Below are 72,089 nucleotides of genomic sequence, written 5' to 3' on the forward strand. Positions count from 1 at the left end.
CTAAGTTTGTTTGTAACCAATTCCAAAGGTAATGGGAGATTAGCCTCAATTCCATAGACTAATTCAAAAGGAGATATACCAATCTCCCTCTTAGGTGTTACCGTATTTTCCCATAGTGCCTCATGAATTTTCTTATGGCAAGTTTTTTGATTATTTGAAACCAATTTCTTGATGATATTCATCAAATTTTTGTTACTAGACTCAGCTTGGCCATTTCCTTGCATGAAATAGTTAGATGAATGACTAACTATAATACCATGCTCAAAAAAAAACTTGGTGATCTCAATTGAAGATAAATATGCTGCGTTGTTCATCACCAATTTGATGGGAACACTAAACCTAACTAGTATATTTTCCTTAATGAATTCACATGCTACTTCATAAGTAGTTTTCTTAGTTGGATTGGTTGCCTCATGATCTCTATTAGCATGATCATGTTGCTTGGATATCTAGTAGCTTCAAGGGGAATCCATCGAAAGCTACAAGACACAAATATGAGAAAGATGAGAACTAGATAAAATAACTTCTAAACTGACTAATAGTCACCATTGCTTCCGAGCTAAATCTTCTCTCTGGGGATCCCTGGAGCTCCCTAAAAATTCTCATAGTGAATGCATCATTAACTTTGAATGCATACATAACTTTGATAGAACTCATAACACTTCACATCATCAGAAAAATTTTCTATCCTTGGAAGGCCCAACCATAACTATAGAGATGCTAGCATATAAAGCATAAAGGAAGACATATATAAGGTGTTGTATAACTTCACGACACTAAGAGCATTGGAAAGATTTTCACTTACCTCATGAGCCCAGTCTATATGCTATATATTTGAGCAAATAACTTGTACCTGTAGACACCTAAAATCCTTTAGAAAATAAAGTATTTTTATTTTTTGAAAAAGTCCCTGATGACATCATTATTAATTAATTAATTTATTTATTTTTATGTCATTAAATCCCTTTATCTTAATTAAAATATTTAATTAAGGAATCCCTCCCAAAAATGTTTAAATCTTATTTAAACATTATTTCCTTATTTATTAATTATTTAATTAATAAATTGACCAAAAATCTCAAAAAAAAATAATTTATTTATTTTTTACCCAAAACTTGGCCAATTTCCTTAAGACCACTAACCTCTTCCAAAATCTTCTAATCCTTCTTTAATTTTGATTAAAGGCTAATCCCATCATTTCCTACCCCTAATCCCAACTCAAAATATTTAATTAAGATTAAATATTAATCCTCATGTTTATTAAAAATGTTTTAATAAATATCTCCTCAACCCAAACCCTTGAAATAAATAAAACTTTATTTATATCCTAAAACTTTATTTATCCTCATCCTAGGAAGTTCTAGACTCTTCTAGAAAGTCTTCATCCTCATCCAAAGCCTAGACTCTTCTAGAAGATGTCAATCCTTATCTTTGACCTTAATCCTAATCCCCCCTAACCTTGTCACATTCCCTAAACATGGGTTAAGACTTGCTAACCCAAGCCAAAGTTAATAAATATCTCCTCCTTCACCCACCCTCATTAAATGCCATCCACTTGCCCATCTCTAACAAGCCTAATCTAATCTTAACCCAAGCCTAATCCAAGCCTTGATCATTTGCACATTCCTAAGTCAAGCTTAAGACTTTCTTAATCCAAACCAAGTCAAAATATCTCAACTCTCTCACAAATATCATAACCATAAAACTTTATGAAGCCCACAAAGCCATAAATGACTCTTACAAGCCTATTCATTGCTCTTACAAGCCATTATGAGGGTCTTTATGAGCTTTGAGCCTCCTTTGTTGACCCCTCAACCCCTCTTGCTCTAACCAATGACCTTGTGACATGTGTCACTCCCTGATTGGCTATAAGGAAGAAAAATCCATGTGCTCTCTTCTCATTCAATCTAAACTTTCCATAAGCTTTCTCCCATCCTTGCATCCTAGCCCTTGATCTCTCAAGCCCTTTGCCTATTTAAGGAATCCTCTCCCAAACCATTTTAACACAATCTAGAAAGTAAAGCCATAATGCCATTTTGAGAAGCCATTTTTACATCAAATCCATTCACCAAAATATATTAAAAATCCTCCATTGAAGCCCATTTGAGCATTTGAGCATACATACATAATCAAGCCATCTTAGCTATTAAACACACCTCTACATCAAGTGATCATCTTCATTGAGAGAGCCTATCCATGGCTCATATTCTCATTTGAAGACTTCACTTTGTCTCTCATAAAGTTATGTTAAATTAGTATGCAAATGCTTTTGATTGTTTTAATTTAGTGTTTCTAACATACTAAAGTAGCATATACAGTACCAAAAAGAAATATTGTTCAAGGAAATTTAGAGCTTCTACTTCACCTTTTAGTCTGTATAGGAGAACTAGAATGTCTACAATCTCGGGTTTGTGATTAGTACCAAATAAAATTTTGGGGACCTTACTCTTGGTGCTCTGTGGCTTTTGAAACTAGGACTACATAATCTCCTTCCTCTAGACCATCTTCTTTGTGAAGAACTCAAAAATTGCTCCTCCCACCGTCAAATCTAAAAACTCCTCCCATTCTAGAACTCAGAGGCAATTCACCATAGTTTTCCTACTAATGGAGATCAATACTATATCATTTGGTAACACGATCTGTTTGGTATCTAGATTATAATGATTTATGCATTCATAAATGAATTCTAGAGCTTGGACTACCACTAGGAAACTAGCTACTTTCACTAATCCACATCCTTAGAGCTTCTCAATTATGGGATGAATCGGCTCCAATCTCAGCCTCTTTTGGAAGTCTTGTATATCATAAAAATGGAGTGAAGTATTTGTGAAATTCTGCATGTGGACTTGATTCTATTCAGTCCATCAAAATCCACAAACCTAGTTGCTATTCTATTTAGTAATGAAATGAATTGAAATTTTGAGTCTAGCAGAAGAACCAAATATTGAATCTGCAATTACAGGTTGTTTGAAAAAGTTGTGCAATTTAACATAATAACAATTCAAGAAAAAGTTGTAGTTTGAATAACTATTATGTTTCCATCCATATAGGAGTCTCAATTCACCCGTTGATCTTCAAGGTTCATGTCACATGAATGAATTGGAGGATAAATTCATCAAAATAGTAAATGCAAGACCTCTAATAGATATTTCAGTGTCTTTTCACTATTTTTCATTGGCCTAATAGTAACTTTCCATTCTCTCACACTTACTTTCCTGTTTCCCTTTAAGTTTCAAAAAATTATGAATAGAGTAGCCCGTAAGGAAATATCCACCTAGTCAAATTTTTCTTAGTATAACTTTCCTACAATGGTTAGATTATTTCCATTATCATCTTAAAATGATTTTTGTACAATTTTTGGGTCCAGTCTACTTACAAAGTTGATTTTCTTTTGAATGTGAAAAATTATCCTCTTGGGTTGAAAACCCATAAAGGAGAAGACAATTTTCATTTCTCCACCAAGGCTTTCTTTTAAACTTTATCCTTTGAGTAAATACTTTCTTTGGATTCAAGGAAGTTTAAAAAGATTGCAAAAGTTTAAAGGGTCCCACTTCCTTGTTTCTTTTCCTCTACAATTACCTTTGGCAAAAAATGGACTTCATGGGTTGAAAACTCACCGAGGAGAAGTCAGTTTTGAGTTTTTTTCTTGAGATGATTCTGAGCATTGTGATGAATCCTAAATGTTTCCCAAGGTAGTGTATTGTAGTGAAAATAGTAATTTACCTTATGATACCTCATTATCTTCTTACATGGATCTGTGAGCATCATTTGTTGCTCTTGTTGGAAAATCGCCTTCATAGGTTGAAAATCTGCTAAGGAGAAGTCAAAACTCAATTTTCTCCAAGCTTCTTATTTTCATCACAAATATGATAAGCTGTTAGCAAGCTTAGTTTTATGAATAATTTTTGCATGTTGCAAGAATCTCCATCAAGTTAGGTACTAAACTACTTGTAAGACTCACAACAAAAAGGAAAACCACCCAGCTATGAAATGTGGGGGAAGGGAAAAATGAAAAACTTGATGAAGACTCTTTCCACCTAAGGAAACTTAAAACTAGACTCAAACATACCTAGGCTTGATTGAAACACAAAATTTTCCACTTTTGCAAAATGGTTATAGAGTAAAAAGTGGGGCAACAACTATATGAGTAAAGTAAACTGAAACCATAACAAGATACTCAAACACAATAACACCAAATATGTTACCTAGGGAAACCCTTGTTTAGAGGGAAGACTTTGATAGGGATGCTACCCACAAGATGATGTTGTAGACGCTTAAAATCATCCCTAAAGACTATATTAATTTATTAATATTGCTCTTGACATTGTAATTAATTATTAATTAATTAATTATATTGCTCACATTCTTCTAATTATTTAATTAAATTATTTTAATTAAATGAGTTCATTTTCCTAAGTATTTAAATTTAATTTAAATACTCCTAGCCTTAATGTGTTAAATTAATTTAACACATGATCCTCCATCATCCCCTTTTTTGAATAAATTTTGTTTATTTAATACTCACATCCTATTGATTCCTCTAAACTCATGATTAAATTAAATTTCATTTAATTTAATCTTAAGCCTAACTTAGAGCCTAGCCTATTACCATCATTTTCATCCTCTTAAGCCTACTTCCTCATTTAATCCCACTTAATCATTCTTAATCTTCTTCCTAATCCCCCTCATTAGCCTAAGAGTGTGCTTACACATGTGTGAGATGGCATGCCTACACACTCCCCTTTGCACTCTTATCTCCCACTCTTCTTCTCAAGTTTGCTCACACATGTGTGAGAAAACTTTGAATTTTTGACTACTTGCATGGCTTGCATGTCATCTTATGTGGCACCTACTTGGATGCCACCTGACCAAGCCCTCCCTCAAGCCTATAAATAGAGGCCTTGTCTCAAGCATTTTCATCTCCCATTATTGCATTGTTATCATGTTGGTTTGAGATTTGAGCTTTCATTGTAGTTGAGCTTGCATGCTAGTCTGAGATTTCATAGTAGCTTTTATGGTAGTTTTCATGGTGATTTCTAGGTGCATACTAACCATTTGGTGGTTGGTTTAGCTTCTCATATGCATTATTTGTCTAGTTTTCTTGCATTTTCTCATCTCCATTTTATTTGCATCTTAGTTTAACTTGCATATTAGTGTAGTTTCTCTTTATTGCATTTTATATCATAATCATTAAATGCCTTCAAGTATGGATTTTTCCATATCCATTTCTTGAGGTATTCTTCATTTCATTGTAGCTTGGGTTCATATTTCATCATTACTAACATTTGCACATCCACTCAAGAGATTCACTACATTGTTGTGTTTGGGAGAGTACACCAAATATACCCTCCATCCTAACACACCAACAAGGCCTCTCATGGGTGCCTTTGTTGAGCTATAGAGGTGGCTGGAGGATTTGGTTTGTTGGCTTCTTAGAGTTTCAAAACTCAAGCAAGCATTAGTTAGTTAATGATTTTTCATTTTGTTGAGTCTTTGATGCATATTTGAGGTTTTTTAACTAATGTTTGTTTGTTGATTCATGCTCCCAACAGGTCACATTTTCTAGCACACAGATGTACTAAAATAAATATTACTTGTTAGAGGATAGACCCTGTTAGGAGTCTATTACAAAATTTAGTACATATGTGTCCCTATTAGGAGACTTTGAATCCCTGTTAGGAGATTCCAACCCTATTAGGAGTTGTTGAAGACAACTGGACCCATTGCCCAAACAACTTCAAGGGAAAAACCAATGAACCCACAATCCAAATGATCTTTGTATTATTCCTTATAGAATAATAGAATGGTATTGTACTATTCCTTCCTCTTTCTTTGTCCCATCAACCAAACCTCTGCTCCTTTTGATCTTCTAATCAGATCTTGAATCTTGCATCCAATAATCTATTGGATCACTTACATATATTCAGCAAGCATTCTACTTCTTTTCACACTTTACACTTTAACAATAATCTCAATACACATCATGCTATTACGATCAAGGAGAACATCTTTCCTTTATACCATATCTTCATAATAATTCCTTAAGTTACTCTTGAGGCTTTCACAATTAATTAAAATAAGATAATTAATTTATTATAATTACAATAGCACTATCAGCTCATAGTCTATAGAAAACTTCACATGTATGATACTAAGGCTTGTGCACTTGTTGACATTATCAGTTGACTATACTCTATCACTACATGGTTGTGCATCCTTTCATTTCATCTTAGATGTAAGATAGCCAACAACCATCAGGAACTAATTTCCTAATACTCTATCTCTAAACTACTCTATGTAAATCAAGCACATCTTCTGTATGTCTTTGCTTTAAGCTTTGTACACCTGATGACATCATAAAGACACTAAGGTGAACATGTCCATAACTACACATGACCAAAAAATCAAACCATTTTCTATACCATCAAGATCTCTATCTGCTACTCAACTAGTATTTACAGAAACCATGTTATGTTGACATCAATGATAAGCATAGTGATGAATGCAACATATCAATACTCTTAAATGCTTAGGCTACTCCTCAAAGTAGTATCATTAGCACTCATGCTAACAATATCCTCCTTTCACATTGATGGAAACATAGATGAAAAACATCCTAAGTTACAAGAATACCAAGTAGTACTCTATTGATGCTTTTGTTCTCATCTACTCACATCCTTTCCATCAAGCAATTCTGAAATCCTCTAGATTTAGGGATAAACATTGGCTATACAAATGCTAAAAAAATCTCAAACAAAATAGAAGCACATAGGTGCATACTTCTTCTTCTTAGACATCAATTGTTTACTTCACACTAAATAATTCACAATACATCAGGTGCACATTCATGCTTCCTCACATGAATCTTTCTAAATCTCTCTAAAGAGATATCACTCCTCCATACTTAGGAGATATTTTTCATGAATATTCTCCCCCATTGGCATCAATGTCAAAGACCTCAATCTCAATGTTACATACCAATTGCTAACATGTTGCACAAAATATTCATAGCTCAAGTGTTCAAAGACACTATTCAATACCAAATACTGAGATTCCTTAATGACTCAATCCATAATAGATACTCCCTCATATGGGAAGCATCAACATTCAATCAAGTCAAACAATGGTGCTCTGTACCATTGGACTAATGCACTCTCTGCATCATCTACTCAGAATTAGACAAGGGCATGGCCCCAAGCATACCTCTCAAGGACTCAAATGTATCTTTAGGCAAAGGCTTCGTAAAGATATCTGTAGTATGATCTTTAGTACTTACAGACTCTAATCTAATCTTCTTTTCTATTGCTTTCTCTCTCAACACATGATACTCAATAGATATATGCTTAGTCTTAGAATGCAATACAAGAATATTAGACATACTCACTGTACTTGTATAATCACAATAAATAATAATAGGTTCTTCAATCTCAATTCTGATATGCTTCAACATCTACTTCATCCAAATAATATGATTATAGTTATTTGTTGTTGCAACATACTCTACCTTAGTAGTACTTTGTTAAATATAATATTTCTTCTTACTTAACCAAGAAACCAATCTTTCTCCAAGAAAGAATGTTACACCACTAGTGTTCTTTCTATCATCCATACTGCTTGCCTAATCTGCATCATTATATGCACATAGAGTGAAATTAGTCAATCTTTCATGCCAAATTTTATAGTTAGATGTCCCTTTTAGATATCTAAATATTCTCTTTATTGCTGCAAAATGATATTCCTCAGGATTAGCTTAAAATATAGCTACAATCCCAACTACATTTTCTATATCTAGTCTGGTGTACCTCCAATCATGAATCTATACCTCTTTTACTCAACTACAGGTGTCTCATCTTTGTTGGATAACATGTGACCAATTATTATAGGTGTACCAATACGTTTACAACTCTCCAAACCAAACCTTTTCAAAAAATATTTTAGGTACTTAGCTTGTGAAATGAATATACCATAATTATTTTGCACAATCTATAATCTACGAAAAACTTCATTTCTCTTATCATGCTCATTTCAAATTCATTCTTCATCTCCTTTGAAAAATTTATCACTAGCTTCATCATTACCTCCAAAAATGATTTCATCAAGAAATATTACAATAATCAACAAACCATTTTCAACTTCTTTTAGATACAAGTTACTGTCTATCATACTTTTAGAAAATCCAAGATTTGCCAAGTAAATGTCTAACCATGCATACTAGGTTCTTGGTGCTTTCTTTAGACCATATAAAGCTTTCTTTAATTTGCATACCATTTTATTATCTTCTAATAAAGGAAAACCTTTAGGCTTCTCAATATAAACTTCTTCTTCAAGTTCCCCATTTAGAAAGGCTAATTTAACATCCATTTGATTAACCTTGAACTTCTTGTTCACTACATAAGACAAGAACATCCTTAATACTTTCATTATTTCTATAGGTGCATATGTTTCCTCATAATCTATGTGTTGTTGCTATGAATAAACCTTGCATACAAGTCTAGCTTTATCCCTGACAACTTCACCTTGCTCTTATTTCTGAATACCCACTTTGTTCCTATCACATTCTTGTCTTTTGGTCTAGGAACTAACTTCCATTTATCATTCTTCACTATATGATCCAATTCTTCCTTCATTTCTTGGATCCAATGATTATCTTTAGCTTCTTCATCTGTGCTTGTAGGCTCAACTTGAGATATCAGACATATCTCCTCATCAATTTTGTTCCTTGTCATCACACCTTTATCTTTACTTCCAATTATATTCTTAGGAGGGTAATTCCTTGTTAGATTTGTGTTAGGGGTAGAAGTTGACATCTCAACTCTTATCTCTTATTTAGGTTTAGAAATTTTCCCTCCTCTATTCTCAAAAGTTAGCACATCATTATGCAAGTCACCGTGAGTCTTGAAGAAAACTTTAGCATTCTATCTAACAATTCCAAAGTTATTATCTTCTTCATCTGAATTATAATCTATCATCTTTTCTTTCATTTGAAAAATTTCATCTATCCTTACATTTGCACATTCAACTATTCTCTTAGTTCTATAGTCCAAACATATATAAGCATTATTTTTCAATAAATAGCCAAGAAACATACCTTCATCACTTCTTGGATCAAACTTACCAATGTCATTATCTCTCTTAGTATAACATTTACTCCCAAAAATTCTACAATACTTGACTGATGGTGATTGTCCAAACCATAATTTATAATGTTTCTTATCTATATCTTTTCTAATCTATATGTTGTTCACAGTGTATACTATTATATCTAGAATGTCTTAGAAACATCATTTTCAAACAAAATTTCTCTAGCTTCTATTGCTACAAACTTATTTCTTCTTTCAATAATCCCATTTTACTTAGATGTTCTAGGTGTAGATAGTTGTCTTTTGATTTGATTTTCTTCATAGAATATGTTAAACTTTCTAGAGGTGTATTCTCCTCCTCTATCTAATCTCAAACACTTTATCTTAACACCATATTCATTCTCAACTCTATTTTTAAATACCTTAAACTTCTTAAAAGCTTCATATTTCTATTTAAGAAATGCTACCCACATCATTCTAGTGAAATCATCAATAAAAATCATAAAATACCTTTCACCATAGAATCCTCTTGTTCTAGAAGGATCACTCAAATATATGTGAATGATCTCCAACTACTCTCTGGTAGTAAACTTCTTCTTGGGGAATGATACTTTATTTTGTTTAGCCAAAATATATTCCTTACACACAACATTAGTAGGCTTAACAATCTTAGGAAAGTCTTTGACTGCAAAAGTGCTACTAACCTTCACAATATTATCAGATTTTATGCGATAGAATCTTCTATGCCACAACCAACTATTATCCACTTTAGCTACCAAACATGTCATCTTAGTAGGATTCAACTAAAATACATTACCTTTCGATCTAGGGCTAGTTCCAATAATCTTACCATCTATGTCTTTGATAGTGCAGGTCTTCTCAATTAGCTACAATAGATAACCCTTGTCTACCAACCGTCCAACACTCAACAAGTTATACTTCAATCCATCAACAAAATTGACATCATTAGTGTTACTTTTACCATCAAGAGTAATGGATTCAATTATTGTTATATGATAGGCTGCATTGTTACCAACTCTAACAATACCTCCATCATGATTCTTGAATTTAACAAACTTACTCATATCACTAGTCATGGGATGTGAAGAACCATTGTAAATTATCCAATCAAACTTCTTTTCTACTTGGGTAACTAGAGCTCTTTCTTCTCTAATTTCTCTATTAGGATCATTCTCCTTGATAGCCACAAATCCTAATTCATCATCACTTTCACTTTGACCTTTCTCATTAGATTCTTCATCTTCATTTGCATAAAAAAATTCTATCTTGATCTCTTCTAGGGTTATACTTTCCATTATAATTTTTCTCTCTTTTAGAACATTTAGATACATAATGACCAAATTCATTACAAGTCCAACATTTAAAGATTTTCTTACCATCTTTTTCTCTTCTTACTAGAAGGGTTATTCCTTCTTCAGTCTTCTTGTCTTCATCAACTCTACTGCTACCAACAAAATCTCCTTGAGTGGTTGTGCTCCTTGTCAAATTATATTGAATGTGCAGGGCCCTAAAATCTATTTTGACTCTTGCAAGTCCTCCAGACTATCTTAGATCTTCTTCTACTAATTTTAATCTTCCAAGAAAAGTTTTCTTTGTGAAATCCTTAGTGTAGGGCATTACCAAATGAATTATCTGAGCTATCATCTTGAATGGCGGTGTCAAAATTTTTAAGATCATCCATATGACTTCATCATCTTCCTTGATTCCACCATGAGACTAAATTCTTCCAACCATTTCTGATATTATACCAATATAACTTCTTACAAATTCATCTTTCATAATTCTAGCATCTTGAAATGCACATATCCAATTATTTAATCTCATTCTTTTTTCATGATCATCACCTTCAAAAGTAGATTCAAATACTTTCCAAATTTCATGAGATGTTACAAGGGACTTTACCCAAGTATATTCATTCTTTGGAAGAGTTTTTAGTAGAGATTCCCTTGCTCTCATGGTACACATGAATAGATCTCTCTCTTCTTCACTGCATCCTTCAAGCTTTTCTTCTTTAGTGATTATATTTTGACTCTTTGTCAAGATCCAATATCCTAGACCCACGCACAAAAAATGAGTCTTCATCTTCTCCTTCCAACTATCATGGTTGGCCCCATCAAATCTAGGACTATCCTTTCTAAAAATATTCATCATCATTCTCCTAAAGTTGTTAAGCTTATCTTTCAAGGACCTGATGCTCTGATACCAATTTTTAGAATATATAGTCCATTAATATAATTGAATGAGGGGGCGGGGGGGGGGGGGTGAGTGAACTAATAATCCAACTAATATCATAATTATGAACCTTAAACAATATTAATCATATGAGTAAAGTAAATTAAAACCACAATAAGATAGTCATACATAGTAACACTAGATATGTTAGCTAGGGAAACCCTTGATCAAAGGGAGGACCCCAGTGGGGATGGTACCTGCAAGATGCTATATTAATATAAAAATTCCTTGTTAGAGGATAGACCCTATTAGGAGATTATTACAATATTTAGTACATATGAGTTCTTGTTAAGAGACTTTGAATCCCTATTAGGAGATTCCAACCCTATTAGGAGTTGTGCCAACCCTGTTAGGAGTTGTGGAAGACAGCTAGACCCACTACTCAAATAGCTTGCGGGAAATACCAATGACACCACTATCCAAATGATCTTTGTATTATTTCTTGTAGGGTAATAGAATGATATTGCACCATTCCTTCCACTTTCTCTATCCTATCAACTGAACCTCTACTCCTGATCTTGTAACCAGATCTCAAATCTCACATCTAATAATCCATTGGATCACTTACACATATTCAGTAAGCACTTTGCTTTTTTTTTCACTTTTCACTTCAATAATTATCTCAATACACATCATGCTATTATAATAGAGGAAAACATCTTTCCTTTATACCATATCTTCATAATAATTCCTTGAGTTAGTCTTGAGGCTTTTTCAATTAATTAAAACAAGATAATTAATTAATTATAATTACAATATCACTGAAAACTCATAGTCTATGGAAGAATTCACACATGCAATACTAAGGCTTGTGCACTTTCTTATGTCATCAACTAAATATCCTCTATCACTGCCTAACTATGCATCCCTTCATTACATCTTAGATGTAAGATAGCCAACAACCATTAGGAACTTCTTTCCCAATACTTTGTCTTTAAAGTGATATCTATAAATTAGGTACATCATTAGTATTCCTTTGCTTCAAACTTTGCACACTTGATCAAATCATTAGGACACTAAGGCAAACATGTTCATAATTGTGCATGACTAGACAATCAAACCATTGTCTATACCATCAAGATCTTTGTTTGCTACTTAGCTAATCTTTACCAAAAATGCTATGTAGGCATCAATGACAAAAACCATCATGAATGAAAAATATCAATACTCTCCAATGCGTAAGATACTCCCCAAATTAGTATCATCAGCATTCATGCTAACAAACCTATCAATCTCACAAGCTTTCTTGTTGTTGTTCATGTGCAAACTCCTAACTAGAATACCGCTGTACTCGCTTAGGGCTTGATGGAGACAATAGCTCCCCTACAAAAAAGAACCCCAAAACACATATTTACACTATTTAAAAGTTCCCTTCCTTTATTCCAAGGTTCCATTGAATTTTAACTATGCTAATTCAAGTAGGACTCATTTTTACATGACTGGCACTATTCAAGACATCAAACTAATAGAAATTGAAGAATTTACAAAATGAAAAAGAAAAATCCAAAATTTTAAAATATTTCCACAAGATCTAATTACATAACATGAATCAACTTCTCAATGCCTCATAGAAATCCATTCAATCCATTAAAGGTGTGGATGAAGGTAAAACTCCCATGTTAATGAAATTTGGTTTCTTTACCCCATGCCAACCATACAATCTAATAACTAACTCTTGGGTATGCCAACCCCTTGTATTTAGACCCTAAGTTTGGGGTTAGGGCTCCTGTAGAGCTAATTCCTATATTTTAGGAAAATGTTGTCATGACAACTTTGCAAAATTGCAAAGTTGTCATGAGCAACTTTACATCTTTTTGCAATTTTACATATCTACTACCATCTCATGTACTATTCCACCCAAATCACATCATATGGTCCTCAAAATACCTAAAAATATCAAATGTATCATTTCCACTCAATTATGGAGATTTGGTCAACCTTTGACCCATGTTGACCATATTGAATTTTCTAGGACTTAGCATTAGGTTTATTGAAATAGACCACAAACCAAACTTCTAGGAACACCTATCTACAAACACACCTCACACCTTTCTTGGGACCCTATCCATAGTCCTTACTACCCTAGTGGTTGGCTAGAACCAACTACAATTACCCTAGCAACTACAAGTTGCTAGGGTACTCCTGCACCCCAAGACTAGGAATTAGAACACTACTTGCATATTATGCTTATAAAGAACTTAAGGTATATTAGATGGATGTAAAATCTATATTTCTAAATGGGATACTTGAAGAAGTAGTATACATAGAGAAGCCTGAAGGATTTGTGGATCCTAGTGAGAAAAATATGGTGTGTAAGTTGCACAAAGCTATATATGGTATGAAAGAAGCCCCTGTGCACAACTAGTTGGTGAAGATTAGATTTGCAAGAAAAAATGATAATAGCTATCTTTACTTGAAGAATGGTAAGAATAATAAGGTATTTATATCTAAAAAATTTGTTGATGATATCATATTTGGAGGCAAGGAAGCATTATGCAAATCATTTGTTGATGAAATGAAGGAGTTTGAAATATCAATGTTTGGTGAGATCATATTATTTTTTGTCTTACAAGTATATCAAATGAAGAAAGGTATCTTCACTACTCAATCCAAATATATCAAGGAGATACTAAATTTTTGTGGAATGGAAGATTCAAAACTAGTGAGTACACCTATGGTTACTGGACACAAATAATCTAAGAATGATGATTCTACCGATGTGAACTAAAAATTATATAGATCAATGAATTGAATACTATAATATGTTGTTTATAGTAGACCTGCTATTACATTAGTAGTTGGGAAATTTGCAAGAGTTTTTGCAAGTCCAAAGAAAAATCACATGATGGAAGTAAAAAGCATACTAAGCTATCTGAAATGAATAGAAGACTATGGATTGTACTACAAGAAGAATGACAAGTTTGAATTGAAGGCATTTATTAATTCTAAATGAGTAGGAAATGGTGATGATAGAAATAGCACAAGTAGTGGTGTATTATTTCTAGGAAATAGATTGTTTTCATGGAAAAGCAAGAAACAATTTGTATTTCTCAATCAATAACTAAAGCTAAGTATCTGGTAGCAACATTGAATTGTTGAAATATCATATGGATCAAGAAATTGTTCAAAGGTGTGAAGGAAGAGATCACATATCCATTGGTTATCTAATGTGATAACACAAGTGCTATTGAAATATCAAAAAATATTTTAATGCACACAAAAACAAAGCATATTGCTATCAAGTATCATTACTTGAGAAAGCTAGTTCAAGACAAAGAAGTAAAATTGGAGTATGTGAGCACAAAAGAGAAAATAGTTGATATTTTCACTAAATCTTTACCTAAAGATTCTCATGAATATCTTAGAGGTAAACTATAGGTTATTCCCCTAGCTAAAGTAGATTAAGTTGTATTGAAGCATTACATCAAATGTGGTAATCAAAATATCTTACAAATTGATGTAGATAATTTTACTTTAGGTGTTGCCTAAGGTAGTAGTGAAGAAGAAAATAATAATGAATCATTCACATGAAGATAAAATATGAAGAAATAAAAAATGGCATGAACGTATCAGCATGAGAAAGAAGTATAAGTTGATATATCTTTGTTAATGTTGTCAAAAAGGGAGAGATTATCTAGTGTTACCATAAGAAAGAAAGATAGGTTATCCAATAGATTGAAAATATTATTTAGAAGGAAAACCTCAATATGAAAGATGAAGATGGTGAAAGCTATTAGAAGATGAAATAGGGAGAGATTACTAAGAGGAATCTCATAAGACTTACCTTAGGCATTTATAGATCTAATAGAAAGTAATTATGAGAATCAAAATGAAATTAAGGATATTGATGAATATCTAACACAGTACAAAGAGAAAGTTTCTTGAGATAGTAAAAGTTTTAGGTAATATGGTAGCTAGAAGTATTCTAGAGGTGTTTCCATCAATGACAAAGGGGGAGATTATTGGAAACTATAATTGGAACAATCTTTATTTTTTCATTGATGCCAAACCTATTGGTGAGACATTTTTCTATCTAATCTAAGTGTTATATCTATTTTATTGATGAAGATTTGAGTTGTTCATAAGAAAAGTATCTAGAGGAAATGTTGATTTATAAAAAAGAAACTACAAATGGACACTTGATTAGTTGAACTTTGACAAGATAAATTGATTGTTTAAATCATGTTACAAGTGGAGAAGATAATAATGCTAAAATCTTGAAGATGTGATAAAATATAGATCAAATGCAATGGCTTGATTGAGTAATAGAGAAGAAGATTAAGAGACTTGAAGTATATTTCGAGTGATGCTAGTGTCGATCAAGTGCCAGAACAATATGAGAAGAATTAGTTTTTGCCAAACATTAGTATCAATTGAGTGACATTTTCTATCTCAAGAAAGAAATTAAATAGTGATCAAATAACTTATTGATGATTGAGTGTTAGAATATAGTGTTGGTCGAGGAACAAAATTTTAACAATTTATGAGAAATCATAATTTCTAGCTAACTAAGTTGATTTCTTGGAATATAGAAAGCATTTTGAATATATAAGTATCAATGAGTTGGATCATTTAATACCAGAAGAGGATTAGGTAAATGACCTAAGGAATTTATTCCAAGAGAAGTTTCTATAATAGAAGAAGATAAAGAAAATGGTGATCAGATTCATTGTATGTGGAAGATCTAATATAAACCCTAATATCTATAGTGATGTTTAAGAGAAAAAATATTAGAATTACCTATATAAGGAGGTATAAAGATGAACTTATAGTGTGTAAGAGATGTTCCATAAAGTGTGAAGGTTGCAATAATCATTGATGTTATTGACTAGCAAATCAAAACAGAAGGTTGAGAAGAGGTGAAGAGTGATGGCTTGAAGCATTTCCAAGTGAATAGGTGACAAGGATGAGAATGGAGGCTAGATAATGAATCAATACATGAGATTTGAACTAAGATCTATACATGCAAGGTGAGTTGTACTTGATAGATCAAAACACATTACTTTCTAACCATTATAAACACTATTTGAAATCCTTTAATGAAGGTTGATTGATTTAACAATCATATTGACCTAATAGTCATATGTAAATCCTTTAATAGGGTGACATTATAAGGGAATGTTCTGAAGTCCTCTAACAAGGTTACTCCTGACAGGGTGATTAAATCCTTTAACAAGTTTACATTTAACAGTATTTTTGGTAACCTTTAATAGGGTTGGCTCCTAACTTAGCTCACTTTAGAAGAGTGAAAATTGGTGACATGTTGGCGATGTTTTTTTTTCCAAATTAGGTTTCTATGTTAAATCCTAGTTTCAAACTTATGTAGATGTTATTTGTGATGTTTTACTGATTAATGTTTACATTCTGCAAGTCTTTTATTTTAGGAAAGCGAACTACTCCTTCATGTTACTAAAAGTTAACTATAGACACCAAGCTATGGAATGATAATATCTAAAGTTGATTAAGTATTTATTTGTTCAATTGGTGCATTTGGACCTTGGATAATTGATTCACCTTCCCCTACCCCCCTCTCAATTATTCTAAATATTCTAACAAGAATTTGTGAATGCTACCAAAGGAGTTGATGGAAAGATTAGTAATGAGGTCATGATTAGCAAGGTATTGAGAAATTTATTTCCTATTTTTTCTTTAACAGTCTTTATGCTACAAGAATAGAGATATATTCCTAGTAGTTTTGTAACCTTGGATAGTCTGTTTGGTAGACTCACTGCTTTTGAATTGTCAAATTTTGATAATTTTAATGCCATTTCTATTGAATCTACTTTCATGTCACAATTGGTTTTGCATAAGTCTAAGAAGAAGAAAGGAAAGTATGAGGCTAGTGAGATTGAATCTTCTAATGATGATCTTAAGGATATTGAAGTGTTAATGGAAAGGAGACTTCTAAGAGACAAAATAAAATTCAAAGGTAAACTCCCTATAATCTATTTTTGATGTGATAAAGTTGGTCATATTGCTACAAGATGTCCAAACAATGATGAAAAGGATGGGAGTAAAGAAAAAAAGTTGAAAGGAAGAAGATATAGAAAAGAAAAAAAATGATACAAAGACTACAAAGGAAAAGGTAAGAAGTCTTGTTACATTGTTGAAGAAAGGAGTGATGATGAAGAAGTTGTTTATATTGCTATGAAAGATGACTCTAACAAAGATGATTAAACTGCACTTATTTCATATGTGAGTAAAGGTCATATATGGATTAGTAATAGTGGTTTCTCACATCACACGAGTAGTGATAAAAGTAAGTTTGAAAACCTTGAACATTATAAAGGCGATAGTGTTAAGTTTTGTAATGATTCAAAATTTCTTGTGAAATATAAAGGATCAATAATATTGATTGATAAGATTAGATATCATAATGCTTATTGAGTTAAAGGACTTAACTAAAATTTGTTTGGTGTGGAACAGTTGAATATTTTAGGCTACAAAGTTTAATTTGAGAATAAGAAAGCTGAGATCTATAATGGTTGTGGTGAATTGATTAGAAGTGGAGATTGAACAAGAAGTAATTTGTAGTATTTAGAACTTTCTGATGATACTTGTTTGCTTGCACAATGTGTATATATGGTTATGATATAAGAGACTATTTCATATAAAATTTGACAATTTGGTAAGCATTAGTGAGATGAAGAAAGTAAGAGGGTTACCAAGATTGAAGAAACCTGATAATGTCATGTGTAAACAATGTTAGTTGGGAAAATAACAAAGCCTAGTTTCTAGAGAAAGACCTATACTTCTCATATTATTTTAGATTTGGTTCATACTAACCCTTGTGCACCTATTGGTGTGAAAATATACTATGGTGAAAAATAATTTATTCTATTTTTTGATGACTACTCTAAAATGATGACTGTGATGCTTCTTAAAGAAAAATCTAATGTATTTAGAATATTTAAGTGGCATTTGGCTAGAGCTGGGAAAGAAATAGGTAAAATATTGAAGTGTCTAAGATATGATAGAGGAGGTGAATTCATATCTAGGGAATTCAATAAATTTTGTAATGATAGAGGAATCAATAGACATATGTCTACATTAGGACCCCTCCAAAAATCGGTATAAAAGAAAGGGGGAATATATCAATCATGGAATATGCTAGGACATTTACGATGGAAAATAATGTTACACCAAAATATTAGAGAGGAATTGTAAGTACATATATTTATACCTTAAATAAAGTACAAGTCAAAAAAGGTACAAACCTTACACCTTTTGAGTTATGGTATGGTCATGTCTCTAATGGGAAATATTTCAAAGTTTTTGGTAGAAAATATTATATACTAAAAGACAATAGAAATGGTAAATTTGATACAAAAAGTGATGAAGGAATATTCTAGTATATTCCACTAAGTGAAAAGCATATAAGTATTTGAAATCTAACTCTAACAAAATTGTAGAAAGTGTAAATGTAAAACTTTATAAATATGCATAAAAGAATGAAGAGGAATGTAAGAATGAGCGTAAAGATTACAAGATTTTCACATACATTGATGAAGGTGATCCCAACACCTTATCCAAACCTAAGAAGAAATTTGTTGAGCAACATTAGCTAGTATATGTTGAGTTACAACCATAATGTGCCAAGCATCAAGAATACATGCCCAGTGTTAAGCAAAGTATGCCAAGCAACATTAGGTGATTGTTGAATAACCAGAAGAGAAAGCTAAAATATAAGAAGTGTTACCTAAAGTTAATCTACAAGATGAACCTAAAGTAGAAGAAACAATGATCCTACATTAAGAAGATATGTGAGAAGACATCATGCACTCGATCAACTCATAGGAGACAAAGACTTAGTGACAAATGTTTATTGAGTGAACTTGAGCCCAAATCAGTGAAGGATGTTTTCGATAATGAAGAAATTAAACAAAGAAAGAATAAAAAAACCAAGTTACTAGTACCTAGACCAAAGGACAAGAATGTTATTTGAACAAAGTGGGTATTTAGAAACAAGTTTAATGAGAAAGGTGAAGTAGGAAGAAACAAAGTAAGGCTAGTTTGTAAGGGATATGCACAAGAAGAAGGTATTTATCATGGGGAGAAATTTATCCCTATTGTAAGATTGGAAGGAGTGAGAACTCTACTTGCATATACTATTTACAAAGGATTCAAAGTGTACCAAATGGATGTCAAGTCTACATTTCTGAATGGAATTCTAGAAGAAAAAATCTACAGTAAACAACTTGAAGGATTTGTTAACACAAATAATAGAGATATGGTATGTAAGTTGTATAAAGAATTTTATGGATTGAAATAATCCCCTAGAGCTTGGTATGAAAGGTTGCACACATATTTGGAAATAATTGCTTTTGCAAGAAGAAATAAAAGTGGAAATCTATACTTGAAGATATAATCTAACAAAGAGACAATACAAGTTGAGATATTTTTTGATGATATGATATTTGGAGGAATTGATACATTGTGCAAGTCATTTATAGATGAAATGAAGCAAGAGTTTGAGATGTCAATGTTTGGAGAGAACAATTTTTTTTGGCTTTGAAGTGTATCAAATGAAGAAAGTGTTAGGATTAACCACAAACAAAAAAAATTACATGCAAATATAACCAATATTAGAAAATAATAAATAGCATAGAAAGAGAACACATGACACAAAGATTTAATGTGGTTCACCCAATTCTTGGGCTACATCCACCAACAACAAGTCCAATATTATTATTATCCATTGATTACAATCCATAATTCATTATAGCTCAATACTACTACAAGAAGCTACAATATCATCATTCATTATGAAGTCCCTAACCCTAATGTAATGCCTTGCCAAGGGATCCAAAGAATTAACCTAAAATTTCACTAAGTTTGGTAGCATTTTTTTTTTTCATGAAAGTAAATATCACATATAACTTATGCACAGTAATAGAAGCAATAGCAATGTCCATCTGAAAGTAAACATAACATACATAACAGATTACATTCTTTAAAGATCCCTTAACGTAGAATTACATCCAAGTCAACTAGCATTATTGAATCCATCTAATATAAGAATCACATGAAATAATGATGATAAGTCCAATTTTTATACATTACATTACAAATGCTCAATCATCCACTATACATGTTACAGGGTATGAAAAGCTTAAAAGAATATACATATGTAGAATAAGGTACATCATCTAATCCATGATACATCAAAGTAAAGATAATCACATGATATACATGATACATCATCATAGAAGATATATACATCCATCATAAAGATCAAACATAATAAACTAAATGCACGGTTCGTCCCAACCGTTAATAGAATCATTAGACCATTGTGGGCCCTAGCCATCCCTCTGTGCGTAACATTCCAAATCACTGAAGAGATCATCGGTATTAACATAGTAGGAATGTCACTCCTATCATATACTATATCATATGTAGAAAGTATTCTAACATGCAAATAAAAGCATAAGATAACATCATCTAACATATGCTAATCATCAATGAAAGGATACATATCCACCATCATGAAGGACGCTACAACTACAATGTCTCAATGAATCTCAAATGATAAGAGTGGAAAAACACTACCACCCGATTGCGTGGTACCTAAGTGGTCCACTCCCACCATGCTGAGGAGATAATCTCAAGTCCCAAATAGGCTATCCAAAACACATAGCACAAATCTCCATAAGTCCAGGAATCCTAAAATTATACTAACTCAAAAGTTCCAATCACAAAACTGACATCTAATCCCAAAGGCACACAAAGACATGTAGGAACCTACTATGCAAGTTGGAAAGTGTCATCGCATTTATCACGTACAAGTTACCCTAGCAGTTAGCTAAACTCCATGGGTCCATACTGATCTCATGCGGCCACTAGTATCCTCTCATACTGATGAGGCATACTATGGAATGCAAGGTCACAACCATGCATTCTCTCTACTCCCATCCTAGTCTATACAAGCACTCAAGGCATGGGCGAGAACCAAACACTTATCTTTTTAGGTTCATTCAGTTAGTATTAGGTGTGAATGTTTTCACTTATTAATCCAACTTACAATGAGTTACCCTGGCAGCCTCATAGGGCCCCGGTCCCCATTGCTAGCCACTTCCTAACACTACATGCAGATATCCTACCCTAAGCTCATGGAATCATAAATCTCAAAATCACAAAAGATAATCCATAATAAAATCATCAAATATGCATAAAAGAATCAAATCTCCATGAGCAAGCATCCATAGAAAATCATGATCACAACAACTCTCTATTGGCAACTGAAGTATCAATGATAATCAAAAGTATCCAATGGTTCTCAATAACCAAAATATATCTCAATCATACTAATCAAAGACTCCAAAATGGTTGAGTCAAACATGTCACAACATGACATCATCAAGAATAAATCCACATTTCAGTCCCATCATGGCAACTAGAAAATGACCAAGGATAACTAATCAAAGAACCAAAAATGGTTAAGTCAAGTGTCTCATACATAAGAATCTCAACTATAACAATTAGTAATTACAAACAATTCATAGAGAATTCCATCACATAACCATGGTTGGGTTTATAAAGATCGAGATTAAAAATATCATCATGATATCACAATCACATAATCCCCAAGCCTCTGGTAGATGTCCTATAACTGGTCAACACTAGTCAACCCAAAACCCAAAAGAATAGCATAAGGAATACACAATGCAAACACATGTTTTGGTTTTTCTAAATTTACAAACTTGAATTAAATGTAGAGGTCTCAATTTACATTTTTCAATCTAGATATCAAGTGGAGAAATTTCACGTTTTACCTAACCCATGTATTGATAGATAAAAGTTCTCCCTCTAACTCTAACAACTCAATCTTTATAAGTGTTCTAGAAATCACACGCTATTCTCCATTTACTATTGGAACTAAAATGCTAAATGACTTAAATTTCATAATTTTTGTCTAACCTTAATTAGATCAAATTCCAATTAAGAAACATTATTTATTTGAAATCTTAAATATTTAAAATTTCATTAACTAATAATTAAATATATAAAAATTATATATATATATATATATATATATATATACATATACATATACATATATATATATATATATATGTATATATATATGTATGCATATATATATATATATATGTATATATATATATGTATGTACATATATATATATATATATACATATATATATATATACATACATATATATATATATACATATATATATATATGTATGTACATTTATATATATATATATACATATATATATATACATATATATATACATATATATATACATATATATATATATATATATATAACTAACAACAAATAACATTATTTACAAACGCTTAAAAATAACATTATAAAATTAGATGCAATGTTTTATATATACAAACATTGCAACACACAAATATGTAAGTCGCGGCATGCACGCAGGTACCCCGCAGTTGCAGGGCCTACAGTGGCAGCGGGTACGTGGTACCTACGATTGCAAGTACCCCGCTGTGAACAAGCCCAGGTGCACGAAAAATCTATCCCCACTGTGCATTAATAAATACATTTTTTAATAACATTTTTCATAAAAACATTTTCATGTGATATGGCATTTTATTAACATGAAACTCTATTGTGATTTGATATTTGATTATTAAATAAAAAAATAAATATATGTATATATATATATAAGGATACATATATGTATATATATGTGTGTGTGTATATATATATATATATACACACAGAGTTTATCAATATCACAACACATGAATATGTATATAATTATATATATGTGTGTGTGTGTGTGTGCAGATTCAAAAATATAAATAGTTTATTTAGAAATTCTAAATTTTAGAAATTTCCTATAAACCTTTGATCTCCAATTTATCCAATAAATAATCTAATGGGTTTGTCTATGAATTTAAACCCTAGCCTCGTGTTCTTTTCTAATTTATGCATATAAGATTCTCAAATAAATTTAACTACCCATATTGAGAATGCATACAATTAAAATAGGAAAAATCCTCAGAAGACATGTGGAAGACATGAAGAAGACAAGGAATGCAAGATGTGGAAATAGCATAAGTATAATCACAAGAATCTACCCAGATTTTGATGCTAATTTGTTCTTCCTTAGAAAATCCATAGAGCAAGCTCCTCCCTTCTTCAGAGTTCCCGAGTCCTCCAATGCTCTCCAAACGCTATGTCTAAGCTTCTAGGAATGCCTAAATATAAAGAGCTCTAAGGAAACCCCTAGAATGCCTTTAGAAATAGCTAGAAGGTATCACCAACTAAGCATGGGTCTTTTCCAACCTTCTAGATGAGTCATAAGGTTGTAGACACCATGTGCTTAATTTATGCACTAACCCCCGTGTTGTTGACATATGAGAAATGAAAAGGGTGCGTTAACTCCCATGCAAGCTTATAACTCCAATTTTACTTTTTATATAATTTCTATTTAAATATTTATAACTTTCATTTTAATTTTTTTTATAAATTTTATTATTATTATTTATTTATTACTTTATTATTATTTTATTATTATTATTAATTTTAATTTTCTAATTTTCTTTTATTTAATTCTTTTTCCTCAATTAATTCTCATTTAATTAATTATAATCAAAATATCAAAGTCCATATTTTATATTAATTTTCTCAAATAATTAATTTATTAATTAAATCTATATATTAAGACTTAATTAATAGAAAATTCACCATAGACCTCCAAGATAAAATATGAAAACCCATCATAGAGCAATTCACACAAAATCAGTCTAAAGGGTTAAAAATCATGAATTATGTCATCCGACACATTCGGTGGGTAAAATATCCAAATAATTTTCCTATCTCACTAGGACAATTGGCTTAAGGGTTTGGGATTTGGACTTGAGAATTTATCTCCCTTCTCTTATCATTGAGATAGTATAATAGGGTACACTCATCCTGGCAATTCAGGAAAGTCGATACTTGGTACCTGCAACCTGCAGAAAAACCATGCATGTACATACAATATATATAATGCTAAGCTAAACAGGAAATGGCAAGAAGTGGTGCATTGTGTAGATCTCGACTAAGCAGGTGACTACGACTCCCTTCCTTAACCACATTAGAAATGCCATAAAATAAGAAAACACACACACCATACACATGCAAGTATGGGGTAAGTATCCATAATAAAACACATGAGATAGTAAACCATCTAACTAATCATCAACAATAACTAAAAGCAATGTAATGATCATCATGCATACATGAAATGTAAAGTCTAAATGATCACATCATATACCAACTGAATCCATAACATAATGTCTGATAGTCTCAAAACAATACCACTAATCCATCAACATAAAACTAGTCTAACATAGTTTGATAATAATAGCAACAATATGTTCAGAAAAGATGTGAACGAGGGTAGGCACTACACCTAAGCCATTTTATACAAGTTTTTTTTTGCTTACAAAATTAGTGCTAAAAGAAGTCATCCAATAGAAAATAGTAGTTGATGCCTTTTACATTTGTAATTCATTTTTGGCTACAAGGGCACTACCCTTGAGAACCCCCACAAGGGGCATTGGCCCCAAGCCCCTTTAATAATAATATAGGTGAAATTATGTAAATAAAGGGTAGGAAATTAATCTCTGAGTATAATTAGCCTCCACAACACAATAGAAAGGTATCTACATTACAAAATCAAAAAATATCAAGGAGATACTAAAAACTTTTGTAATAAAGACTCAAGACCAATTGGAACAACTATGGCTATTGGACATAAACTTTCAAAGGATGATGATTATGCTAATGTGTATCAAACCTTATATAATTTTAGGCCAGGGAGCTAAGGGGCCTACCTACATGAATGATTAGAAAGTTGCAATATATTTTTCATAGAAGACCATATATTGCACTAGCAATAAGGATTGTTTCTAGATTTTCTTCAAATCCTAAGGAAAATCACATGATGGTTATGAGAAAAATAATGAGATATCTAAAAATAACATAGGATTATGGACTGCATTACAAGAAGAATAGAAAGTTTGAGCTAGAAGTATATACTGATGCAAATTGGACTAGAAATGTTGATGATAGAAAGAGTACAAGTAGTGGAGCTTACTTTGTAGGAAAGAGGTTAGTATCATGGACAGAAAGAATAAAAATTGTATTTCCCAATCTATAGGTGAAACTAAATATGTAACTATATTAATTAATTGTTATAATATAGTGTGGATGAAGAAAATGTTGAAAGAAATGAAGGAATATATCACTAAACCTATAGTCATATTTAGTAATAACACAAATTCTATAAACATATCTAAAAATATTATAATGCATACTAAGACCAATTATACTACTATCAAGTATCACTACTTGAGAGAATTGGTGCAAGATAGAGAAGTGAGACTGGAGTCTATGAATATAATATAATAGATTGTTGATTTATTCAAAAAACATTTACCTAAGGATGCACATCAATATCTAAAAGGTAAATTGGAGGTGATTCCCCTAACTAAGGTTACTTAAGCTAAGAAGGAGCTTTGCATTAGATTGTGTGATCAGAATATCTTATAATTTAAAGTGGAAGGTCACACTTTAGGACCTACCTAAATTTGTGAAGAAATAGAAGTACAAGATGTTGAATCAATCATAAGAAAGTTGACAAAAGAACCAAGCTCAAAGAAATGACCAAGAGATATCTACATGTTGAATACGTATGATTTGATAATTGCAAATGTTGAAGTATCTTACTAGTACTTGAATATGGAAGTGTATTTGGAATTGTTGTCAAAGAGGAAGATATTATGAAGTTACCATATAAAGAAGTAAGGAGGGAGAAGTTTAGAGGTTCCTATATACATGAGGAAAGAGAGAGAGAATGTCTAAATAGTGAAAGTGGGAGAATGTAACCTATGAAGTAATTAGAGATTGAGATGGTGCCATCAAAATAGATCATGAATAAGTTCAAATGATGTCTATCAAAGAGGGAGACTATGTTCTAATATGACAGAGGGAGCTATTGTAGTATTAATAGAGGTGTTGTATATTAAAGTTGCATGAATGAGAATTAGAATGAAACTAAGGATATTCATGAAGATTTGATACTCAACATAAATAGAATTGATTGAAGTAAGTAAATATTTTTTTGATTGCATGGTAACTAGAGGTGTTTCCATCAATGCTAAAGAGGTCAATTGTTAGAAACTCCAATTAGAAAAATTATTATGTTGTCATTGATGTCAAATGTTATTGGTGAGAGAGTTTCTACATAAGTAGAGTTATATATATCAAGATTATTGATGAAAAGGATTTGAGAAGAAGAGATAACAAGAGAACCTAGTAGAAAGGTTGAGCTATGTGGAATTATAATGGACCCTTGATTATTTGGACATTGACATGATAATGTGTTGTTTAATCATAACACTAAGTGAAGAAGTTAGTTGTGTTGAAGGCTAGAAGAGATTATCAATGAAGATCACATACATATTATTAACTAAGCTTCAAATAAGAATATTAAGGAACTTATAGTTGAATTCAATCTGTGCTAGTGTTGATCAAGTAAATAGTAGAAGCCTAGAAAATTTAGTGTCGATTGAGCACCAATAAATATAGAGTAACAAAAAAGCTAGAATGAGTTCTAGAAAATGGTTCAAATGAAAATAGTGTAAGATGAGTGAGGAAATATAGTATTGACTAAGTAATCTAGTAATGACCAAGGCCAAGCAACACAATTGTGGCTGAGTGTCATCAATTTAGATTTTGTAAAGGAATTGAGATTCCTGGCCAATATAGTTGAATTCTTGGAATATGGAAAGTATATTGAAGATAAGAATTAATGAGCTATAAAATTTAATGCAAGTGAAACCATGTTTAAGAATTTCTATGCATTGATTCAAAGAGAAGTTTTGAGAAGTTTCTAGAAGAAGAAGGAGGGAACAAAAAGATGGAAGATTTGATGAATATGACCTAAACCTAAGATCAATAGTAGTGTTTAAGAGGAAAAAGATCAAGATACTGATCTAGGGAGGCATTAGGGATAATATAAAAAGGTTGGACCATTTTTTATTATGTTGATGGGAAAAAGTGGTCACTAATATCCTAAAAGAACATATTATGACTAGTTTTGGAATGTCATTCTTTTTGGTTTGTGATAATGGGTCATATTTTGGATCAATTTTCCTTACCCAATGGATATTAGATAACTAGGTCATAATCAAATTCTCATCCAACTCTTACCCATAAGGGAATAGCCTAGTTGTGTCTACCAAAAAGAACTTGATAATAATCATAAAATGCTTTCTCGTAGAGAATCTAAGGACTTGGCACACCCAATTGAAATACGCATTATGGAAAAATAAGTTTAGAGTAAAGAATGCTTTGGGGACATCCCTGTATTTTCTAGTCTATGATTAGGAACCCATATTTCCCCTCAACCTCAAGATTCTAGTACTAAAATTTATGAGGGGATATGTTGAAGATTCGGATAGGGTCCAAATCAGATTAACAAATCTTTTGGAATGGACAAGACAAGGAAAACATTAGAAAATGTGTGAAAACATCAAGTTTTCATCAAATGTTGGTTCAACAAGAGGGCCATGATCAAATCTTTCAAAATCTTAGACCTCGTTCTCATATAGGACAAAGCAAAAGAAAAACTAGGTAGTCATACCAAGTTTCAACACTTGTGGATTGGTCCTTATCAAATTACAAAGATTTTAGGGGAAAATACTTTTAGGCTAAGTACTTTACAAGGATAATTGGTTCTATTACCAGACAATGGCTAGCTTCTAAAACATTATTTGAAGCCTAAGAGAGAAAATTTTATTCAATTTTTTTGTCATTTTCTTTAAGTTTTGTGTTTAATTTAAGTTGTTAGTCTAGGGTTAGTGTGTAATTGAGATTTCTCTTGCTAAGTAATCCATTCCAATAGGTCTCGATCTTTGGAAGAGAAATTTCTTTGTTAAAGAATTTAGATAACTTTTTTTCTTGTATGAACTAAATATAGGTATTATCTGCAGGAGAAAGAAGACTTTCAACCTTGAAATGGATTCTAGATTGATTTCTCTCAACACTTTGAAAATTTTAAAAATTGTCCATTCAAGAAGATGAGGGAAAAGAATAATTCAAAACTTACTAGTTTGAATGAAAGGTTTCCATAGAGATCTATAAAGATTACTCTTTGGAATGTGATCATACAAAATTCATCAAAAGAGGAATGTGAGAGTTATCGAACAAAAATAAATAAAAAATGAAACACCAATGCCTTGGCCACATAATCTAATCATGGTCAAGGTAAAGAGAAAAAAAAGAAAATGATAATGGTGTCACATGAAAGTTTCTAGATCTTAGTATAAATGAGAAGGGTGATCAAATCAAGTTAGCATGTCATAATTTATAGCTCAATATTACAAAAAAAAATACTTCAAGGAAGAATCAACTAGAAACATGTGAGCTTTATGAAGAAAGCTAATGGATTACCAAAGTACTCAAAGTGAAGAAAATTGATGAGCTTATTACGACCCTTCTGAATGGATTCTAACATCTAGTCATACAGTTATTTATAGTAGGTTCAAGGGAATTTCGAATGCCCATTTTAGTTAGAAAATGATTATTTCTACATTGCTAAAATTTCATGATTGTTGACACCTAAGAGCATCAAAATAATTAAGAAACTAAACACACACCGAGCAAGAAATTTGAAGGCCCTAAGTTCTTGGTTTCAAAGTACCTACAAGCCACTTGGAACATCTAAAATCAAGTCACAATCACGATGTGAGTTTTGAAGAGTACTTGTTGATAAAGAAAAATATTTGTCATTTCTTCCTTTTCTTGGGTCTATTTATTGTAGTTTCACAACAGATGCCCTATTTTGGAAAAATGTGGACCCCCTTCTTTGTATTTAGGGCAAGGGTTCCCATTCTCCAAAAGGGGGAAAATAGTTAGGTGCCTCTATGAATAGGGTTTCCCTCTAGACTCTAGCTCATTCTAAGTTGCTCGGTTGATCTGGGAAATAGTCAAGAAGTCTCAAAGCTATTTTTTCCTCAAAGTCATCAAAAGTGCACATATAGCACACCTGTGCACTTATCATTAGTGATAATGTGCACAAAAAGTGCTTAAACCCAAAATTGCACACATGCGCATGTGCACACCTTTGGAGGTGCACTATGCACACCCACAGGCTCCTCATACCTATAAAAGTTAGAACCCCCCTCTTCTCATTCACTTTGCATTCTAACAAACTCTACGAGCTACAACTATGCACTATTGCACATCCAAACATTTGTATCATCATACCTCAAAATGTTTTTCTCTTCAAACTTTCTAAGGTGAATCCTTGATGTGTGCAAGCACACTTGTCCATGTGTGCACCCCTATATAGTGTGCATTATGTATAAGGAAAATATGAAGCATATAAAATGAACCCACACTTGCACAAAAATTGTGCATGTTGTGCACATGTGCATGCACTCTATGTACACAACATGCATGATGTGTGTAATGTGCATATTTCAAAAGAATGCAAGGAGATGTGCATGTGCAAATTTTAGACATTATAGGAGTTTTTTGTCAAAATCTGCCAGTTTGGTCAAAAATCTTTGCTAGTCTAATTATGTCTACTAGAGCATCTTTTTGTTTTTTGTTGATGATACACTAACATTTTTCTTTTTCATAGGTAAAATGACCTCATCTTATCCTCCATGGCTACAAATATTGCACCCAAACTAGTGGCTTTCAAATATCAAGGAGCATTGAAGAAGTCCAAATTTTAAGATAAACACTTAGAGATCCAAGACATCGAATTAGGGCACATCAATTGTATTACATTTCCACTATTGTCTAAAAAACTCAAGGAATGATCAGTAATGGTGTCAGTATTACATAGGAGTAGGATAGTCAATGTGGCTTCCTATCTAGTATCTATCTAGTCATCTAAGCTAATAATGACTCTAGCTCACCACTACATACTAGAAGAGAAGGTAGTCAAGACTATAGACAGAGAAATTTTGTTGGACATAAGGCCATAAAACATTTATAAGGTCTTCCATATACCAAGGGTAGGTCAATATTTGTAGATCACTTATGACATGGTAGATTAGTAGTATAGAGAGGATGTGTTAGAGGAAAAGAAGCTGGTAGAGGGGAAGTACCTCAATCACTAGGTCACCATTGAATCAAAGAGGCAGAAAGGTTGATGTGACCCAAGAATACATGAAAAAACAATATTAGCTACTCTATAGTCCTTTTGAGTAGAGTCATGAGCCTCCCAGATGCAAGTCACCTAGAGACCTAGATGGTAAATTTCATCAAAACCATTAGAATAGGAAGGATTCCAATTAATTGGGCTACAATCCTCAGTGATAACTTAGATTAGAAACTCATATTGAAGAAGAATGACCCACAATTCAAAATGACTCCCTATGTCATATACCTCTTAGCTGCAAGACCAATAGGTTTTCCTAATTTGGTTAAGAGAGGTAGTATGCTAGATGCAAATGTGTGGCCATAAATAGTCCACCCTCAACTTATGAAAAAGAAACTTTCTTTTAAAACCCCCAAATATAGATTAGTGAATGATAGATTCATCTTTTTGATTATTCAATTTATTGAAGGGGACTATACTAAAAGAATGTTAATAGAAGTGGCAACTTGAATACCACAAGTAGGATTTTATTTCATATAGTTTAACACATTTACCTATATTTGGGTAGTTGGTACCCTCATGTTCCTAAAAAATCTCCCTTTTTATCCTTTAGATAGATTGTTAATATTGGATATAGCAAGGCAATTGGCCTCATCTTATGATAGAGTGTGGAAACAACACAAGAAGACTTGGGTCTAGTTGATCATCATTGGAGCTTTTGAGGTCAAGAAGAAATAAGACATAGCCACTTTTGATTTTGAATGGGATCCATGCTCCTTGGAAGATTATCTGACACCTTCCCCCTACTTTGACAATATTGGGATGGTACAACATCTTATAGGGGAAAAAAATGTATACGATGTAGAAGTTGAAGATCACTAGATGAAATGTGCAAGATGACTACAATGTCCAAATTATGGACTGCAATAGGATGAGTCTATAGCTAGTAGAAATGACATTTAATTTGGAGGTACCCCTAAAGGTGTGGGAAAAGGATACTCCTTATGTGATCGAACTATTATACAACAAGGGAAAGATCTTGTTGGAAACTAAAATTGGAATAATTGTTAGGTTGTCATTTATATCAAGCCTATTGTTGAGACAATTTTCTTTCTAAGTGTCATACCTATTTGATTAATGAAGAGGATTTGAGAAGTTGTTCATAACAAAAGAATCTAGAGAAAAGGTTGAGTTATGAAAAGGAAACTACAAATGCACACTTGATTAGTTGGACTTTGACAAGATAAATTGATTTTTTAAATCATGTTACAAGTGAAGAAGACAATAATTTTGAAGCCCTAAAGATGTGATCAAAGATAGATCAAATGCATAGGCTTGACCTAGGAATAAAGTAGAAGACTAAATAATTTTGAAGTATATGTTGAGTGATGCTAGTATTAACTAAGTGCTAGAACAAGCCAAGAAAAATTATTGTTGACCAAGCATCAGTATTGACTAAGTGATAGTTTATGTACAAAGCAAGAAATTTAGTAATGATCAAGTAACCTAGTGATGACCGAGTGTCAAAACTTTGTGTTGGTTGAGGAGTACCATTCTAACAGTTTATAAGAAATCATAATTTCTAGTCAACTAAGTTGATTTCTTTGAATATGGAAAGTGTGTTGAAGATAAGGATAGATTATTTGGATCATTTAATACTAGGAATGGATTCCAAGTGAAGTTTGTAGAAAAGAAGAGGAAATATGAAATGGTGATCAAATTCACTATATGCGATGAATAGAATTGTAAACCCTAAGCTGTACGGTGGTGTTTAAGTGGTAAAAGATCAAAATTATCTATTTAAGGAGGTACACAAGTGAGCTTGAAGTGTGAGATATGTTCTAGAAAGTGTGAAGGTTGGAATATTTGTTGATGTTATTAATTGGTGAATCTAAGAAAAAGCCTAAGAAGAGTTGAGAATAGTAATTGCTTGAAAGGTTTCCAACTAAATTAGAGAAAGAGATGAGAATGGAGGCTAGATAGTGAATTAGTAGGTGAGAGTCAAACTAAGATTTGTACATGCAAAGTGAGTTGTACTTAATAGATCAAAAATATGCTAGTACTTTCTAACCATTGTAAATAGTATTTGAAATCCTTTAATCAAGGTTGACCTAACAATCATATGTAAATCCTTTAACAGGGTGACATTATAATGAAATGTTCTAAAGTGCTCTACCAAGGCCACTCCAAACAAGGTGATTAAATCCTTTATTAAGGTCACATTTAACAGTGTGTTTTGTAAACCGTTAACAGGGTTGGCTCATAATAGAGATCACTTTAGAAGAGTGAAAATTAGTGATATATTGTTGGTGGTTTCTCCCAAACTAGATTTCCATGTTAAATTCTAGTGTCAAACTTGTGTAGATTTTATTAGATATTTTATTCATTAATGTTTACATTCTACAAGTTTGTTATTTTAGGATAGCACACAACTAGTTAATGGTACCAAAAGTTAACTATTGATACAAAGCTATGGAATCATAAGATGTAAAGTTGATTAAGTGTTTTTTTGTTTAATTGGTGAATTAAGACCTTAGATAAATGATTCACCCACCCTACCCTCTCCTTAATTTATTTTAAATATCCTAGCAACTGGTATTAGAGAATTGTTTCTTATAGAGAGAAGTTTGAAAGTACTCAAAGCTAAAGATCATGATGTATAAAAAGGAGGTGCCAAAGTTAAATTAAAAAACTTTCCTACATGGAAAATGTTGACGAGGTTACATATTATGGTATTTGTGATGTTGTACTATAATTTCTAGATAATGCATATGTGAATATAACAATAGTCCCTTTGATTTCTCAACAACTGAAAGAAAAGAAAGAGCACAACCAGGAAATGTTCAAGATTGCTTTATCTCTAAGATACACTAAGAATGACATATAGGAATGAAAAAAATAAAAATAAATGTGGGATTAACTAAAGACCATATATGGAGGAGATGAAAATGTCTTGAGAGCCAAATTAGAAAGTTTGAGAGGAAAATTTGATGAAATGAGAATGTTAGAAGGTGGGAACATAGTTTAGTATTGTGTAAGAATCAAAGAGGTCATTAATGTTATTAAAGGATAAATAGAAAAATTAAAGTTGAAACAATAATAAGAAAGGTATTGAGAACCCTACTTCCTATTTATGCTATTATGGTTTCTACAATACAAGAGTTGAGATGTACTTTGGGTAATACCTTAACTCTAGAAGGCTTGATTGGTAGGCTTATTGCTTTTGAGATGCCTAATTTTGATAATTATACACCTACTACTATTAAATCTAATTTTAAATCACAACTAGTTCTTAGCAAGAAAGGAAAAGATAAACATGTAAAAAGTGACAGAGATACTTTAGATGACGACCTTGAGGCATTGATGGCTAGGAGACTAGGAAAAGGAAAAGGAAAATACAAAGGAAAACTTTATATAATCTATTTTTCATGCAAAAAAGTTGGTCATATTGTGGCAAGATGTCTTAATAGAGAAGAAAAGGATGAAAGGAAGCAAATCAAGTACAAAGGTAGAAGAGATGATTGAGACAATAAGAGGAACAAAGACTACAAAGATAAAGGTAAGAAATCTTGTTATATTGTTGAAGTAGAAATTGATATTAAATTTGAAAGTAATGATGAAGAAGTAAGATATGTTTCTATGAAAGAATAATTTGACAAAGATGATTAAATTGAATTAATATCTTATGTAAAGAAAAGTAATAGATGGATAATTGATGGTGCTTGTTCTAATCACATGACTAGTGATAAAAGTAACTTTGAAAATATTGGATCATACAAGGGCAGCTATGTTAACTATTGTAATAGTTTTCCATGTCTTGTGAAAGGTAAAGGATCAATACAACTAACTATTAAGATCAAATGTGACAATGTATATTAGTTAAAGGACTTAACTATAATCTTTTGAGTGTTTCAAAGTTAAATAAATTAGGTTATGTAGTTTAATTCCATCATAGAAAGGCCAAGATATTTGATGTTGATGGTAAACTAACTGGAAGTGGTGATCAAACAAGAGGTAACTTGTTCTATCTAGATTTATCTAATGAGACATGTTTGTTTATGGAAAATGAAGATATTTGATTATGGCACAAAAGGTTATGTCATATCAATTTTAACAATTTAGTTAGTATTTGTAAAATGAAAAGAGTAAAAGGTTTTCCAAAATTGAAGCAAACTGATAATGCTATGTGTAAACAATGTCAATTGTTAAAAATGATAAATTCTAGTTTCAAGAGAAAGACATACACATCTGATGATATTTTTGAATTGGTTCATATTGACCTATGTGGAACTATTGGTGTTCAAAGTTATTACAGAAACAAATATTTCATTCTATTTGTTGATGACTATTCTAGAATGATGATTGTGATGTTTCTTGAAGAAAAATTGGATGCTTTTCAATTATTTAAGTGGTTTGTGACTAGAGTTGAAAAGGAAACATGGAAGAATCTAAAATATTTAAGATCTGAGAGAGGTGGTGCATTCATTTCCATTGAATTTAACATATTCTACAATGACAAAGGTATCAAAAGATAGATGTTTTCACCAATGATCCCTCCTTAGAATGGAATAGATGAAAGAAGAAAGAGATCAATCATGGGTTGTGCTAGAACATTGATGATGGAGAAAAATATGTCATAGAAATACTGGAGAGAAGATGTAAGTACAACTATTTATACCCTAAATAGAGTGCAATTCAAGAAAGGTACAAATGTTACACCTTTGAATTATGGTATGGTTATGTACCTAATGTAAAGTATTTCAAGTCTCTTGGAAGTAAATGCTACATAATTAAAGATGATAGTAATGGAAAACTTGATGCTAAAAGTGATGAAGGCATATTCCTAGGTTATTTCACTAAAAGAAAAGCTTATAAGTGTTTGAACACTAAGTAGAAAGTGAAAATGTGAAATTTGATGAATATATAGAAATGCATGAAGTTGAATGTAAGATAAAACCTAAAGATTACAATTCATTCATATATGTGAATAATAGTGCTCCAAGCACCCCACCTAATCAAGAAAACAAAGTTGCAGATCTATAGTAGACTAGGAATGTTGATTTGCAACATCTAGTTTCCAAGCAATAGATTTTGTGCGTTGCACAATAGAGAAATGATGTCTAGTTACAGACAGAGGAAGTTGAACATTAGGAAAGAAATGTAAAGCATGAACTAGAACCTGAACAAGAGAGATAATAAGCTTGAAATTATTTTTCAAGATGAATCCATTGAAGAATAAAGAAGAAAAGAACCTGTATTAGAGAAATATGTGAGAAGACATCATGCACCTAAATAAATTACTGGGGATAAAGAATCTAGTGTTATTACAAGCAAAAGACTCATAAGTGATACATGCTTACTTTGTAAGTTTAAGCCCAAATCTATGAAAGATGCTTTGGAGAATTAGAATTGGATACAAGCAATTAATGAAGAAATTGATTAGATAGAAAATAATAAAATATGGACCCTAGTATCTACCAAAAGAAAAAAATGTTATTGGAACAAAGATGATATTCAAGAACAAGCTGAATTAAAATGGTGAATTCACAAGGCTAGACTAGTATGAAAAGGATATGCACAAGAGGAATTTGTTGATTATGGGGACACATTTCCCCCTGTAGCAAGACTAGAAGTCAGAACACTACTAGTATATTCTTCTTATAAATGATTTAAGATATATTATATGGATGTCAAATCTACATTTTTGAATGGGATAATTGAAGAAGAAATATACATAGAATAGCTTGAAGGATTTGTAGATCCTAGAAGGAAGAATATGGTGTGTAAGTTGTACAAAGCTTTATATGGTTTTAAAAAAGTCCCTAGAGAATGGAATGAAAGACTACATAACTACTTGGTGATGATTGGTTTAACAAGAACAAATGATAACAACAATTTGTATTTGAAGACTTGCAATAACAATGAGGTGTTTCTATTTGAAATTTGTGTTGATGATATCATATTTGGAGGCAAGGAAGAATTATGCAAATCATTTTTTGATGAAATGAAGGAATATGAGATCTCAATGTTTGGTGAGATCAAATTATTTGTTGGCTTACAAGTATATCAAATGAAATAAGGTATCTTCTTTACTCAATTAAAATATATCAAGGAGATAATAAAAACTTTTGGAATGGAAGATTCAAAACTAGTTAGTACACCTATGGTTATTGGACATAAACGATCTAAGAATGATGATTCTATTTATGTGAACTAGACATTATACATACATACATACATACATACATACATACATACATACATACATACATACATACATACATACATACATACATACATACATACATACATACATACATACATACATACATACATATATATATATATATATATATATATATATATATATATATATATATAATGTTGGAAAACTACAATATGTTGTTCATAGAAAATCTAATATTGCATTTACAATTGGGATAGTTGCAAGCTTTTCTACAAGTCCTAAGGAAAATCACACAATGATAATAAAAAGGATATTAAGATATCTAAAAGGAACATAAGACTATGAATTGTATGACAAAAAGAATGATAGAATTGAACTAAAGGTATTCATTGATTTTGATTAGGCAACAAATATTAATGACAAAAAGAGAACAAGTGGTGGTACATTCTTTCTAGGAAAAATATTGATTTCATGGACAAGCAAGAAATAGAATTGTATTTATTAATCAATGACTAAAGCTGAGTATGTGGTAGCAACAATGAATTGTTCAAATATCATATGGATCAAGCAATTGTTGAAAGGTATGAAGGAAGAGATCACAAATCCATTGGTTATCTATTGTGATAACACAAGTGCTATTAATATATCAAATAACCCTATAATACACACAAAGACAAAGCATATTGCTATCAAGTGTCACTACTTGAGAGAGCTAGTTCAAGAAAAAGAAGTAAAATAGGAGTATGTGAACAAAAAAGAGAAAATAGCTGATATATTCACTAAAGATTTACCTAAAGATTCTCATTAATATCTTAGAGGTAAACTAGAGGTGATTCCCTTAGATAAAGCTACTTAAGCTAAAGTGAAGCATTATGTCCACTGTGTTGATCAGAATATCTTACAAATTGATGCAAATAGTTCTACTTTAAGAAATGCCTAAGGTAGTAGTGAAGAAGAGAGATAGAATGATGGATCAGTCATGTAAAGATGAAATATGAAGAATTCATAACTAACATAAAGGTATCAACATGAGTTCATATGTCTTTGACATTATTGTCAAAGAGGGAGATATTATTCAGTTACCATAAGATAGAAAGAGAGGTTATCCAACAAACTAAAGATTATTTAGAAGAAGAAGATCAAAATGAAAGAGAGAGAAATTACTAAGAGGGAGAAATTATTGAGAGAGAGCTCATAAGACTTACTTGAGGTGTTCACAAATCTAGAATCAAAATGAAATAAAGGATATTAATGTAGATTAGATACTATACATAAACAGAGTTTCTCGTGATAGTAAAAGTTTTCAATTGTATGGTAACTAGAGGTATTGTAGAAGTTTCTAGAGATGTTTTCATAAATTCTAAAGAGGGAGATTGGTTGAAACTACAACTGGAACAATTTTTATGTTGTCATTGATGTTAAACCTATTGGTGAGATAGTATTTTTTATTATCTAAGTGTTATATCTATCTAATGGATGAAGCAAATTTGAGAATTTGTTCATTACAAGAGGAAAGGTTGAGTTATAAAAAGGAAACTACAAATGGACTCTTGATTAGTTGGACTTTGACAAGATAAATTGATTGTTTAAATCATATTACAAGTGAGCAAGATAGTAATATTCAATCCCTAAAGATGTGATCAAAGATGAATCAAATGCATAGAGTTGACCAAGAAATAGAGAAGAAGACTAAAGAATTTTGAAGTATATGCTCAGTGATTCTAGTGTCAACTGAGTGCTAGAAAAAGTGAAGTGAAATTAGTGTTGACTGAGCATTAGTATTGACCAAGTGAAATTTTATGTGCCAAGAAAGAAATTTATCAATGACCGAGTAATCCAGTGATGACTGAGTGTTAGAACTTAGTGTTGGCCAAGGAACACCATTTTAACTATTAATGAGAAATCATAATTTATAGCTAACTAAGTTGATTTCTTTGAATATGGAAAGCATGTTGAAGATAAAGATTGATGAGTTGGATCATTTAATACCAAGAGAGGATTAGGTAAATGACCTAAGGAATATAAGAGAAGTTTCTAGAAAAGAAGAGGAAACATGAAATGGAGATTAGATTCATTGTATGTGATGAACCAAATCGTAAACCCTAAGATCTACAGTGGTGTTTAAGTGGAAAAAGATCAAAATTACCTATTTAAGGAGGTACAAAAGCAAACTTGAAGTTTGAGAGATGTTCCAAAAAGTGTGAAGGTTGGAATAGTTACTGATGTTATTTACTAGCGAATCTAAGCATAAGGCTAAGAAGAGTTGAGAAGAGTGATTTCTTGAAGGGTTGTCAAGAAAATCAGAGATAAAGATGAGAATGCAGGCTAGATAGTGAATCACTGTGTGAGAGCCAATTTGAGATCTATACATGCAAAGTGAATTACTCTTAACATATCAAAACTTGTTGTTACTTTCTAATTTTTGTAAAGAGTATATGAAATCCTTTAATCAAGGCTGAACTAACAGTCATATGTCAATCCTTTAATAGGGTGGCATTCTAATGTAATCTTCTAAAGTCCTCTAACAAGGCCAATCCTAATAGGGTGATTAAATCCTTTAATAATGTCACATTTAATAGTGTATTTTGTAAACCTTTAAAATGGTTGGCTTCTAACAGAGCTCACTTCATAAGAGTGAAAATTGGTGACATGTTGCTAGTGGTTTTTCTAAAATTGAGCTTCCATTTTAAATCCTAGTGTCAAACTTGTGTGGATGTTATTATGATTTTTTATTGACTATGTTTAGATTCTATAAGTATGTTATTTTAGGATAGTGGACAGCTAGTTGGTGTTACTAAAATTTAATTGTAGAAACCAAGCTATGGGATGATAAGATCTAAAATTGATTAAGTGTTTGATTGTTTAATTGGTACATCAAGACCTTGGATAACTAATTCAACCTCCTCCCCTGCTCTTAGTTATTATAAATATTCTAAAAAATCTATCAATAACCCATTATCAATGCAAAGATCAGTCAATAGGAGAATGTTGATATCCATCATAGGGCTCGACATGTTATACAATTAACCAAGGGGTGGGTTAGGAAACCTTTTTGCTTAGATGTAGTTCCCCATGCTCTAACTCTGCAAGAAACCATATGACCAAAGAAGGGTAAATGAATGAAAGTCAATAGTCCCTACATATCTAGAAAAATCACCATTAAGGCCCTAGATAGTACATCAACATGAATGGGAAGTGGAGTAATTCTAGACTGAGAGGGTAAAGAGTAAAAAGATATAAAGGGTTACCCAAGAAAGAACCCAATAGGAGGAGGCTCAATAAGAACATGCTCAACCAAACCTAGTGTAGAAAGAAGAGTCTCAACCCAAGTAAGAAGAGGCTTTAGAAGAATAAGCTCTAGCATCCTAAATAGAGGCCACCCCATTAGTACCTAAGACAGCTTGAACTTAGATGATGGTGGCAAACAAAAGGAGGAAGTTGAAGAAGAAAAGTACTATGTCCCCTTAGGTTTTGGAGACCATACACGAGGCTCAAAATGAGGAAGAAGGGGAGGAAATTGAGTACATCCCACTTGAGAGGAGAACCTAGTCAAGAAAAGCCACATAAGAGAAAAGGAGGAAGAGTTTAACCCTATTGCCATGGTTTTAGTTCCCTATATTTTTCAAACTTCTAGGATTAGGATTAAGTCAATGTGATGTCATTTCTGTGTCTAGATTTCCTTTAAGGAACTTCTCTTCTCATCTATTCCTTTCTATACACCTAGGTGGACATTTAAAAGCAATATAATGCATTGGTTCATATTAGGTGATTAGGAAAGGGAGTGTAAGTTTATGCATTTCCTAGATGAGAAAAAAGTTGTTCAGAAAACCCTAACTCTATGATCAAGTATTTCATTGAAGGAATGGTACCTCTAAAAGAAGATATCACATTACATTCAAAACAAATGGTGACTAAAAGCAATCAGATCAAAGCTTAGGACCAAGGTGCAGATCATAGGAACATCATGGAAACCAAAGAAGTCAAATCAAATGTAGAAGAAGTGGATAATTCATCAAAAATGGTGAAATAATTTGGTCAAAGGTGGTATGAATTTATTTGAAATCCAATAGATGGATTGTATTTAATATATGTGTCTACATTGAAAAGTTGACAAGTCAAATGGCTCAGAGATTACATCTAGATCGTTAGATGAAGACTAGATCGATCAATGGCATTTTAAGATGAAATTATAATGGTCCTCAGAGATGTATCTTTTCAGCTATTAGATCTTAAATATCAAAAATAATTACATGGTTGCAAGGTTAAAGATAAATCATGAGTGAGCATGGCAAACCAATGAAAACCAGTGTTTGCATGGTCACAGGTAGGTTAAGTTAATCATGAGTCAAGGTTGCAAAGTAGTGAAAATAGAAGAATCACATGGTCACAATGGTTAGAAATAACCCAAAGTTAAGAAAATGGTATAGAAAAAGTGTATAAATTGCACCATTAGGGTTAAATGCATAGTTGAGATTTCAAGTCACAAAACTACGAAAAGAAAACATACAATCAAATTTTAATCAGTTGCATGATTATTGGTAGTTAAGGGGAACCCAAAGTTAATTTTGTGAAGTAGCAAGTTGTCTAGTTGCACAATCACAAGGGGTTAAATGAAACTTATAGTTAGTAGGGTGAAGCAGTGAAAGCTAGTGATCGCATAGTCATAGGTGCTTAAAAATGACCTGAGGTTAAGGCTATGATAGTGCAAAAGATGGTAGTAGTTCAGGTGAACAATTTTCTTGAGGTCACCAGCTTAGAAACATTTAATATATTTTAAGTTTCAACCTAATGAATGTGTTAACAATTAAAACTTAAAATAAATAGTTGCATTGTTGTGGGTAATCAGGTAGTTAAAGGTTCTAGGCTATGAAACTATGAAAAGTAACCCAAGGTATCCAAATATTGAACAATTGCATGGTCACAAAGGGTTAATCATAACCCAAACTTAAGGCAGTGAAAGATTGAAAATAAAAGAATCACATGGTCACAAGGGGTTAAATGAAACCTTTAGTTAACATAACAAAATAGAGAAAATTGATTGATCACATCATCAGATCAAAAGAAGACATCGTATGAATAATAGTTACAAATCCGCGATGTGGTTAGTGATTTAAGTCATTACCTTTTCACAGTTAAATTAAATGCTAAATCTTGAAACTATAGTAAATATGTAACATGAAAAGATGAGAAAAAAAGAGGATTATTAGGTTTTGATCGTGATCATTGATAGGAGATCGGTGGTGGAGGTTTAAACTTGATGTAATTGTTGAGATTCAAATTATATGAATTTGGCACCAAGGTGACTATTATAGATTAGAGAAGAATATGTATCATTTTGAGGGTTTCTAATCATTTTTGCTTCTGCTCTCTAATGTATTGAATTGTAATTGATGATAGTTGGATTTCTAAATGATTCAGGTGTTGTTTTATTGTAATTGATGAATTTGTAACTAGCCAAGAGCCCTAAGAGGGGGCCTATATATGTAATTTTCAAAGTTAGTAGAAAGAATAAACAATTTTATGTAACTTCTCCCCCTATATTTCTAGATACTGAGTGAGAATTGAGAGGTTGTATGAAATGGAGGATTTGATTGATATCTACAACTAGGTTTTGCATGGTCTTAATTCCATTTAGGATTAGTAGTACTAATGTTATATTTATTGTCTCCTCTAGTTGAGCTAACCATGCATAGTAAAGTAGTCTCTATGGGATTATAGGACAAATGTATTTGAAGCTAAAGATACCTTACTAGATTCCATTTAGTGGAGGGTTGGCAGTCATTATGGATTCCATTTCATCTTTCATGTACATCTTTTCTCTATCCCTAGATTGCATTTCAATAGGACTACTATGCATTTATATTAGATTAGTAGAAGTAATAAAAGGGCTTTAAGGTAACTTGTGATATCCATTCCACTGGGTGTTATATGTTGCCCAAATCTATTTTTTCTTGGGTTGTTTGTAGTTATGAGCACCCTGGTTTATCCTCTTCAGCTCTCAGGTTAAGAATATACCCCCATCCCAATGATCTATACAAAACACAATCCATTGCATATATTTCATATAAGGAAGCTATACCTTATAATTTAGAGGGTAGTGATATAACACATACATTGACCCATTTTTTGGTGACATCCTTTTGTTTCCTCACATTCTGGGTATTCAGAGTCAAGGTAAAGCCAACATAGCAAGAGGGACAAACTATTAACCAATAGTTTTTGGCAACTCTACTTAGGAGAGTTGAATGAATTTGTGGTTATCAAATTATTTTGCAAAGGAGAAATCCTAATAGGATCTCTCATATCTAAAGATTAGTATTCCCCTTTGTTTTAAATTATCTTGTATGTTCAGGATTGTTGACTCTATATAATGACCATGCCTAATAGTAATAAGATGGTTAGGTCTTGGCCTAACCCTATCCTTGAAGACCTTTATAGATGGAGTGACCCTTTGGTTCATTAGCTTTATAAAAAATATCAGAAGTGCACCTTTTATATTGATAGACAAAGACTTTGGCACCAAGTTTGTACAAGATATCATTGTATCACCTAATCGAATAGTGTACTAAAGGAATACTAACTAATAAAAGTATTCATAAAACTAGATAAGCTAACACTTATGATAGGACCAAGGTTATCACCAAAAGGAAGGCAAACCAAGAATAGTAAGCTTATTGGGCATAACCTATGATGACATAGATATGTCCTTGATGGATGGGAATGTATGCTCACAGTGTGATCAAGCTTCCAATAGATGGGGGTTTTTACCAAGTGAGTAGATGGGTGAGCATTTCAACAGTGGAGTTATGGATGGATTTACGCATTATGATAGTATTTTGATAGTTTTTAGGCTCTCAAAATAGCATTATAAGTTTGCATAAAAGTGGATTATAGATTGTGAGAGGGAAGGGCTTTATTTGTAGGCTAAGGGGTAGTGAGATGGATGGTCAGGATGCAAGGATGGAAGAATGGTGAGGAAGAGCTAAGATGCTTTGAATGGGAAGCACATGGATTATGCTTGTTTAAAGCCAATAGAGGAGTGACACTTGTCACAAGGAGAATGAGTGTGAGGGGATGGGATAATGGTTTGTCAAAGGGAGTAATTAGGGAGGATGAGTGTGTAAGAGGGATGTAAGAAGCATTAATGGCATGTAAGAGCCATAAATGCTCTTAGATAGGGATGGAAGAGGATAAGGGAGACCTTTTGATTTTGGTTTGCGTTAGCAAGTCTTAACCCTTGCTTAAAGTTGTGCACATATTTAGGAGGGGGATTAGACTTAGTTTAGAAAGGGTGGCTTAGCTTTTATGGGATGGGTTAGTTAGGTGGCTAAGTGAGGTTAGTATGGGCGAATGGGTTGGATTAAGGGTAAAGGTTGGTTTAGGGATGTTTTTAGGGCTTTAGATGATTTATTAAATGATTTTTTTAATAAAATGGAGGATGTGGGATTAAATAAAATAGATTTGAGGATTTATTTAATTTAAATAAAGGAATAGGGATTTAATTGATAAATTAATTTTGGGTTATCATTTGGACTATAGTTAATTAAATTAATTAATTAACTAGGGGACAATGATAATTAATTAAATAATAAATATTTAATCAATAATGTCCTAGGAGATGACTAAATATGATTACCTATTTGTGTAATCATATTTAGGTGTCTACATTTTGCCCCTCTTTGACATAGTGTTGGAACAATGCTATTTTAAAGAAGTTTGAATATAAACGACACAAAGAAGACTTTTTGAAGCAACATGGTTGCCCTAGTTTTGAATAGAAGAGGATAGAATGGACTGTGTCATGCCCCCTCAAGAAGGTGGTAGGGAGAGAAGGTGAGGCTTGATAGCTTCTTGAAAAGTATAAGAATCTAGGGCAAGCAGGAGGATTGAGAGTGGCTAAGAGAGGGGGTTTAAGGAAGCTCATACTTTCACTATGGGAAAATGATATAAAGGAAAACCTTATGCACAAGGATACCCAATGGTTAAGAATAGTTTCTACAAGGGGAGGGGGGAGGGTGATTGGTTGTTTTAAATTGAACTAAGGGAAGTGATTTAGAAGACGACAGGGTTGGGGAGATTATGATTCTAGGATTATGATTGGTGATGACTAAGATTATGATTGATGTAGGAGCTATGATTATGATTGATTCAAGAGCTATGATTATGATTGATTTAGGAGCTATGATTATGATTGACACAAGAGCTATGATTATGATTGATTCAAGATCTATGATTATGATTAATGCAGGAGCTATGATTATAATTGATTCAAGAGCTATGATTATAATTGATTCAAGAGCTATGATTATGATTGATGCAGGATTGGATACTATATAATTGATGGATTTTCTAGATCATGGTGGTAGGATTTATTGGATGGGATGCTTTGATAGGATGTGATGCTTTCATAGGATGGGATGTTTGGATAGGGATGCTTAAGCATGGGGGTGTTCCAAAGGGGAGCATGACCATATAGTTGAGCACTTATTTTGATATAGGAATATTGGGGATATGCCAAGGTTACCAAAAACATCAAGGCCTTTGCACCACTATTACATAGGACTGATGTGAAACAAACACATGAGGATTGCCCCAACATCACACATGAATCATGGAGGAAGCAAAGTGGAAATGATACTAGGTAACCCACAAGAAAATAATATTTTCAAAGTGCACCATGTAACCACAAGTGATCACATGTTTGTAATATACAAGGGTCATATTCGACTAACTCACAAGAAAAAAGAAGAAGATGAAGGTGACCTTATCAAAACCTTGCTCTCAAATTGACCCATTAGTAGCACATCATGATATAAGATATTGTGGTGACCTTGAATAGGGAACAATCCAAATCACTTGGAAGAGATGCATTAAGAACCAAACTTGAAATCCCAAAAAGAAATTAAATCAAAATAAAATGTAAATCCATGAAAAAGTTAAACTTTTTCCAAAGAGATTGATAGGGTTGGATAGTGACGGACAAAGATCAAACAAGAGGAAGGATGTATCCTACAAGGATCTATCAATAATATCAAGGACTAGGATGAGCTAGGAAATTAGAATGTTTCTAAGATAATATTTTAATGACAAGGGATCTCGTACGAGGATTCTCTAAAGAACCTACCCAAGAGAACTACAATTTACGATCAAACATGAACTAACATGAAGAGATGAAAGATAGAAAATGTTAATAAGCTAAGAAATGATGCCTAAGGAATATATAGCTGACAGACTAAAGTATTTAGAATGGATTACCATACAAAAAGCTCAACATGATAGGATAGCAACAGGAAAGATAAAGATGAGAAGATAACAGATAAAAAAGATTGGGATGAGGAGATAGTGGAAGTAAAAAGCTTAAGAGGAGGAGATAATGAAGGATGAAAAGCTTGGGATGGAAAGATAGTGGATGAAAAGCTTAGTATGAGGAGATAGCATGGGTGAAAAGATTAAGATAGTAGATGAAAAGGTTAGGATGAGGAGATAGCAGATAAAGTGTAGGATAAGGAGATAGAGGGGATGAAAAGCTAAGGATGGGAAGATAATAGATGAAAATCTCAGGATGAGGAGATAGTAATATGTAGGGTGGATAGGGTGATGTGGATAAGGAAATGATATACCTAAAGAAAAGGCATGGGAAGGATGCATCCCAATGATGATGATTGGGGTATGACCAAGGCTTGCAACAAGGTTGGATAGAAGATTAAGAATGTGACTGGATGAGTTGAAAGATGTGCAATGGGATGGTGGATCTTTAGAAGCATTAGGATATGAATGGATGACATTAGGGTATATGGGGATGGCCTAGAGATAGATACCAATCATAAGGGATGTACCAGGTGATGGAAAGATGGAGAGATGGTGAGGAGTGAAAAGATAAGAGAAAAATGTATGATTGGTTTGGGGATAACAAGATGAAAATATGGCTAGAATGGGGGGATGGAAAGATGGACACAAGACAGTCTCTAAGGAATATAGTGCCCCTAGTTATATTTTATTCAAGAGGAGATCTTATAAGGGGTGGGATAGGATAGAAGATTTGTTGACAAGAGGATGAGGAAGATAGATGGAAGCTAGGATGTGAAAGGTGAATGAGATAGAGGGTAACTCATGATGGGTGGATGAGGATCATGGAGGGATGATATAGATGAAAGAATGGGTGGATAAAGGATAGGTGGATACAAACTAAGATGGGAAATGGATGTCAAAAAGGATGACCAAAAGTATGTATCTGGTGATGGACTTTATTTGTATCAAGATCTAAAGGAGGATGGCAGGTGAAATGGATAAGATGTGGTGGGTATGGTGGGATGAGATGGGTATGGTGGGTGATGGAATGTTCCCCCAAGTGTGTAGAGAATTTGTATGGAGGGATTACACATAATGCTTGTTTTCCAAGTTTTCATAATGGTATTTATCCAAGGTGCTTGATTTGCCAAGTTTTCACTAGTGGACGCTTTTTTGTTGTTACTTTCTTTTTTTGTTTTTCTTTTTTTCTTTTTTTGATATTTTTGTGTGACTTTTTCAATGTATTTTTACTCCTAGATGTTGGTAGGATGGGGAGAAAAATATTGGATTAAAGGAGTGGAATGGTGGGTGGGAGTTAGTAGATAAGGGATGGGAAGACATAAGACTTGTGGGTAAATGGATGAGGAAAATGGAAAGATCATCATTGGCACATACCTTGAGAGGTGATGAAGTAGCAAGAAAGATGATGTTGAATGAGGTGAAGGGGAAAATGGAGAAAGACAAATATAAGAACTACAAGTAAAGTTGTAAGATGGAGGATGGGAAATTTAGGATAAGAAACATATGGACTAAGAGTGGATTGGAGGGATGAAGGATGTATGTATGGAGATTGGGATAGAGTATGAATAGATGAGGCATTTTTAGTAGTATGAATGGATGCTAATTGAGATTTTTCTTTGAGATGCATTTCTTTATGAGCATTCTCCTAGGTATCCACATGATTTTTTGTTTTTTCATCTTGGGCCTTTGTGGCCTCTCAACTTTTTCTTTGACTGTGATTAAATGCTTCTCTTCATGAACATGTATTTGAAATGGGACATGTCGATACTTGGATTTTTGTGGATTTTTTGATTTATGCTTTTTAATTTTGGCATCCAATATGCTTCTATTATCCATGGTATGGGAACAAGAGCATGGGGTATATGGAGGGATTATGGATGGAGTGATAGAGTTTTAAGGTTGGAAGAGATTCAAGGATGAGTGCCTTTGATGATCTAGCTTGTGAATTTGAGGGGATGGAGTGATGGATTGGAATATAGGATATGGATGCGTATAACTACCCAAAATGGATGGAGGGAATGAAGGATATGGGCCTAAAATAGATGGAAACAAGCAAGAAGTAGGTCCCAAAATAGATGGAGGGGATAAAGGATTCATATTAGTTATATAAGAACCCAAAATGGATGGAAAGGGTGGGGGATTTAGATAAGGGATATAAAGACCCAAAATGGAGGGTTGGAAATGAGTAGTAGGATAAGGGCCCAAAATAGATGTAGAACAAGATGGAGAGGAAATTTAGGGTGAAGATGGAAGGACTTGGGACTATATAGGGATAAAAGGGATACCAACATCTATAGATACACTTTTATTTCTTTCTTCAATATGATGTTCATTATTTGGAACATAAGATGTGAGTCCATTACTAGCTAAAGGAGTTGAAGCTTCGGATATGATAGTTAGTTGTTCTTCTATAGATCTATCATCATAGATTATGGGAGATGTATAATCATGAAGCAAAGGGGATAGAAGGATAGGATCTTGATTTGGATGGGTTGATGGAAGGAGATCTTCAGATGGAATAGTTATGATGGTAGGATTTGGATGAGGGGATAGTGATTGCTCTTTGGATGGAGTGAATGGTAAAAGTGGATCATGTAGGAAAATAAGTGGGATGGTGGGATCTCTTTTCATGTCATGAGATATTTCAACATGCTTTTGGACAAGATCTTGATAGGATTGGATTGGACGGGATGGTATGATAGGAGAAGTATGGATGTTTCCTTTAAGTGAGGTAGATGGATGGGTGGGAGTTTCTACAATGGGGATGGGTTGATGGGGGAGGGACGCATTAGGTTTATTACATGGGATTTGGGTAATTCTAGGAGGATGAGATGTAGATGAGATTTGGAGGGATTTTATGGATGGGAAGTAAGAGATGGAAGGGGTTTGATAAGTGGGGTGGATGAGATAGGGATGGTATCAATATGATGATGTAAGAGGAATGATGGGTGTAGGAGATGGATTTGCTTTGGGTTTCTATGTAAAATTCCTTGGAGATGAGCATGTTGGACTGGAAAGAGTAAGGGGATTAGGGTGACGCAAGGTATAAATAGGATTGGTTAGAGGATTTGGAAAGTGGTTTGAAGGAGATTGGGATGGTGGGTTTGGACTAAGGATGTAGCTACTAGAATTTTTTTGGAATGGTGAAAACTGAGAAAGGGAGGTGGAGGTAGATGGATATATGACTGATGTATAAGAGGAATATGTGGGCACAATATAGGAAGGAGGTGAGGATGAGTTTAATAATGAATTTCCCTTGTCAAAGGAATGGTAAGGAGTACTAGTGGGTATGCATTGAGGAATGTTTGGATTTTGGAGGATGTTGGGAGCAATATCTCTAAGGCTTTCAATATACCCATCATATTTGACAAGATCTTCATCATCATTGGAATAGGATGGAGTGGGGGAAAAGATGGAATGACCAAACTCATCATAATATGATTGTGACACTATGATTTGGGGATGAGGGATGGATATAGATGAATAAAAAAAAGTAATTTTAGGATAAGTAGGGAAGCTTAGATTTGGATTTGGATTAGGCTTGTGATAGAGGGAGAGACTAACTCCAAAGGATATGAAAATGGGGTAGGGATGATTGAGAATACTTAGCTATCTTAGGATAAGGAATACTTTATGGAAGACTAGAATGATGTAGAAAAGGAGGTGATTAGGATGATAATGTTGTGGAAGTTTTTGATGAATCACTGATGAGGTAGTGATGATGCTAAGTGTACCTTTCATTTGGGTTGAATGATTTACCAATAGATAAAGCAAAGAAAACTAGACTTAGGGTTGTTGTGAATGGGCTTACTAATAGCCGTCTCAAAGCACACATAAGTGATCTCTTTAGTAAAAAGACTTGAGTTTTTCTGAAACATGGAGAGGGTTTTGGAACACTCAAGCATGTCAGATATATCAATAACCCTATAAGGTTTTTCTAGGATATACAAGCTCATCTAGGAGTGTCCTCGATATATGCAAGGTATGTGAGGCCCAAATCTGTAGATGAAAGAAAATAATCCCACATAGTTGGAGGAGATGGTAACCCAAATCTCCACCTTCACTTCCCAAAGGTATAAAGTTCTTTGGGGCTTAGCCAAGAGTGACAAGATTATGCTCCAAAGAGAGGTGTCTTTGGATTCACCTCCCAATATTTATTCTTTGCCAAAATGCTAGAGTTGAGGTCATCCCAAGGGGTGATGAAATCCCCAAGAAAGCCTCCTAAAAAATGTAAAACAAGACCACATAAGTTTCCTAGGTTTAAAAGACACTTGTTTGTTCCAATTGATGTTTTATATTTTATAATCTATGATTGAAGACATGCATGTTTATGACATACAATGTTCTTTCCAACTTGACATCATTTTCAGCATAATACAAATTGAGAGTTCATCAACATAAGAAATTTGAGCATTGTTAACATGAGAAATTCGATAAGGAATTAGTTAACAAGTCAATTCATTTATGCAATCAAGATGGAGTGATTTATTTTTAAGTCACAAAGTTGAAGTGTGAGGTATAGCAATGATTATTTGATCCTTGGCATTCAAGATGTTGTTTGTTGTTTTAATCATGCATTCTAATGAAAAACATGATTTTAGTCATTGTTGTTTTAATCATGCATTCATTTGAGCAACATTCATTCAATGAAAATTTGTAAGACATTCAAGTTCATTCTAAGAAAAGCCTACAAAAAACATGGTTAGGTGTTCAAGATGCTCCAATCTACAATGCTACAAATAAAGAAATTTGATTAGTTACCAAAAAAATTCCAAAATGGAAGCTTGACTATGGAAAAAAAATTAAAAAAATTGTTCTTTTTAATAGTAATGCTTAGAAAAACACCTAGCCTACATAACCATCAAAAGTCAAAATTTGACTTATACTTTCTTTTATATATTAAAAAAATAGCGATCTCACGAGTCAAACAATGATCCTATGTGGCATGTGATCATTGTACAGAGATTGGTGAAAATAGTGAAAAACTAGGCCATGAGAAAAATACTCATAGTGCAAACTTGCGAAAGAGTGATTCTGCAAGTTTTTAGAAATCATTCCTACTAGCAAGTCTATCTATGTGATTGAGGGCAAGAAGATAAAACTAGATTTCTAGGCTTGGCTATTTTGGTCAAGTGTTCTCATAGGTTTTACAATGATCTTTCTAGTAAAAATGTGTGTTCTCATGAGAGGATTGGTCAATGGGAGTGATGGGGAGGGTTTACTAACAAATCGTGATCTTGCCCTTGCAAGTTCACATTCCTACTAGTAAAAGATCATGATTTAACAACTGTGGGATCATGATTAGCAACTATTGGATCATAATTTTGTGGCTACAAAATCGTGAATATAAGGTGTTGAATTTTTTCTTTAATTAGAATTCAATTTTATGGCTAGGAGTGTTCCATAAATGACATTAATGTAAGATGCATTAATGGTATGTAAGAGCCATAAACGCTCTTAGATAGGGATGGAAGAGGGTAACGTAGACTTCTTGACTTTGTCTTGGGTTAGAAAATCTTAACCCTTGCTTGAATTTGTGCACATGTTTAGGAGGGGGATGGGACTTAGTTTAGAAAGGGGGTTAGGGGGCAAGTGGCTTAGCTTTGATGGGATGGGTTAGTTAGGTGGCTAAGTGAGGTTAGTATGGGTGAATGGGTTGGATTAGGGGTAAAGGTTGGGTTTAGGGATGTTTTTAGGGGTTTGGATAATTTATTAAATGATTTATTTAATAAAATGGAGGATGTTGGATTAAATTAAATAGATTTGAGGATTTATTTAATTTAAATAGAGGAATAGTGATTTAATTGATAAATTGATTTTGGGTTATCATTTGATTTTATAAATTGGACTATAGTTAATTAAATTAATTAATTAACTAGGGGATGATGATTAATTAATTAAATTATAAATATTTAATCAATAATTGCCTAGGAGATGACTAAATATGATTACTTATTTGTGTAATTAGATTTAGGTGTCTACAATCATGAGATAGAAGATTGGGTTGAGTATAAGATAAAGGAGTTGATGTGAGAGAAGGAAGAACTAAAGAAAGAGTTGGTAGCTAGGGCTAATGCTCCTTCACTTGTATGTACCTATGCTCCTATAGAAGAAGAGCCTACTCCTCTTTGTGAAAAAGATGAACATTCTGGTGTGTACCCGGTGGGAGAAGTCTTAGCCTAGACCCAGAAAAATGAAGAAATGGTCATGCCTAATGTGAAAACTAAGGAAAGGCCAAAGCTTGAACCTACTCTTAAAGAAATCTATATAAAAAATGACAAAGTATTTCAAAAAATCTTGTTCAATTTTGCAGTGTCTTAGTAGAGGGGATGACCCCAGATCAAGGAAGATATGGAATCACCTCTATAATAATTTCCATAAATTAAAAGACTTGCAAGAGTGTGAGAGTAAGATATTGAGGCTAAAGCAACCAATGGTAGTTGAGCATGAAGAACATTTGATGAGTTCCCTTGTGTCTATCCTAATTAATAGTGAATGCTTGAACCCTCTTGATGTTGAAGAAGAAAAAAATAAATCTCCGTTAGATTCATTTGATGAAGTAAATATTAGTTAAAGAAAAAATAGTTATCATTTTATTCCAAAGCAATAAATAGTAATTGAAAAGGTAAGCAAAGAGGAGCAACCCATGAAGGAATCCTACCAGTGTGAAGAAGAAAATGTAACATCATTCTCTAATAAGGATCTCTCTCATGATCCAATTTTAATTAAAGAAAGGTGCCCTAAAGTTATCAACTATCAAGCTATGGCTGAATCAACTCTAAGGGTGGACACAAACCTTTGTTATGATGAAGAGGAAGAGATTGTCTATAGATTCTTGTCATCCCTCAGAATGGACAAGTCCTTTGAGAATGACCTAGGTATGGAACTAAAATTTGAAGAATGTTTGTTAATTTGTAAATCTTCTTCTCTATGCTATGTGACTAATTTAAATTCTAAAAATAATGATAATACACTAGAGGATATAAAGGATGAAAATAATAGTGTATATGAGGGCCAAGACATTTTTGGCCATAAGAGGTAGGTCTTTTTTGTTGAAGGTAGTCATCACTATCTTCCTTTGAGCATTGATGACCATCACCTATAGAACACTATTAAAATGCACAAGGATGATGAAGTGGTTTACAATGAGGCATGGTTATTTGGACCTAAATAGACATATAGCCAACTCTTACATATAGTCAAATAATTGTTTGGAGTCATGTTATTTCTATTTATAGGATAAATATTAAGAAAACAATGTTAGCTATGTAGGAAATGATCTTATTTTTCCCAACCAATCAATAGCTTCACATAAGTACCCTTTGTTGTTGGTTTCATAAGGTGAGATTCATCTGACCTCTATAAAAAGGATAGGTGTGTATTTAGTTTAATTTTCCATATTTCTTTTCTTTCTTTCTATGTGTTTATTTTTCTTTTGTTTTGGTTGCCCTACTTCCCCACCACCCAAAGGCATAACATCTCCCTGTGGTATTTAAGACTTTGCAACCCAATGGACTAAGACACTAATCTTTTCTATTAGGTTTTTTTTGTTAATAATGGAAGTAGGCAGCCTATTTTTATGTGTTTTTGCCAAAAAAATTGCGAAACTAGAGATTGCTAGGTTCCTACCTAGGCACTAACATGTCTAGTTCCCTAGTCAAAGCCATTTGTTGCCATGATTTTAGTTCCCTGTACTTTTTCAAACTTCTAGGATTAGGATTAAATCAATGTGATGTCATGTGTGTTTCTATATTTCTTTTAAGGAATTTATCTTCTCATCTATTCCTTTGTGTACACCTAGGTGGCCATTTAAAATCAATCTAATGCACTGGTTCATATTAGGTGATTAGGAAAGGGAGGGTAAGTTTATGCATTTCCAAAATGAGAAGAAAATTGTTCAGAAAACCCTAACTCTATGATCAAGTATTTCATTGAAGGCATGATACATCTAAAATGAGAGATCACATTGCATTCAAAATAGATGGTAACTAAAATCATTTGGATTGAAGCTGAGGACCAAGGTGTAGATCACAGGAACATCATGGAAACCAAAGAAGTTGATTCTAATGTAGAAAAAGTAGATAAATAATAAAAAATGGTGAAAGAACTTGACAAAAGGTGGTATGAATCTCTTTGAAATCTAATTGATGTATTATATTTAATCAGCACATCTATGTTGCAAAGTTGACAAGTCAAGTGGCTCATGATTAAATCTAGATCGTTAGATGAAGACTAGATTGATGGATGACATTTTAAGATGAAATTATAATGGTTCTTAGAGATGTATCTTCTTAGCTATTAGATGTTAAAGATAAATGATTGTCACATGGTCATAAGGGTTAAAGATAAATCATGAATGAACATGGTGAAGCAATGAAAACCATTGTTCGCATGGTTGCAGGTAGGTTAAGTTAATCACAAGTCAAGTTTGTGAAGCAAGAAAAATAGAAGAATCACATGGTCATGATTGGTTATAAGTAACCCATAGTTAAGAGAGTGATAGAGTGAAAGCATATAAATCACACCATCACAGGGTTAAATGCAGACTTAAGATTTTTCATCATTAAACTACAAAAAGAAAACGTGCTGTCAAATTTTAATCAGTCACATGATTGGTGGCACTTAAGGAGAACCCAAAGTTAATTTTGTGAAGTAGTGACTGCTCTAGTCACATGATCACAAGGGGTTAAATAAAACCCATAGTTAGCATGGTGAAGAACCAAAATCCAGTGATCACATAGTTACAAGTGGTTAAAGATGACTTGAGGTTAAGGTTGTGACAGTGCAAAAGATGGCAGCCGTTAAGGTGAATAGTATTCACAAGATCACCAGCTAAGAAGAATTCAATATATTTTAAGTTGCAACCTAGTGAATGTGTTAATAGTTAAGCCTTAAAACAAACAGTCACATTGTTATGGGTAATCAAGCAGATGAAGGTTTTAGGCTATCAAACTATGAAAAGTAACCCAAGTATTCAAATATTGAATAGTCGCATGGTCGATGGTGGTTAGATTAAACCTTGAGTTAAGGAAATGATAGAGTAAAAATAGAAGAATTAAATGGTACAAGGGGTTAAATGAAACCTTTAGTTAATATAGTGAAACATCAAAAATTAATTGATTACATCATCACATCAAAAGAAGACATCGTATGAATGATAGTCATGAAGTTTTGATGCAGTTAGTCATTTGAGTCATTACTAGATTGTAGTTAAAATAAATGTTAAATCTTGAAACTACAATAAATATGTAACATGAAAATAGGAGAAATAAAGAGGATTATTAGAATTTGATTTTTATTACTGAAAGGAGATCAACAGTGGAGATTTAAACCTGTTGCGATTGTTGAGATTCAAATTATATGAATTTTGTGCCAAGGTGACAGTTATAGATTGAGAAGAATATGAATCATTTTGATGGTTTCTAATCATTTCTACTTCCTTTCGATAATGTATTGAATTTTAATTAGTGACTGTTGGATATCTGAGTGATTTAGGTGCTCTGTTAGTGTAATTGAAGAATTTGTAATAGGTCAAGAACCCTAAGAGGGGGCCTATATATGTAATTTTCTAAGTTAACAGAATCATAAATTTCATTCAAATTATCCCCTTGTATTTCCAGATATTGAGTGAGAATCAAGAGGTTCTATGAAATAGAGGATTTGATTGATATCTACAACTAGGTTTTGTGTGGTCTTAATTCCATTTAGGATTAACATTGTTAGTGTTTTGTTTATTGTCTTCTTCAGATGAGCTAACTGTGCATAGTAAAGTAGTCTAGGATAGATGTATTTGAAGCCGAGGATACATTACTAGATATCATTTTAGTGGAGGGTCATCAGTCATGGTTGATTCCATTTCATATTTCATGTGCATCTCTACTCTCTCCCTAGATTTAGATTAGATTAGGAGTATTAAAAGGAATTTAAGGTAGCTTATAATTGTAGACACCCAAAAATTGGCAAAGACATAAATCATGCAATTATGATCAATCAACGCAAATTAAATAAAAAATCATTTATCAAATTAATAAGACCTAAATCAACTACAAAAGAGGAGAGAAGCAATTCAAAATCATAAAATGAATTTCGAAAAAAGAGAGGAAAAGACAAATGTTTGAGAATAAATCAAACTTTTATTAAATCAATAAATCCATTTATTCTCACAAAATAAAAATCCTCCTTTTATATAAAGAATTAAAAGAAATCCAAATATAGCCATAAATCATGACTTTTTGGGCTCCTCCTTTTGTCTCTCATGACACATTTTTGTTGAAAATAAAAGTCATATTTAGCCACAAATCATGACTTTTGGGCTCCCTCTCTTGTCTCTCATGAGACATTTTTGTTGAAAATAAAAGTCATATTTAGCCACAAATCATGACTTTTGGGCTCCTTCTCTTGTCTCTCATGAGACATTTTTGTTGAAAATAAAATTAATATACTTTGTTAAAAATAAAAGTCATATTTAGCCACAAATCATGACTTTTGGCCTCTTTCTCTTGTCTCTCATGAGACATTTTTGTTGAAATAACGCCTTATTTAGCCACAAATCATGACTTTTGAGATCCTTCTCTTGTCTCTCATGAGACATTTTTTTTGACATGAAAATCACATGGAGCCTCCAATCAAGACTTTTGAGCTCCTTTTCAATTTCACTTCCACCCACCAAGTGAAAAGATAAAACTCAAATTCTTACCCCAACCCCTTCTAAAATCCTATAAATAGAAGGAGAATTCAAGAGCAAAGGAACCCAAGTCTTAGGCATTTGCACTATAGGCACATTTTGATTCATCATCTAGCATTCTTATTGTAGCATTTTCATAGCATTTTCATAGCATTTTAGCATTATTTTGTGTTATTTAGCATCATTTATCACTTGTTAGTTCATTGCATATTCATTTTTCAGCATTCTCCCATTCTAGAACTATCACTAAGATACTAGTCTGAGAGCTATTTTAGTAGTTGTAGTTAGAGAAACATGAGATGCTCATAGAGATTACATTTTAATGATGATATCTTGGGTTTAGTTTAGTTCATTGTCAATCCATTTACATTCTACACTAAGGTTTCATGAATATGCTTTCACATCGCGTACAAATTGGTGCCCACCATGGGGCTTCGTATTAAAGCCTCTCTATTCTTCAAGTTTTGTTGCTGATCTATTATTTTAGATCCATTATTATGCTATTGTTTTGTTTTAGGTTTGGAGAATGCTTTTTGAAGAAGGAGTTTAAATACTAAAGCTTTTTATTGAGAACTTCTATCTTCTTGTCTTCTTCTCTCATGCATCCATGGCTTCCATCATGAGTTTTCATCCTTGCATTTTCATATTAGCTTAGATCCATATTTTTTTTCATAGATTAGTATTTCATTGTTATTACATTTCCTTTCTTGCATTGTTTTGAATTGTTATCATTTAGATTAGTTTTCATCTCCATTTGCATGTATATTGGATCCTTGAATCTCTTGTTTTGTGGTGTACTTGAATCTGATATTTTGTAGGTTCTATAGCATGTGAGAAGCTTCATACCAAGATTATAAAAATTTCAAAGGTGTTTCCAAGCTCACAAAGATTAGATCTATCAAAAATCACAACCAAAAGGCTACTAGAAATGTGTGACAAGAATGAAGACTCAAAAATGCACCTAGCTCTTGTTAGCTTCAAATTAGGTAGGTGGACCATAGCTCTTGTCAATTAAAAGTGTAGCATTTCTCAAATTTTCAAACATAGTTTAATAAAAATGTTCAATCTTGCTGATTTGATAAAGAAGTAGGCCTATGCTCTCAACTCTTCGAAGTTGATCAGAATGCCTAACCTTCTATAAAGATCGGTTACAGTTGAACAAGGAAAAGAACCCACACATTGTCTAATTAGGAGCCCCCTTGTCTTCAGTAGTATAAGGGTTAGTAATTAATACTTTGTGTCTATCATGTTTGGGGAACCAAAATAGTAGGGATATCCTCTCACTCTTCTTGAGTGATCAGATTCCCAGACCTATTTGGGACTTCCATTTCTTGCTTTTTACTAGGTAAAATTATCTGGCCATAGAAGGGCTACCTCCCGAGTTGCCTTAGTAGGGCTAGTGAGAGGGATTGCTCCCAATCTTGTACTCTTAATCAAATGCAAGCCACCTATGTTCAGAAAATAGCCTTCCTATAGTAGTCCCACAAAGGATTGCACCAAACCTCCCTGGCATTGGTGGGAAGCTCTCTGTCATAGGAGAGGTAAATCCAAAAATAATTGGAACACTAAGACCCACTAGTCACCATCCTTTAGATAACCTTATCAGGAAGCCATTTTCTTCCATGTTCTAGGTGTGTGCAATTTTTATATCTTGCATTGGTTCTACTGCTATTGTGCTTGCAAGTGTTTTAAAACTTAATAACAAACACCAGTGCGGATCATAAACCTTCGAGAAGGACAAACCTCAAACTAGTACCGAGAAACCAAGTTCAAAACGAAGACATTGCTAAACTTACACTACATGAAATAGTGCTTTTGAACATTCTTGTAATGTTTTTGATCTCTATCATGACGTATATGTCCGTAGAACAACACATTTGAGCCTTGAAACAATGCATCTGACCATCCTTGCAATGCATCTAAGTAATGAAATAGTGCATTTGATCACTGAAATAGTGCATTTGACCATTCTTGTGATGCATCCGAGCAAAAACATAAAACAAATACTATCTAAAAACATGATACTTGTGAACAAACAATAAATTTGGATACCCTTTTCCATGTTGGTATTTAACAAAGTCTGAAAATTTCTGTGTTTGACCAAAAACATCTTCTGAAAACAACTGAAGCTACATCATCATCAACCCAATAGTTACCATTACCTCACTTTGCACATCAAGCCTGGAACATTTGGAAACACACATCCATACCTGACTTTGCAAAAGTGAACCTTATTCTATCAACATTGGCAAACACCTTGTCCAATTTAGCTTGTTGCTACAAACAAATCATGGTCAACAAAAACTTTCACCTTTTGAAGAATGCCTAGACACTAAAAGAAACCAATTTACCTTTCATGCCACCATGCAAAACAAGTGTCCCAACAAAACCAAAATGATCGCCAATACAAGTGAGTGCTAGGATAGCAAGTAGAACCATCAAACGCACAGAACCTCTAAACCTCATCAAATCTACTACAACAAAAGATTTCTTGCCAAACACGGTTACTTACGAGTCACCCTTGTTTGATCAAAATTTGGAAACCTTAGTTGCAATGGGTTCATCTGATGCATGGGATGATAGAAGTATCGAAACTAAAGTTGAAGATTTTCAGCAAAATCTCAAACTTGTCGATATCATGGACAAGATTCTAGAAAAACACAAAGAATGATACATACTCACATTAGCACAACAATCTGAAATGAGATGAAGAAGAGTTACCTTTAGACATAGTCACACAAAAATTGCAAGACTTACAACTCGAAATGGAAAAGATGAAAAGAGGAAAAAAACAACCTGCAGAGTTTAGCCTCAAAAAGGTGTGTCCCCTGCCATTCGATAAAAACATTACCTTCACACCTTTTCCTCCAAATGTGAAGATACCAAAGTATGAAAAATATTTTGGCACCACAGATCCACCAGATCACCTAAGGCAATTCTATATGCTAAGCATGGAGTTTTTCCATGACACAACATACTTAATGCATCTATTTCCTAGGAGCCTTGGAGGACAAGCCATGGAGTGGTTCTCCAAACTACCCTCCAATATCAAAAGCTTTGATCAATTGGCCTCCATTTTTATCACACAATATTCTTACAACATTGAAAGAGAGGTTACAATGATTGATCTATGTAACACAAAACAACTCCCAGGTGAATCATTCAAGACCTTCCTACAATGATGGAGGCACATGTTTGCTAAATATCATAGAGACATGCCAGATAAGGAGAAGATAGATATCTTCATCAATAGTCTCTCGAAACCAATGAATTATTGGCTCCAACTCCAAGGGCCTAAAGATTTTTAAACCACTTTAGAAAATGTGGCTAAAGTGGAAGAAACCTTGGTAAACAATGACATAATTAAATTATCTAAAGATGGTAAAGGTTTCTCCAACAATTCCACACAAATGTACAATTCTTCTAATCGATCCATTGATAAGAAAAAATTATGGTGGAGAAACAATAATAAAAACATCACAAATGATGGGGTAGTTGAAGCCAATCATGTCAAAACTCAAACTCAACCCCCTTTAAATCAACCAAGTCCCAGTGTCACACCTCAACTAAATAATGGCTACCCATTTTATCAATGTAACACAAAGACTCCCTCTATGTCTAACCAACAAGTGGCTTACAATCAAGCTCCTCCACCATGAAGATATTAGTCTTCTAATATACCTAAGGAGTATACATCCATAGGGGTGTCCTATGAGAGTGCTTTACAAACACTCTTGGCTGATGACCTCATCATGTTACCAAAGGCTAACCATAAGAACCCCAAGTTAAACTGAAATGGTGGAATGACAAACACATTTGTGCCTATCATCGCAATTAGGGGCATTCGACAAACAATTGTTTTGCCCTTAAGAGGGTCATCCAAAAATTGATAAATGATGGAACCATTGAGGTAAACAATCTCAATAATAATAAAGACCATACGACCTTCAAGAACCCCTTCATGAGTCATGAGAAGGGAGAGTCCTCCAAGGCCAATCAAAATGCATCTTTGCAAACCAAGGTTAATTATGCACACCACTACTATAATACCATTGGCATGATTTTTGGATTTGATGACACTATAAATGTCATCATAATTAAAGATAAAAATAAAAAATAGTCCTCAAATGCCATCACCTGGGGCCAAGCCTCCAAAATTATCCTACCAAGACTAGTGACAAATCTTGAACAAGCAACTCCAAGTTCCTTCATGCCAAAGTATAACTTGGTTAACCAATTACTCAAGACTCCAGCCTACATCTCCATCTTTGAACTATTGCAAATCTCCTCGGAGCATAAAGAGATACTCACCAAAACTTTAGTGCCAAATGATTTAGATATGAATAGATTCCAAAACATTGTCAAAAATTTAGTTGCTCCTCATTGCGTGTCTTTTTCTGCCCAAAATGGCATGTCTATCATACAACCACAAAATTCTCCTTTGCACATAGAAGTATTCATCCATAGGAACTGAGTTAAGAGAGCATTGGTTGATGTTGGGGCTAGTCTCAATATTTGCACTCTCAGTTTAGTGAAAGCCCTTGGGTATGCAGAGGATGCTGTTGACCCAAGAAAAAAGATTATTATCAAGGCTTATGATGATGAAGAAAGATCCTCCAAAGGCATGGTCATATTAGCAATTAGAGTAGGGCCAGTCATGAAAGAAACTGTTTGTTAGGTCTTAGACTTGTAATTAACTTACAACATTTTGTTGGCAAGACCATGGATCCATGACATGCAAGCCATTCCCTCCACCTACCACTAGTGTCTCAAATTTCCATACATGGGTCAAGAGATAGCCATACCTAGAGATCAACACTTTGCCCAATATTGTAACTCACTTGTCCCTCATAACAAAGAAGAGGCTAATACACTAACAAATGCTAGCAGAAAATCCACAGTTACAAACACTTCACACTCCACTAACCAAATGAGTAGCCACATATCAACACCAACTAAGGGTAAAGAGAGAGTGGTTTGTTTGGGTCCTTCCGCTCCTCCACCGCCATCATCATCAAAAGATCATAAACAACTACACTATGAAGAAATGGATAAACTAATGAAAGAATTTGATAAAAAGTGTAAGTTGCACCATAAAGGGGTAGGTGAGTACTTAGTCTCCCTATTTGATCCCCCACTTTTTCTGAGGTCTCATGGAAAACTGACATCCACCAAACCATATCATGCACATTTTATCAAAGAAAGTGGCACACCTCCAAACCCAGTGGAAGATATTAGTCAACAGAACATCGACATCTCCTCCCATCTACATAGGAAAGGCTTTGACTTAATGAAAAAGATGGGATACACGAGAGATGGTCCCTTAGGGAAAGGGAAAGGAATCATTGAACCTTTGATGGCACAATTTAGGTCAACTAAATCTAAAGCAGGGGTAGGGTATAATGGACAAGACAAGGTGCAAACCTCTTCCGAAGCTCACCCAAAGCATAATGATTCTTCCTCTTCTACCTTGGTGTGGGTACTCAAACAAATGGATAGTTATACCCCAGCAACAATAGCTCACATTCCATGGGGAAACTACCCATAAATGCCTCCAATAATGAAGATGACAATGATTCTGCTAAATGGGAATTTGAGTCACTATCTAAAGAATCTCACCATGGCAAAGAATGTGACGTTGTCCATGTACCCACCCCTAATAGTTTGGCTATACAAAGAAAAACTCATAGTTCCTGATCCACTTCACCAAGAAATAGAATACATTAGGGTGGCTTAGAAGAAGGTGAACATGTTGAAGGGTTTCAATTTCAAACCTTATTCTTTGACTTCTTCCTAGTAGAAGTCAAAGATGATTACGATGAGCCCCTTGCAAGCTCTACCTTCCTAGACACTCTAGAAGAAGTCCATGTCATAGATTTGACGGATACAACATATGAGCCATCTAATGAAGTTATGTCTTTAAGCCTCATTGAACCTTTCACATACTACGAATCACTTTCCCTAGTCCATCTCAAACTCATTAACTAGGATACAATCGAGCCTCATCACCTCCCTCATTTTGACACTTACTATGAAGTTTTCATCTACCTTTACACGGTTGAACCATCTCATCAATGAAGAATGGAAGAAGAGAATATAGTCAGGTTGGGTATCAATCACCTCAGTCATACTAGAGCAAGGCAAGCATCCCACAACCTTATTGACCACTACCAAGTTGTGGCTAATCTTGATAAAAAAATGGAAACAAATAGAAGTGACATATCCCAAGGTGAAAACCCAATTGTGGCACCCACGGATGGGGTAATTGATACGTTACCTGAACATTCTGAGGAGTGATCTTCTATTTTGATTGAACCAACAGAATCTATCAACCTCAACATAGAACACGAACCAAAGGTCATTTATTTGGCATAGTCCTTGAGCCCAGAAGAAAGGAAGGCATTTATCGAGTTCTTCAAAGAAAGAAAAATAAACTTTGCATGGTCTTATGCAGACATGCCTGGCTTAGACCTGACCTTAATCCTCCACCATCTTAACATCTCTCAAGAGGTCAAGTCAGTGAAACAAAAACTCAGAAAGATGCATCCTTATATAGCCCTATTAGTAAAAGTAGAATTGGAAAAATTAATTAGTACCAATTTCATCTAGCCTCTAGCATATGCATGGTGGATCTCCAACATTGTCCCCATATCAAAGAAGAATGGTAGCATACGCATCTGTATCGACCTTCAAGATTTAAACAAAGCATGTCCTAAAGATGACTTTTCCCTCCCTAACATTGACACCATTGTTGATCTCATCGTAGGTCATTCCATGTTTTCACTCATAGATGGGTTTACTGGTTACAATCAAATTAGAATAGCACCAGAAGATCATGAGAAAATAGGTTTTGCTTGTGCATGGGGCACATTTTGTTGGAATGTAATGCCTTTTGGGTTAAATAATGCTGGGGCTACCTATCAATGGGCCATGACCACTATCTTTCATGATATGGTGCATATCTTCATGGAAGATTATGTGGATGACATTCTTGCCAAATCCCATAGTCGAGAAGAACATCTTCCCATACTAGCCAAAATATTCACCCGCCTAGAAGCATTCAAGGTTAGGCTTAATCCCAAGAAATGCGCTTTTGGTGTCAAATCAGGAAAGCTCATGGGATACATTATCTCTGCCAAAGGGATAGAAGTTGACCTCGAGAAGGTACAAGCCATAATTAGTATGCAACCTCTAAAGAACCTAAATTAGTTTCATTCTCTTCAAGGTAGGCTTCAATCAGTTCATCAGTTCATTTCTCAATTGGTAGAAAAGTATATACCTTTCACACACTTGCTACATAAAGATATACATTTTAAGTGGGATAATCAATGTCAAAAGGCTTTTGACATACTTGAAACCTATTTGATGAATCTGCCTATGTTGGTACCTTCGGTATCACACAAACCATTACTATTGTATATTTATGTACCAAATAAGTCAATTAGAGCCCTCTTGGCACAAGAAAATGACCAAAGAAAAGAATGAGCCATTTACTACATCAATCGCACCTTGGTCAACTATGAACTTAATTACTCTTTCATTGAAAAGGCTTGCCTAGTTGTAGTTTTTGCTTCCCAAAAACTACATCATTATCTTCTAACACACAAGGTCAAGCTTATCTCGAACATTGATCCTCTCAAATACCTTCTCAACAAGACAGCATTAACAAGTAGACTAGCGAAATGGGTGATGATCCCAATTGAATTTGATATTGAGTATGTAGATAGGAAGGCAACAAAAGGATAGGCCATTGTTGATCAATTGGCAGATGCACCTATAGAAAGTTCCAATCCTATCTTAGTTGACTTCCCTGATGTGCACATCCTTCAGACAGAGCCAGTAACATGGAAATTTTATTTTGATGGTTCCTACACACACCATGGGTCAAGCGCCAACATTTTGTTCATCATGCCACTTGGTGTTACCATCCCTAAATCTTAAAAATTTCTCTTCCCTTGCACCAACAACATGGTTGAATATGAAGCTTTGGTCTTGGATCTCAAGCTGGCTTTGGAATGGAAATTGAAAGCCCTAGAAGTTTATGGAGACTCCCAGTTAATCATCAATCAAGTTACTGATACTTATCAGATAAAAGATGAAAAATTGTTGCCTTATAAACATATAGTCGATACACTCAAGGCATGTTTTGTTCACATTAATTTTGAACAAATTCCCAAAGCAAGGAACAGAGTAGTAGATGCTATGGCCACCTTGGCCTCCTTACTTCAGCTTTCGAAACAACATGAGCAGTATGAGTTCCTAGTGGAAGAGGTGGTTCAACTTTCATTTACTCAACTCGATTCCCTTATCGTTTTCCATCTAAACACCACTGATTCCCTTTGGTATAGTCCCATTATCACTTACCTCATGATAACATCATTCCATCTAATCTCTCACATAACCAAAAATGAAATTTCATTTGCCAAGCCTTTCGCTACACCTTGGTGGCTGATACGTTGTATAGGAAAGGTCTTGATGGTACTTTATTCAGGTGTCTTGAAAAGGATGAGTCTAGAGTTGCTCTGTAAGAAGTCCATTTAGGAATTTGTGGGTCACACTCTAGTGGTTTCACATTAGAAAATAAGATTCTTAGAATGGGCTATTTTTGGCCAACCATGGAAAAGGATTCTATTGATTTTGTCAAAACTTGCAAAAAATGTCAAATCCATGGTAACCTTGTTCACACACCAGCCCAATAGCTAAATCCTTTGGCTATGCCATGGCCCTTTTATCAATGGGATTTTGAATTGATTGGAGTCATATATCCATCATCCTCCAGTGGGCATAAATGGATTATTATTTCCATCGAATACATCATTGAGTGGGTCGAAGTGGCACCACTTGCCAACTCTACAGGAAAACAAATCTCCTCTTTTATTCTCAACCATATCATTTGTTGGTTTGGCATACCTCATGCAATTCTCACAGATAATGCCTTTTATTTCAAAAACCAAATAATTGATGAATTATGTGAAAAGTTTCACATTATACACCATTCTTCATCAATTTATTATCCCCAAGGCAATGGCCAAGCAAAGGCTACCAACAAAACTATCATCAACATCCTCAAAAGAACTGTCAATGATACTGGTAGGGATTGGCATTTACAGTTGAACCCCACCCTTTGGGTCTACAGGATGAGTATTAGGATGCCTATAGGTGCAACACCCTTCTCTTTGGTTTATGGATGTGAAGCTATTCTCCCTTTGGAGGTTGAGATCCCATCCTTGAGAGTTACTCTTCAAGATGTCCTATCAGATGAGGATTATAGAGTGGCCCATCTAGAATAGCTAGAGTTGTTGGAAGAACATCAACATACAGTGCATGAATATCTTAAGGTGTATCAAAATAGATTATCAAGGCATTATAACAAAAAGGTCAAACCTCGTCTCTTCCAGATTGGTGACCCAGTGCTCAGAGAAAATCCTAAGAACCAAGCAGCAAGAGAAAAGAAAGGAAAATGGGAGGCCAACTAGATCGGTCCTTACCTTATCACAGAATCCTTTGGGACTGGTACTTACAAACTTTTAGATTGTGATGGTACAAAATTAACAGAACTTATCACTAGCATCCATCTCAAATGGATTTATGTCTAAAAGCTTTGAGAAAAAATTCAAAATTTTTTTTAAAAAAACTTCAAAAAAAAAAAAAATCAAAAACATCAAAAAAAAAAAAAAGTTTGAAAAGGGGCGACAGATAGCACTTTTGGACTTCCCTAGAGAACACAAAGCCTTTAATACTAAAAAATGGGTTGCAATTGAATGGTTGATTCTTCATCTCTAAGACAAATTTTGGCTCTTTGAGGCTTTCCATTACAATTAACAGAAGATAGGAATACAAGAAAGAGATGGAATTTACAGTTGAATTACATGGATATATTTGGAAGTACATTATTTGTTTGTCTGGGGTTGAGAAGCTCATAGCCTAGGCAAGTGTAGTCTATTAGGTTGTTATTCGATCTAGAATTAATTTCACACATACCCAATTGAGACACATTTGCGGGTTATAGTTCTAGAGTCTCTTGGCATCAGATGTGGATTCATAGCAACAAAATAACCAGTATGGTAGCAACAATAAATCAAGGGAAATAGAGCTTGTAACGACAATAATAATAACAATAACAAGAGCAAATCAAAGCCCTTTTCCTTGATGGAATGTACATAGTAGTGGAAACAACTAGCATGATAGCAACAATAGGGAGCACAACAAATTCAACAACATAGGGAGTCTGATTATTCATTGAGATACCATAAACATGAATTGCAAGAAAATCAATGCACATCTATGCCATTCACCTTGCCCAATAATCTCCAATATTTATTTTAGCCTTCAGTTAACCCATTTGGCATCATAAACTCCTTCATTACCTCTTTAGGTACCTCATGTGGTCTTGGTTACCCCCGTATTCCACCAAATCTTGCTCATATCCTCTGTTTCACCCCCCAAACCCAAAACTCATCCAAAAATATCAAAAAATTCAAAAATTGTCAAAAAATATTAAAAAAATTCAAAAATTGTCCCAAAAATATCAAAAAAATTCAAAAATTATCCAAAAATATCAAAAAAATTCAAAAATTGTCCAAAAATATCAAAAAAATTCAAAAATTGTCCAAAAATATCAAAAAGATTCAAAAATTGCCCAAAAATATCAAAAAAATTCAAAAATTGTCCAAAAATATCAAAAATAATTTCAAAAATCACCTAAAAATAGCAAAAAAGTGCACCACTCACCCAAAGCATTTGAAATGGGGGCAATTCCTATCAACAACACCCCAAAATTCTTGTCAATTTCTTAATTTGGCTATACAATAGGACATCAGATATTTGAACCCCACCTGCCTCATTAATATTAAGAAGAACTTTGGTAATGTCCTAAAACATTTCGTAGGACTTTGGAAAATCTGGCACAACTTGGATAGCGCAAGAGGTGTTCTATTTCCCTCCTCTTGTCAAGAGAAAAATTTCCCCATGAATTGTTAGTCTTATTTAAGTTGTATTGGCCATGATTAGTCTATACCTCCCTTCAACAAATATGTCAATGCTATCTTGAAGCCCAGATATCCAGCAGACTCTTTCATCCTCATACAGCTGGGGGCATAGAATAAGAGGGCATACATGTGAGAGCTTGGCTCCCCCTTTTAGCACCTTTTTAGGCCTTAAATACTTTTTTAAGGCCTCACTATCCTTTTTAAGCCCCTCTAGTGCCTTTTTCAAGGCCCATGCATCCTTTTTGGACCCCTATTGCGCCTTTTTAGGCCCATTGTGCCTTTTTAGGCCCCTCAAATGCCTTTTTCAGGGCCCAACATGTTCTTTTGGACCCCAAAGTGCCTTTTTAGGCCCAATATGCCTTTTTCAGCCCCTCAAATGATGTTTTTTGGCCCAAACACCTTTTTCATAAGCCTCAAGAATGTCTATTTCGTCACACACCTAGAAAAACATCCCCACATTGGCTTTATTCTTATCTATAATGGTTCTTAATATACATATAAGCATTCTCGCCTACCAATCATGGCTATCCTCACTCTACAAATTATATTGTTCCCACTTTTACAAGAGTCAAACCATTCTAATATTTATCACAAAAACACAAAAACATTCAAATATCTGCCAAAAATTGTAAAAACATTTAAATATTCGATAAAACCACAAAAACATTCAAATATCTCAAAAATCCCAAAAAAATTTAAATATTCAATAAAACCACAAAAACATTCAAATATCTCAAATATCTCAAAAACATTTAAATATTTGATAAAACCACAAAACCATCCAAATATATTTCAAAAATACCAAAAATACACATGACAATGCATTACAACCAACATTAGTTGCTCCCTAGTAGAATTGAACAAACTTGATATTATTTTGCACAACTGGAAGCAAGCCTAGTCTGCAAATGATGATTTCTTATGATATCATGTGCTTTTAGTACCTCGATGATGTACTTGACTAGAGGTACCAAGATAAAGTCATGATCCTTTTTTTTTGGTTTTCACTCTTTAGCTTCAGTGATCCTTTGGTTTCACACATTGTTGGTGTCCACTTATAAGTGCCTCCTCTTGTATGGAGTGCCATGTGTACCTTGACTAATTTTGTGTGATATTTTAGGTGAGATCTTTTCACTAACATGTGATTATTTGCGTGCTTTTTTTATTATTCTACAACTATAGCTTATGGTTCTTAATGGTTGCCATGTTTTCTTGTACATTGTTCATCTTTGTTGGTACTTCTTGATGTGACATCATATTCATATCACTATAGCTGAGCTAGTGGTGGTTGTACTTTTATTTTTTGTTTTATTACATGCTCTATGATGACAATTAGTTTGCATCTCTTTAAAAAAAACAAAGTGACAGTTAGTTGCATTAATTTAGTCTGCATATTCATCTTGGGTTCCTTTGCACACAAATGGTTGGCACATAAATCAGGATATAATTCATGAATGTTAGTTCACAACTTCATGACTAGTTATCAAAAAGTGGACAATAACATCAACATCAACATCATGACAAGCTCCTAGCACTCCACTATCATAGATTTTTTCTCTTCACAATATCCACACTAGCATTACACTTCATGCATTCACCTTATCATTTCACTCATTGCATTATATGGCTTTCACATCTCAAACCATTCTATTCGTTATCAAATTGCCCAACATCACCTGGTGCCTTATGCAGCTTTCACATCTCAAATAATCTTGTTTCACCACATTTCATCTCCTCTGATTCATTGCATCATCTTTTCCCATTTTCACATTCTATCTTACCACATTTCATGTCATGTCATATTACCAACTCACATTTTTATTACATCATCAATAACATACCATCTATTCTACCTCATGATCCATCTACATTAATCATTCACATATATATACACATCAGCATCCACTACTACCATAATCATCACGTCAAACCATCACATGCATACATAAGTCCATGATATCTCAAGTGCACAAGTTCGAACATCAAAAAAGCTCAAATGTCTCATATATCAAAAAGATTGAATCATTAGCATTAGAAGGTCTCACCACAAAAGGGTCCTCATCATAAATGACATACATGCTATGCTAGTAAAATGAAGCTCCACAAGTCAACCTTGTGTCACAACACCTACATCATTTGTTCGTGTCTGATCTGAAGATCCCTTATCATTGGGGGCACTCACCTCATCTCGACCAATTGAACATTGAACACTGACATCAATTTTTTTTATCACAAGTGATCACCCTACATCAATCAAATCTCAACATCTAGCTATCTAGTTGATGGTTGTATCTTGAACTAGTTATTTGTCCTACTCTATATCCTGAGATGGACATATTAGTTTTCCCTACTCTATATCCTATGGGGGGCACTTTTTCTATGTATCAACATTACTTGATTAATTCTACCCATCACTTTGTGACTCGACCTTCCCTACCAATGGTTCTCATCAACACTTTTAGAAATAAAATTGGAATGTCCCTAAGTTGCACATACATTTTTTCCAATTTCATTTATGAGGGCGCAGTATATCCACATCAAACTGGGGCATCCAAGCTGGGGCATCAAAAAAATTTTGAAACATCAAAAACATCCTACCCTAGCCAAAAAATTTCAAACATCAAGCCTACCAAAACCAAGGCATCCAAACAAAACTATTACAACACCAAATCGACATCGCAATTAAATCATCAAATCATCAAATCAATGACAATCCAATCAGCAAATCAATGGCAATCAAAACATCAAGTTAGCAATAATCAAATCATCAAATCGTCAACAATCAGACATCAACGAACAAACATCCAATCATCAAAATTTGACCTAAAATCAGAAAATCAAGATAATCTTTGAACTAATATGATTTTCATATTAGCTCAAAGAGGGGCATCTACAAAAATTGGCAAAGACATAAATCACACAATTCTGATCAATCAATGCAAATTAAATAAAAAGTCAACCATCAAATTAATAAGACCTAAATCAACTTCAAAAGAGAAGAGAAGCAATTCAAAATCATAAAATGAAATTCAAAAATTAGAGAGAAAAGACAAATGTTTGAGAATAAATGGAACTTTTATTAAATCAATAAATCCATTTATTCTCACAAAATAAAAATCCTCCTTTTATATAAAGAATTAAAAGCAATCCAAATTTAGCCATAAATCATGACTTTTTGGGCTCCTCCTTTTTTCTCTCATGACACATTTTTGTTGAAAATAAAAGTAATATTTAGCCACAAATCATGACTTTTGGGCTCCCTCTCTTGTCTCTCATGAGATATTTTTGTTGAAAATAAAAGTCATATTTAGCCACAAATCATGACTTTTGGGCTCCTTCTCTTGTCTCTCATGAGACATTTTTGCTGAAAATAAAAGTCATATACTTTGTTGAAAATAAAAGTCATATTTAGCTACAAATCATGACTTTTGGGCTCCTTCTCTTGTCTCTAATGAGATATTTTTGTTGAAATAAAGCCTTATTTAGCCACAAATCATGACTTTTGAGATCCTTCTCTTGTCTCTCATGAGACATTTTTGTTGACATGAAAATCACATGGAGCCTCCAATCAAGACTTTTGAGCTCCTTTTCAATTTCACTTCCACCCACCAAGTGAAAAGGTAAAACTCAAATTCTTACCCCAACCCCTTCTAAAATCCTATAAATAGAAGGAGAATTCAAGAGCAAAGGAACCCAAGTCTTAGGCATTTGCACTATAGGCACATTTTGATTCATCATCTAGCATTCTTATTGTAGCATTTTCATAGCATTTTAGCATTATTCTGTGTTATTTAGCATCATTTATCACTTGTTAGTTCATTGCATATTCATTTTTCAGCATTCTCCCATTCTAGAACTATCACTAAGATGTTGGTCTAAGAGCTATTTTAGCAGTTGTAGTTAGGGAAACATGATATGCTTGTAGAGATTACATTTTGATGATGATATCTTGGGTTTAGTTTAGTTCATCATCAATTCATTTGTATTCTACGCTAAGGTTTCATGAATATGCGTTCACACTGTGTATAGTAATATCCAATCCAATACGTGTTATATGTTGCCCAAATCTATTTCAAAACTATCTGGGATGTTTATAGTTATGAGCATCATGGTTTATCCTCTTGTACTCTTAGGTTAAGAGCATACACCCCATCCCAATGATTTATTAAAAACATAATTTGTTGGATATATTGCATATAAGGGAGATGTATCTTATAATTTAGAGGGTATTGATATAATACAAGTTTTTTTTATTTTTTCCTTTAGATGAGTTAACCATGTATAGTAAAGTAGTCTCTATGGGATTGTAGGACATATGTATTTTAAGATGACGATACCTTACTAGATTCTATTTTAGTGGAGGGTTATTAGTCATGGTTGATTCCATTTCATCTTTTGTATGTATCTTTCCTCTCTCCCTAGATTTCATTTTAGTAGGACTAATATGCATTTAGATTAGATTAGGAGTTTCAAAAGGGCTTTA

This window comes from Cupressus sempervirens, chromosome 3 (assembly GCF_028749045.1).
Source record: "Cupressus sempervirens isolate cs-2001-9-10 chromosome 3, ASM2874904v1, whole genome shotgun sequence".
Taxonomy (NCBI): Eukaryota; Viridiplantae; Streptophyta; class Pinopsida; order Cupressales; family Cupressaceae; genus Cupressus; species Cupressus sempervirens.